This window comes from Apium graveolens, unplaced genomic scaffold (genome assembly GCF_009905375.1).
Source record: "Apium graveolens cultivar Ventura unplaced genomic scaffold, ASM990537v1 ctg2959, whole genome shotgun sequence".
NCBI lineage: Eukaryota > Viridiplantae > Streptophyta > Magnoliopsida > Apiales > Apiaceae > Apium > Apium graveolens.
Genome location: NW_027417873.1, coordinates 45,016 through 106,787, shown reverse-complemented (window position 1 = coordinate 106,787; position 61,772 = coordinate 45,016). Strand labels below are relative to the sequence as shown.

At 36.8% G+C, this 61,772-nt stretch overlaps 6 protein-coding genes and 1 long non-coding RNA gene across 7 annotated transcripts; 6 read left to right on the top strand and 1 right to left on the bottom strand.

Annotated features, from left to right (window-relative positions):
* Positions 1-7,633: 7,633 nt before the first annotated feature.
* Positions 7,634-8,617, top strand: LOC141700838 (uncharacterized). The gene has a single exon (XM_074504523.1). The coding sequence runs from the start codon at positions 7,634-7,636 to the stop codon at positions 8,615-8,617; it is 984 nt and encodes a 327-aa protein (XP_074360624.1).
* A 22-nt stretch (positions 8,618-8,639) lies between these two features.
* LOC141700837 (uncharacterized) lies at positions 8,640-9,140 on the top strand. The gene has a single exon (XM_074504522.1). It carries the CDS (start codon positions 8,640-8,642, stop codon positions 9,138-9,140), a length of 501 nt encoding a protein of 166 aa, XP_074360623.1.
* Positions 9,141-12,113: 2,973 nt separating this feature from the next.
* LOC141700836 (uncharacterized) lies at positions 12,114-12,581 on the top strand. The gene has a single exon (XM_074504521.1). It carries the CDS (start codon positions 12,114-12,116, stop codon positions 12,579-12,581), a length of 468 nt encoding a protein of 155 aa, XP_074360622.1.
* Positions 12,582-19,709: 7,128 nt separating this feature from the next.
* LOC141700828 (uncharacterized) lies at positions 19,710-20,523 on the bottom strand. The gene is made up of 3 exons (XR_012566546.1): positions 20,399-20,523; positions 20,243-20,304; positions 19,710-20,161 (listed from the first exon to the last, which is right to left on the bottom strand). It is a non-coding gene; the product is annotated as an uncharacterized LOC141700828 (long non-coding RNA).
* A 13,454-nt stretch (positions 20,524-33,977) lies between these two features.
* Positions 33,978-34,961, top strand: LOC141700834 (uncharacterized). Its single transcript, XM_074504520.1, has one exon. It carries the CDS (start codon positions 33,978-33,980, stop codon positions 34,959-34,961), a length of 984 nt encoding a protein of 327 aa, XP_074360621.1.
* Positions 34,962-34,983: 22 nt separating this feature from the next.
* LOC141700833 (uncharacterized) lies at positions 34,984-35,484 on the top strand. Its single transcript, XM_074504519.1, has one exon. It carries the CDS (start codon positions 34,984-34,986, stop codon positions 35,482-35,484), a length of 501 nt encoding a protein of 166 aa, XP_074360620.1.
* Positions 35,485-38,455: 2,971 nt separating this feature from the next.
* Positions 38,456-38,923, top strand: LOC141700832 (uncharacterized). The gene has a single exon (XM_074504518.1). The coding sequence runs from the start codon at positions 38,456-38,458 to the stop codon at positions 38,921-38,923; it is 468 nt and encodes a 155-aa protein (XP_074360619.1).
* Positions 38,924-61,772: the final 22,849 nt, after the last annotated feature.

Sequence of the window (61,772 nt, the reverse complement as noted above, 5' to 3'; positions counted from 1 at the left end):
TGTCGGCTAACACCCAACACTCTTCTTGTAGAACAATATCAAAAATAACACCAAGGAAAATACCAAACATTCAATGTCCAAGAAGGATAGTCTCAAGGCCAAGAATAACATCTTTACAAAGTTCAAGGGCAAAGGTAAGAAAATAGTATTCATTTACGTTTTATATTCATTTCTTAAATTTTCAATTACCATATTATTTACGTGTTTTCACCTTAAATTTAACGAGAAAGTTGTATGAAATGTATACATTATTATGATAAACTAAATTCATCACATGGACACATAATTATGTGTCAATCATAATTTTAGCAATATATAGAGTATCATAAATACTATGTATGCTGTACTTTTACATTATATATTTCATTCATGATCTTTTTTTTATAAATAATTTCATGGAAACTAGGTACTTTGTTTCTTTCGCCAATAACAAATTTGCTCAATATTTAATTTATTTATTCTAGACCAAGAAATTTGAATGAATTCTTACTCCAAGAAAAAAGAGTCACGAACAACTGAAAAATTGGTCTCAAATTGCCCTTGTAGGTTGGAAATGAGTGCAAAACTAACCCTCGAACAACCAATATAATCGATCATTTAAAACCAGGTTGGTTGGAAATAAAAGGTAAACCGAGCTTGATCGACCAACTTTATTGATTGTTTATAAAATTTGGATACCTTAATATGTGACCCCAAATACCATACCCCAAACACCATATTGAAAATCCACGTCATTACTATTTCCCCAACTGACCTATATTTTAGTCGGAAAAGGTTGGTCGCAAATGTAGAATTATTTATTTCTAATTTTCGGTCGTATATAGACACAAAAAAGTTGTATGTTATATTTGGTCGTGTATATAACAGTAGGCCAAAAATGATTAATCAAATCAATTGTGCAAAATAGACAAATGTTGAAGGAGATAGTAGTAAATGATTTGAATTTGGTTGCTTATGGTGAAAATGGTGGTTGGAAATAACTTTAATTTGGTCGCTTTAAAGAAAAGTATGGTAATATCACTTCAATAATTTGGTAATTCACAAAAACAATATATTAAAATTGAATTCTTTTAAATGCAAATAATAGAGTCATATAAATATTTTTCATTATCGTCATAAAATAATAAGTGATACAATCAACTAAAACTAAAATACATTATTACCAAAAACTAAAATAAATTACAATAGAACTAAATTAAACACTAAATAGTAGAATTCTTTCATCTATAAAATCATCCCCTTCTTCACAAGTGAGCCATCTTCTTCTTCACATTTATTGTTTTCAACATTTGTTGGAACAAAGTGATTTTTCTAATTACCCAAATTAACCGAGCATTGATTAGTATATAAACATACGTGTAGTATTGAGAAATTTGAATACAAATTCACATATGTAAAAAATATAGAGTTAAAACATCTTTACATTAAAAAACTAGATGGATATATCAAACACCCATTCACAATTAAGTTTGTGATATGATTACCAATTAATTTTGAAGAGGATGAAGTTGATTACACCAAAAATTAGTTATTGTAATGATATGATAAATAAAATAGAAATATGCAAATAAAAGAAATTAGAAAGAAAACATATTAAAACACCAAGTTGGATTAAATCCAACTGAATGATTCAAAAAAGCAGTTGGTTTTGTAACTAGCGGTTTATTCAAATTTTCACGAAAATTTGAATTTTACAGGATAAAGTAAAATAACTATATTCGGCCGGTTACAATCAATACGCGATAGGTTTGTAATTAAGGCTAATTTAAATTTTCTAGAAAATTCAAATTTCCACCCAAAAAAATTCGTGAAAATTTAAATTTTTCAGGCTAAACTAAAATAAGTAGAATTCTTTTGCTTATCGTCTTTAACTGATTGGTTTTATAATGATGAGTTATTCAAATTTTCAAGAAAATTCAAATCCCCCTTCAAAATTTTACAAAATATAAAACTTTTTTTGGGCTAAACTAAAATCGACTGAATGCGGTTGGTTATAGTCTCCGGGTTGTTCTTTATGTCTTTAAAATGAACGTTTTTTATTATGAAACATTAAAATCGAACCTATGTTGATATTTTTTGGCGTGCATGTAGATCGTTTTAAAAAATAATATATTTTTTTTTATATATTTAAACAAAAAATTGAAAAATTAAAATTCAGTCCGTTATTTATAGAATATATGGTCACTTAGATCAGTCGCTTTTGAAATCATAAACCACCTATTAGTAAGGCTGGCAGTTGATTTTGGGTAGTTACTTTTAAATATGGGTTGGTTCTAATATAGTCTTTTTATTGGTTGGTTTTAGACCATTGGTTCTAAAATTCAAAATAAATCTTATTTCCAACCGATGAAAAAATGATTAAATATTAGAAAAATATAGTCGTTTATGTTAGATGGTCAATTTTGCTTTAAATGTGGTCTCTTTTAAGGCAATATGAGTCACTTTTTCTGGAATATAAATGGTAAAAATTGGTCAAAAATACACTAAATACACTAAATGTGCCTAGAATTGATGTTTCGAAATTACTCAAACAAGAAGATAATAAAGATGGGTACTATAACTTATTTATGGCTCACAAGCCAAACAAACTGAATTTGTATTAAAACAAACTTCTTTTTGCTCGAACGTGACGTGTCACTTTATCGATCAATAGTGTTGCGAAACAATAGTGTTGTGACATTGGATTAACCGTCTGAACCTTGAAAGCCTAAAAAACTATAGGAAAGTAAGATCTGTATATATATACCCTAAGTTTTTATCTAGCTTATGTGTTTCATCTTCTTTGACTACAAAAGCTGCCGCATCTCCCGTATATGTAGGGCTGTGAGGTAGGGTGCACCTCATGACCTGTTTCTAGAAGATGGGCCTTTACTGCATCTAGAACCTTCTTACATATGGACATGTCCAATTTAAATGTGAAGCCCAAATTAATTTTTCTTATAAATAAGCCTGTCTATTTCAACTTTGGAATCCACATTAATTAGGGTTAATTTTCTCACTTATTTAAAATATTCTTTATTCTTTATAATCCTTTTAAATCACTGCTTTTATAATTCACAATATATTTTTATATTTATTTACAATTATATGTTAACCACCATCCATTTGAAAAATCTGATTACACATATTTATTTAGTTAAATTTATTTTATTGATGGTGCCGGCTTTAAAATGAAATTTTTTATTACATTTTTTAATTTTCATAACTCTAAAATCCAAACAATATTTAATTTAAAGGTTAAGTTGGACATTTGTTGATAATGGGTCTACGTAAATGCTTAGGTTATGTTAGAAATTTATAAATATTTTTATTTCTTCATTTTTAATATTTTATCAATTATTTCTTAGGGTGAAACTACAAGAAGTGACTTTTTGTAGTTTTTATTTGTTAAAATATGATTAAAAAAATATCAGTGTTTTTTAGATTTATTTTCTCAATTATTGTTGGTTAAATGTCTAATTTAAAATGAATTAGACTTTAAAATTTGATCATTCTTTAAGGTGATAAATGGCAACTTGCTATCTTTCATGTTCTATCATATAATACTAGCTTGTTTACTTTCTTAAAATGGTTTGAACTGGACTTTAATGTCCAATAAGTGTAATCTTATAAATTTTGCAATATTCTCAATATTGAATAAATGATGCAATCTCATGATAATAGAAAGTAACGTTATATTATTTGTCAGATCTTTCTACTTTTTAGGATCTGTTTACACTTTATACCGATCCCCATTGCACATGTCACACTTTGTCCTGTTATTTTTCTTGTAACATAACATGCGATCTTTCTCGCAAGTATGGATCTTTCACACTCCATATTCAATCAATTAATCATCTTTGACGCATTGTAGTACTTTACAAGTAATTTAAGATCATCAAGCAATACTAATCCAATAAGCTGAGACAAGTCATCCATTGTTACTACAGTTAAGGTTATTTTTTCAATGAAACGGCTTCATACGAACTCCGATGCATTGTTTTGATAAATTGATTCAAAAGTAGTATTCACCATCTTCTAAAAAATTATTGTTTCATTCTGTTCTTCATCAAAATTCTCACAATTTACAAAATCATCGTCATCATGTGCATTATGCATATACTATGCCAAAATTGTTCATATATAATGCGTTTTTGTTGTAGAAATAGGATAAAAAAATTACATTAAAATTGTTTTTTTTGCATATCACTACAAAAAATAGTAATAGACATCACCAATTTAAAATCGGTTGCTTCGGCAACTGATGTAAAGAGATATTTTAACATCACTTCTTCTAAAAGAGAATTTACAGTTTCTCATAAAAGCGATGTCCAAACTAATTTTAAAAAAAGACGTGACACATACATTTTCTCCAACTTAAAACATATTCCCCTTTTAGTTAAAACATTCCCCCCAACCCATTTTCATTTCCCCCATTGACATTTTGTTGCCCCCCCTTCTTTCACTATTCCAGTCGACTTTCTAAATCTATTCAAATCTACTCTATTCAAATCTTATCTACTCTACTCACAATCTTCTCAAGAAACCCTAAGTCAATACTAATCTACATACAAGAACCCTGAATCGAAACCCCCTAATATACAAACCCGCAAATGTCAAATTCCTAATTTGCTTATATCTACTTGGTACTTTCATTTAGAATACTCGAATCTTGCAGAGAGAGCTTATATCTACTCGATTAACCTGTTATCTACCTTGATTTCTAAGTGTTTTTTAATTTTTTTTCAAAATTTCAAATTTTGGATTTTAATTTAACTTTTTTAATAGATTGGTTGATTCTTTATCTTGGGTCATCTAAAAAGTACGTTACTTTTCAGTTTTTGTGAATGCATGTCTATTTTTTGTTAAATATAAGCATATTTGTCCAATTTATGTTTGTATTATATAATTTACGCATTTTTTTAACATATTGTTCGTTTCTTGTTGTTACTTGCAGGACCCTGTATTTGTACTTCTTTATTGGTTGTGCTTGATTTTGTTCATGGTTATCTTGTTTTCTTTTTGTTCTTATAAGTCTCTAAATCGATTACTGATTTGCATACTTGTTTTGATAATTTGTTTTGTACACTTGATTTAAGAAGTTCTTTTGTAAACTTGATTTGTAATATAAATGATGTATGTGTTTAGGTTTATGATTTTTGTTACCTACTTCATTTGTTAAATATATTAGTGTGTGTCTCTATAATGTGTTATATCTTTAATTTTATAAATGATAATTATAAATGTTAGTGAATTAGAAGTTTTATTCGGTATCTGCTATTATATATGGAGTGGTTTGAGTGATGCTATCTTATATTTCTTTTTTTCTTATTTAAATAATTTGTTATTTTGATTTTAAACAAATATAAAGAATTATTATGTTTATATCTCTATTTTGCATTGTTACTTTATTTTTCTTCTTTTCATGCACCTGTATATATGCAACACGTTAAACTGGCGTTATACCCGTGAACATTGGCTTAGAACACCTTAAGCAACGTTTTCCGGACCCAACTGCACCAACAAAAATCATTGCATTAGGGCCATGCAGCAACATAATAAGCCAGTATTGGAAAAAAAAAACGTTTCCTAAGAATTCAATATATTATCATCTTTATAGCCGATATTAGTGAAAATTATTCCAACCTCGCCCCATAGCATATATTTGTCATCAAGACAATCCCCTCTAATGTACGGTGTACCCTTGCTACCAAGTCGACAAAAATCAATCTTTGTGCTATTACCTACATCATATATATATATGTCCTTTTCCAACCCTTTTTTTAGTTTTACAAGAAATTTTTTTAGCTTAAATGACTAAAAATTGAGATAAGGCATAATTTTATGTAACATTATAATTGATGTAATCCAGTGTTGCCTTAGACATGATGAAACTACTATTATCAAATATATTTTTGTGTTCACAATGAGTTTTCAAAAAGTGTGAGCGGTAATTTTTGACATTCCACTTTGACCAATTTTTTTAGGTGGAAGTTGCTGAAATTTTAGGCGAAAAAGTAAATGAAGAAATAAAAGTAAACACAACCATTATACATACACACCCCTTTTACACACAAATACATCTACATGTTTCTATTGTTAAAATGAAAAATACAAAACAAGCTCATTCATATTAGGGTTCTATGTATGAGGGATTAACATCTTCAGAGCTCTTTCCTCAACTAAATCAGTCTTCATAACTTCAACACAATTGTAGCAGTTAAAATTAGGGTTTGAATTTAGGCTTTTATACAAGGCTTGAATTACAATTTATGCACAAATTGTTTGGAGCTTTCTTCATGATTTCAATTAGATATTGTTTATTTTTGAGCTTTGAGTTTTTAAAAAAATTAGAACATACTAATTGATCAAATGAATTATGATGATGAACTTAATGATTTTCTAATTTGGGTGTTGGGTTCATAAATTTATCATGTTTGACAAGTTTTGCATGTATTAGAAAGAAGGGTAACTTGATGTTTATTCCTAGAGGACTACATCGTCAGAAGATGTGGATGTGTAAATATCACTATGAAATATCGGTTGGTTTTAATGATTCAAGATTTATAATTAACAGTCATTATAATGAGTATATCTCCGTCCTTGTAATCATGAAACTAATTACAGTCACACATGTGCATATCTCAGACATTTAATTGTATAATATCTTTAGAGTCTATATCCAAAATTAGTGGAATATTTCAAGGAATACACTCTTGGCTACATGTATATATTTACATACAAACATTAGTAATATAGACAACCTTCAAGTATCTTAAGGTATCAGAGCTAAAAGCTTAACTGTATCAAATTCTAACCCTTTTTTGGGTATAAAAACCCTTGTGAAGTAAGATAAAACATACACACTCTCAACACTTTCTGCTCTTGTATTACTACCCTAATTTTACAAGCCAGATTCTGATTCTCACGCCGGAGGTGAATCGGGGGTCCAAACCCTCGCATTCTCTTCACTTTCAGGTACGGCCGAAGCCTTCTTCAACCCAGCCGAAGCCTGTTCATACCACCGAAGGATCTGGGCATAACATTTGGCGCCGTCTGTGGGAATACGAGAGTTACAAGTTGAGAAAATGACAGAAATTCATGAGCATTCACTGCCACCTGATTTTACCAATAAGGGACAACCATCCTCCCTAGTCGACGAGGACGGGGTTATCACGTTAACCTCTGAAGAAGAGGCCTTACTCCTAAAGATTCGGGCAGAAAAGGCCGCGGAGAAGGGTAAGTCCAAAGTTGATAAGATTGACAAGGAAGCAGAAGCGCGAGCCAAGAAAAGAGAAGCTGATGCCCTCCGACTCAAAGCCTTGCAACTGCAGAGGGAAGAAATTGAACTGCAAGAACAAGTCTTGAGAGAAGCGATGCGGGCCGAAGAGACCGGCGGAGCACACAAGGATAGAAGGGAACGAAGGGCGTATGACGAAGAAGATGAGTTTGACTCTGATTCGCATCCCCGAAGGAAGAGGGCTAAGCAACCCTACTCTTCCGATTTAGATGACGAGCTCGATGGATCCCGCCTCAGGCTCAACCGCTTAGAGAAGGCCCTCTTCGGTGATAGGAGGCCCGATCGAGAACCTGTTGTAACACAAGAGATTGAACTGTACCGACCCCCTCCGGGCGAAGAGAGACAATTCCCAAGATGAGCGAGTTCAACGGGAAAGGGGACCCCGAGGACCATTGTGAAAAGTATGAACTCCTGATGGTTGGGATGGGCCACAACGATATAATGCTGTGCAAAATGTTCAAGACTTATCTCAAAAGGTCTGCCTCGATGTGGTACAAATCCCTGAAGCCTCGGTCTATCGGGTCTTACGAGCAGTTGAAGAGGAAATTTTTAAAGTACTACTCGCACCTGTGCCGAAAGGCGAAGGACACCGAAGCCTTGGTCCATTGTCGGCAGAGGGCGAATGAGGAGCTGGGTGATTATCTTGCTAGATTCAAGGAAGAAGCGGGAATGGTCACCAATCTGGACAAAATCAAAGCTATGGGCTTCCTAACGGCGGGGCTAGACCCCTATAAAGGTAAAAAGCTTCGTTCATCTCTTTACGATTTCCCCCCAAAATCCCTAAATGATATATATGTGAGAGGCGAGAATATTCGCCGCAAGATGGAAAGTATTGGGGGATATAAAGACACAAGAAGGGATGACCGATCAAAGCGAGCCGACAGATATGAGGGCTCAAGATCAGGATCTGACCGGAGGGATAGCAGAAAGGAAGGAAGGAAGGAAACAGATCGTGGGGCTGAACGACGTCGAGATAGAGATTCGGCCGTGTTCACTCCTTTGAATGCGCCGATCTCCAAGATTCTCCATGAGATAAAAGGCAAGCCGGGATTTGTTCACCCCGCCAAGATGAAGGTCCCGAACCACAAGAAGAACCCCGATAAGTACTGTGACTATCACAGGGACAAGGGGCATAACACAGATGAATGCTACCGCCTCAAGAAGTTCATTGAGCGCATGATCAAAGACGGCGAGCTTAATCAGTTCGTCCGAGATCTGAGAGATAGATCGGGGCCGAAGGAAAACCCAGAGGAGGAAGTAGAGGCCGATGAGCCAGAACGAAGGGACAGGATAAAGGGGCGAAGTAAAAACTATATCTGGGGGGAGCATCCTGGATAAGGATAGCAAGACTGCAAAGAAGATGTACGCCCGACAGGTGTACAATCTGTATCAGTTCGGGCAAGCAAAGCCCCACATGCCCATGACCTTCAGCACTGAAGACTATGAGGATGTCATTCGCCCGCACGAGGACCCTTTGATCATCAATCCTATCATCGGGCAAAATAAAATATGGAAGGTGATGGTGGATACCGGCAGCTCAGCCAATATACTATTCCACAAAACCTACTGTAAGATAAACTTGGCGGGAGAGCAACTAGAGCCCTGCAATGAAGCCCCCCTCTATGCAATCGGAGACCATCCAATTCAGTTCGAGGGAACGATTACCCTTCCGGTCCTCCTGGGCAAGTTGCCGTATACCGCCGAGAAGTTGGTGAAGTTCTACGTGGTTCGGATTGAAAGCCCGTACAATACAATATTTGGCAAGCCCTTCTTATCTACTTTCGAAGTAGTGGAGTCCATACCTCACCTCAAACTCAAGTTCTCAACTGAAAAAGGGGTAGGAAAACTGTCCGAATCATAATGCTCGAAGACCTTGAGAAAGATCAAGAATATGAAGGGCCGGATGAAACCGGAAAGAGGAAGCGGGCAGAATCCGAACCCAGCGGGAGTCGGGAAACATTGAACATTGAGTTGGAAAAATTTGGTGCTGATCTCTCGAGTCCTATCGCCGAACCCGCGACAGAGACTGAAGAAGTAGAGTTGTACGCAGGCCATTCGGGAAAGATGGTACGGATAGGCAAAGACATGGGGCCAGACCTGAAGGCGAAGGTAATAGCTGTCATTCGGCAATACCATGATGTGTTCACCTGGGGGCCCGAAGATATGCCCGGATTGGATCACAAGACGGCAACGCACTGCTTGAATGTGCAGCCTGAGGCCAAGCCGGTAAAGCAAAAGAAGAGGACATTTGCAGTCAAACGACAGAAGGTAATAGGGCCGAGGTGGAAAAACTTTTAGAGGCCAGATTTATCGAGGAGATCGAGTATCCTGACTGGCTAGCCAATGTGGTGGTCGTGAAGAAGTCGAACGGGAAATGGAAGATGTGCGTGGATTACACTGACCTCAACAAAGCATGTCCGAAGGATCACTACCCATTGCCTAACATCGACCAACTAATAGACGCAACCGCAGGATATGAGGTACTTAGTTTTTTGGATGCCTTTTCTGGTTATCATCAAATTGTTATGAATGATAGGGATGTGCCCAAGACAGCGTTCATAACTCCGAAGGGGACTTATACTTATATTAAAATGCCCTTCGGACTGAAGAACGCTGGAGCCACATTCCAGCGAATGGTGAATAAAGTCTTCAAGGAGCAGATTGGAAGGAACATGGAAGCATACATGGATGATATGATAGTGAAGTCACTGTTCCAAGATCATGCCGATGACTTAAAGGAATGCTTTGAAACTCTCCGAAAGAACAACATGAGGATCATTCCGAACAAATGTACCTTCGGAGTCTCTAGTGGAAAGTTTCTCGGGTACATGGTCAGCGCCCGGGGGATAGAGGCAAACCCGGAGAAGATCGAAGCGGTTATCAATATGGAACCTCCCAAATGCATTAGAGATATACAGAAATTGACGGGCCGACTCGCCGCCCTTCGGCGTTTCATTTCCCGGTCAGCCGAGAAAGCACTTCCTTTCTTCGCCGTGCTCAAAGGGTCAAAGAATTTTGAGTGGGGGCCCGAATGCCAAAAGGCGTTCGAAGAAGTAAAGGAATATTTAACAAAGGCACCACTCTTGATGAAGCCCGATCCGAAGGAAACTCTTCAGCTTTATCTAGCTGTGTCTGACAGAACTCTGGGGGCCGTCCTTGTGAAGAATTATCAAGGCAATCAACATCCCGTGTTTTACGTGTCCCATATTCTCAAGGACGCAGGGACAAGGTACCCCAACGCCGAGAAATTCGCATATGGGTTGGTTATGGCCTCCCGAAAATTGCGACATTATTTTCAAGGCCGGATGATCCAAGTTGTCACCGATCAACCTCTGAAGATGATTTTGACCAGGCCCGAAGCCTCCGGGAGAGTCGTAGCGTGGTCCATTGAACTCAGGGAATTTGATCTCGAATATGTCCCCCGAACGGCAATTAAGGCCCAGGCTTTGGTCGACTTTGTGGTTGAATGCGCATTCTCGGGTCCGAAGGATCTCTCGCCTGAAGAACAACTAATCCGGATCCCGGGGAAGTGGAAGCTCTTTGTAGATGGGTCGGTTGCCGGAAAAAAAGTATGGGGGCAGGCTAGATCCTCTCCAGCCCCGAAGTATTTGAATTATGCCAGGCCATAAGGTTCGACTTCCCCTTAACAAACAATGAGGCCGAGTACGAAGCCCTCCTCGCAGGAATGAAGCTTGCCCGAAGCCTCAAGGCGAAGCACCTAAGGGCCTTCAGCGACTCCATGTTGGTTGTGAAACATTTCACAGGGGAGTATGAACAAAGGGATCCCCGAATGAGAGCCTATGCTACTAAGGTACGAGAAGCTTCTTTATCATTTGAAACCTTTGAATTAAGTCAAATTGGCAGAGAAAACAATTCCAGGGCAGACGCACTTTCCAGGCTAGCTTCGGTCGAGAAACAGAACTTAACCGGTTCTATTTACCTCATCGAAGCCAAAATGCCTTTGATCGAAAAGAAAGAATGCCTAGAGATTCACCAGGGAAGCGACTGGATGACCCCCCTCAGGAACTTTCTGAAGAAGGGCATTCTGCCACCCAACCGGAAAGATGCCTTGAAGGTTAAATACAGAGCATCAAGCTACACTATCATCAATGGGCGAATGTATCGCCGATCAGTAAGTCAACCCCTTCTACGCTGTTTGAACAGCGAAGAACAGCAACAGGCTTTGGAGGTAGTACACGAAGGAATTTGCGGTGAGCATCTGGCTGGTCGTTCCCTTGCCTTTAAAATTCTCCGACAGGGATTCTTCTGGCCCACTTTGAAAGCAGACGCCATCAACTATGCAAATAAATGCGTACAATGTCAGTTGTTCTCCACTGTCCCGAAACAACCTCCTGAAGAGATGACCTCTATACTAAGCCCAATTCTGTTCGCCATATGGGCCGTGGATATAGTTGGCATACTTCCTACCAGCTCGAGGCAAGCGAAATACTGCATAATCGCCATTGACTACATGACTAAATGGGTCGAAGCCCGTCCTCTGTCAACCATAACAGAAGAAGCTGCTAAAAAGTTCTTCCTGGAACAGGTCATTCTCCGGTTTGGCATTCCGAAAACCTGCATCTCAGATAATGGAACTCAATTTGTTGGAAACAAATTCCGCAAGTTCCTGCACCACTTCGGAATCCAACAAAAATTTAGCTCAGTGGCCCACCCACAAGGAAATGGGGCGATTGAAGCGGCGAACAAGGTGATATTCCGTGGAATTAAGAAGAGGTTGGGCGAGGCAAAAGGAAGATAAGCGGAGGAACTCCCTTGGATCTTATGGGCTTACCGAACCACCCCCCGGACATCAACCAGAGAAACTCCTTTTAGAATGGCTTATGGCACCGAGGCCTTAGTTCCTGTCGAAGTGGGCTTGGAATCATACCGAACCGAGACCTACAATGTGGGAACTAATAGCTTCGGGTTGAAGGTGAACGTAGACTTGTTGGAGGAAGAAAGAGAAGCCGCCCATCAAAGGAACATGAGGTATTTACTGCAAGCGGCACAACACTACGACTCCAATGTGAAGAAAAGGGCCTTCGGAGTAGGAGACCTAGTATTAAGGGAGTTGGCCGCATCTATGCCGACCAAGCAAGGAAAGCTCCAGCCGAACTGGGAAGGGACTTACAAAGTGACCGAAGTCGTTCGCCCTGGAACCTATAAGCTCGAAACGTTGTCTGGCGAACAAATTAAAAACACTTGGCATGCCAGTCGCCTTCGGAAATTTTATCAGTCAGAAATTTCTAAAAAGCTTGTATTTCAATTATATGCGAAGAATGTAAGCAGTCTGATTAAATAAAGATGCATTTCCTGTCAAAATTTCTTTATTTATACATGCTGCGGCCGACCGAGTATTATCTGAGGGCGATCCCGAAGAAGATAAACACTTCGGCCGCCGCCATTGTCTAATTTGTTAACAGAAAAGACACAAGGGGCAATCACCCAAAAATCGAACATCATTACACTATATTGGCAACTTGGAATTGGTAAACACGAATTAAGGGCCTTAAGGGGCAATCCTAGAATAACGCCCTATCATTCGTCTTAACTTAATTATTTATTATTAATGAGGCCCAAGGAATCCCTGTCCCGGGGCGATCAAAGGAAGGACATGGTTCTTCGGCCTAGATAATGAAACAATTAATCCGACCAGGTTTAGGGGTGATCCCGAAGATGACCGCCGATCTAGGGGCGATCATAAAATGATCAACGCCCATGTTCCCTCGCCTGAATTAAGAAGGGATTAACAGCCCGAACCAAGCTTCGACCTTCAACCCTTGGGGCCGTAAGGGGTAGTGAGGCAGCAAAAAATTAAAATCATTATTAAAATTGTTAAGGCAAATGAATAAGCCGAAGATACGATTCATTTTATTCAATTCAATAAGATCGTTGAGGCAAATGAAGCCAGAGAGGCGATTCATTTTATTATTAAAATCGTTAAGGCAAATGAATAAGCCGAAGATACGATGCATTTTGTTCAATTTGATAAGATCGTTGATGCGAATGAAGCCAGAGATGCGATTCATTTTATTATTAAAATTGTTGAGGCAGAATAAGCCGAAGATACGATTCATTTTATTCAATTCGATAAGATCTTTGAGGCGAATGAAGCCAGAGATGCGATTCATTTTATTATTAAAATTGTTGAGGTAGAATAAGCCGAAGATACGATTCATTTTTAAGGCGAACAATTAAATGCAGTCGGACAATGCAGATGAAAAACAGATGCATTAAAATATAAAACCCCGAAGGCTAGTTAAATTACAAAGAGTACCAACTACAATGAGTACCAACTACTACCAATTACAAAGAGTACCGATTATAAAAAATAGAAATACAGGAAGACGAACGAAGAATGCCGCTGCAAGATTTGGGTAAGACCATGGAAACACCAATGGCAAACTTCGCAACAAGATCATCTTCAGTCATGTCAAGCACCTCAGTGCTGAAGGTTTAGGCTTGAGGGTCTTCATCCGAGAGCTCTTCGTCTTCGCCGGAGGAGACAGGAGGGACTTCGACTGCTGGACGACCGATAGGATCTTCCAAGCTGTCGTCCAGCAACTGCTTATAGTCCCAGTTCAGGCCATGGGCCTTCTCCAGGACATAATCAGCGCCGAACTGGAAACAGCGCTCCTCAGTCCGGTCCAGCTGTTTCTGCTTTTTCCGAAGCTCCTTTCGGGACCTTTTCAGCTGGACATTCCGATGGGAGATCCTCCGGTTCGCCCTCTCCAGCTCGGTCTCCAGCCGGGATCTATCCTTCTTCAGCTCAGCGGCTTCGACCTCGTTCTGGGCTTTCACCCTCACGAGCTCCTCCTCGGCCGCCGCAGCCCTCCTCTCCAACTCCTTCACCTCGGCCATGCGAGTCTCCATATCCTTAACCTTGTCCTCCACGGCTGCGGCCCAAGGGGCAGCCTATAAAAAGACGACAAAAACATTACTAAAGGATGCCGAAAAGAAAAAAGTGGAAGAAAAATAAAAGGTTAAAAACATACCAAGGACAGGAAGGACAGAAGCTCCGTGCAGGCTTCGGTAGCAGAAGCCGAGGCAAAAGTCGGGAGATCGACCGGGAGCTGAAGACCATGGCAGAGGTCCGAAGCCACCTCCTTCGTGGACTGCCGAGCAGGGTACACCGTATGGTCGGACGTAATCACTCCCCACCCCGGGAGATAAGAACGCACTATCCCCTCCTTGCTCCGGGTCCTCTTGGAAGGGTTCCCCTCTCCCATGTACTCCAGATCGTCCCCCTCCTCGGCCTCAGAAGCCACTCGAGATTGATGGGGCGACGAAGGCTTCTCGGTCGGGGCCCTTTCACCCGTGCCCTCAGATGGATCGGGCATAGCCCCCTTGTCGGCCGCCTTCTTCGCCGCCTCTTCGGCCGCCCTTTTCTCGGCCGCCCTGGCCTTCTTTCTCTCGATCAGGGCCTCCCTTGAAGACACTGTAATAAGAAGGGAAAACAAGTCAGTCCAAGCATATATATAGTCGAATGCATAAAAAGAAATGGAAATACAGGCGTGGGGACAACACTAAAAGACCAAGGAAGAAGTTTTGTTACCCCCACCCCACAAGCTGAAGAGCCAATCCTTATCCCGAAACTCTTCGGGACCCAGCTTCTTCACATTGACGTCCACCAACGCCGTGTAACTATCCTTCTCCTCCAAGGTCAAGCTTGGCATGAGAAGCAGAGCAGGGGTTTACATCCCGCCAAACCGACATGGCCGACAACCCCGGGCCACTCATATAGCACCAATGTGTGTGAGTGGACTTATTGTTCGAATTGGTCGCCGTCCAATCGGGTCGCCCTGCCCGACGAGCGATGGATGTAAAAACCCGCACTCTTCGGATTCCTCCTAAAATCGTAATGGTACCAGAATAGGCGAGTGCTGGGTGCGATCCCGGCGTGTAGACACCTGTTCTAGAAATAGTTGATATGGATGAACCCGTTCGGATCCATCTGCCCGAGGGCGATACCCATCTGGAAGAAGAGGTACTTGATCAGCTTCAACGGGCGGCACCCTCAAGCCGCATTTGAAGGCCGCCTCTGAAATCCCTACGGCGCAGCCTCCATATCCTATCCGGCACCCCGGGAGTGTCGAAGATCCTCTCGCCTTCCCTCGGCGCATACAGCCAACAAAGTCCTCGGGGAACCGAATAATCATCGTACATCTGAACGACGCGCCCTTTCGTCAGTTCAGATCTATTATTGGCTGCGGGATAGTCGGCAGCCGAACCATATAGGGCCCGTCCCGTCCGCTCAGGGGCGAATGGAAGATGTTCCCACCAAGCTGTTGGATAAGGGGTCCCAAGAATCCGGGGGGCGTTCTACTCGGTCCATATCCCTGTATCAGGAACAGAGAGACATTAGTCCATGTACTCGGATTAGCAGATAAAAGAAAAAATAAACACCCGAGTACACGTCCCAGGACCGAACGAACCAGAACCCCAGAGGCTGTTTCCGAAGGCTGCTCCCGAGCCAAGCCCACCCGAAGGATGTTCTTGCCTATAGAGCCTTACGCAAACATCGCTCCAGACCACCTGTTTAAGCCCTGGGTCGACTCCCGAAGGGTGTTCTAAAACCAAGAAATCCCGAAGAACGTTCTTGGTCATAAAACACCTCAGCATGCCATCTTTAAACCCTTGAGGCCTCCTCAGAATTGGTAAAACCCAGAAACCTATGTTACCTACCCAAAAACCCCAGAAAAACACAATAGCACACACAAAAACCCAGAAAATCCCCATAAACCCAGAACCAAAGTTCGCATGCAAACTCTATAAAACACGGGAAACTAATATGCAAACTTAAAACTGGAAAACATGAAGAGAAACTTACTTATTTGAAGGTGCTCTTGGATTGAAATGGGATGATTTGGGAAGACGGAGTTGCTGTTGCCCGTGATTGAGAGATTCTCCGCGATTTGTCACTGTGTGTGGAGAAGCTAAAGTGATAAAAAGGAAATGAAACCTACAAATGGGCTTATATAGGCGCCTAAAATTAATTTAGAGAAGCGACGTTTGGGGGTTTTTGAAATGGACGTCCCAGATCAAGACGGTTGGCATTCAACGACAGAGATTAAGTCATGAAACGACGTGCCACCAGCTGTCATCAATGCACTGCAAGTCCCCATAAGCTTGCCACGTGTACGACCGAAGATCGAGGCGGGACTGAAGCGATCGCCCTAGGGTTCCTTCATCCCCATATGGGCCGAGACCGGTGTCCGTCGGCCGGCCCGAAGGCCCAGCCGAAGGACAGGGACATGTTGGTTATAGGCCCAATAAGGCCCATTGAACGAAGGCCCGTTAAGCGGTTGTGCTACTGGGCCGAAGGACCTCCAGGCCCGCGCCGCTGAGGCCCATGGAAGCAGCCCAGGCCGAGGCCTGCTACTCGCGGACCATTGGACAATGCAAGGGACATAACGCCCCATTTTCACTCCCTCATTAATGGTTGGTAACGGAAGAACATTCATGGCATGATTGGGTATAAAAACCCTTGTGAAGTAAGATAAAACATACACACTCTCAACACTTTCTGCTCTTGTATTACTACCCTAATTTTACAGCCAGATTCTGATTCTCATGCCGGAGGTGAATCGGGGGTCCAAACCCTCACATTCTCTTCACTTTCAGGTACGGCCGAAGCCTTCTTCAACCCAGCCGAACCTGTTCATACCACCGAAGGATCTGGGCGTAACACATATATACATATCTTTAGTTTGATGAGAATCAAATCAAAAAATATAGTTCTAATTGTGATGGTTAGGGGCTTTGTCCTGAAGGGTGATGGTCTTTGTTTTGAAATTGCTTAAAGAAATTTCACAAGTAAGTTATCACATCAAAGAATTTTAGACGTATCTTGGAAAATTGTTATAGGTCCCGATCTCGTAGGATACTTCTCGTCAAAGTAAATTCTTTTTAGGACACATTTATCGGGATGGCTGAATATTTTTTTTGCCTAACCGACTTAACAACCAACTGAAATTACGTTACCTAATCCATTAGCTTTAATGGCTCATCATAACCAATCAAAACTTGTTACCAAATTCACTCTTATACACAATGTATACTTAGATTAGGTTATAATGCATGTTGGAATGAATTTTTATGGACTTGAGATGATATGTTATGATATATGATTAATCAGATGGACCAGAGAAGAAAACCAACAATGAAAATATACTACTTTTGTGTTGGTTTAATTAATCATTAATCAATATGTATTTAATATATAATTTATGCATATTTAAAGGTAGGCTAATAAAATAGGAAATAAGTATATTAATACATGTGAATAAGCGTGCAAATATAGATAGTTCAACTAATTAATGCATAATATAAAAACTAGAAATGCACATAATCACACAAAATTAAAATAAACCCTTGTCTACGGAATCCCAACTATTTAAATGATGGGTAGATAATATTTTTATAAAACAAGGAAAGTGTTAGTTATTTTAGATTTTAAAGTTTGAAGGTAAACTCTCTCCGTCCCAATTTATCAGTCTTGTTTGGCTTTTTATGGTCAAATTAACTCAATTTTGACCGTAAATAAAAATTTATTTTTTCATTATTTTGAAAAATAGAAATATATATATATATATATATTATAATAGATTAAATTTACTTTTTAGTGATATAAATTTTATAAATATTTTCGATTATATACCATATAAAATTTATAGGCAAAGTTTGGTCATTTTGACCGCAAAAAGTCAAACATGACAGATAAATTGGGATTGAGGGAATAGTAATAATTAATATAAATTAGATTTTTTGAAAAATACCCAAGAGCAAAAATATTTTGCAAAAATACTGTCATTTTTATTTTTGTTTGCAAAAATAATTTTTTATTTGCAAAAATACTATTTTTATATTTTTGATTTGCAAAAGTACGGTATTCTGCAACTCGATTCAAGTAGATGCAAACTTCGAAAAGTGTCTTCAATTTCATGCAATCTCATGCAACCTCAAATACAACAAAAAAACTCGATTCAACTAGTTGAATTTCTGCTCAATTTTGGTTGATTCCGTTTTTTTACAAAAAGTTTTGGAAGATGATAAAATCCCAAAAAAATTAGAAAAGTTAGATTTTTTGGTAATTTCTCAAATTTATATACAAGTGAATGAATTGGAATCAAGAAAATAAACTCTCCTCAGTTGATGTTGAGTAACTTATACAAGAGATCAATAATATTATCAAGAGGTATACCCACATACGTCCTCCACCAATTTAGTAATATTTGATCAATAAAAACTATATGCTACTAATTCATTTGTTATTTTGAAATGTATCACATATATATAACTTTACAGAATATAATAATATTTAGTCCATGCGATTCCGTTGCTTGAAATTAAAGGGCACTGTGCCTAAAATTGCTTTCGTGCGATTGCTATCCCGAGTTCGTTCTCTTAGGAGCGTCCTCCATTTTGTCTGCCACTCAGTCTTGGTGGGATTTTTTTACCCCCTTCGTGGGATTTTTTTGCCGTTATTTTCCTAAAAAATTTAGGATTAAAAATTGGTCTTAGGTTTGGATTTGATCTGTATGTATGTCAGTTCAAATTTGGCTTGTATAGGCTAGTTTTCGTTTCAATTTTCTTTTTGTGGTGCTTTGAGCTTTGGTTTCGTTTTGAATTTGTTTGGATTTTGGTGTTTTTTTTGTTGGCTAGCGGATGACATGGATTCTTCTTCTTTTGCTATCTTGAAAAAGGTTTAGTAGATGGTTTTGGCAAGCTCTGGATACCTATTTGTTTAGCATTGTAAGTAGAGTTTGAGAGTAAGTGTTAACATATAATAATTAGTAGAGAATTATGGTATAACCATACCTATTTGTTTAGCATTGTGAGTAGAGTTTGAGAGTAAGTGTTAACATATAATAATTAGTAGAGAATTATGGTATAGCCATGACTATATTAGTTTGTTGTAAAACAGTGTCCTTATTATTTATTAGTTGCTTATTTTGTATCTAATTTTTTTTAATTATTATGAAACTCTATTTTCCTCTCTATTTCAACATTATGATCCTTTATCCATGATGTTGGCTATAATCACAAAACTTATATTGTCTAAAAATATGGTTGTGAATAACTAGGGAAACTAATATATATGCGTGTTGATTCTTGAAATATATATAGTTTTAATAGGTTAACAAAAATTTTATTTAAAAAGCCCAACCTGTTACGGTCTCTCGAGTTCCTCAGACCCTATATCTGAGTGGTACATACTAGATATGTTAGATTCGAATATAAGTGAGGTGTTACAAATACCAAATAAAGAAAAGTTGTTACAAGTTCGGCAAATGATTCAAATCAAATATTCTCATAGTATTTCTATGTGTATATTCCACACTTTAAACATTATTCATACACTGTAGATTCTGATGTACATCTAGATAGTTTGAACTAGGTGTGTACAATTTAAATTCAATTTGCTGTATTTGCACTATCTTTAAGCTGCAGTACATTCGAATGAGACTATTGAAGATGTCAAATTAATACATAAATATAACATAAATATCCGGACTCCTAACCAAATCCTCCATGTTATGCCCAAACCAACCTTAATTGTCCCAAATTTGTTTCACCAAATTGTAGATCTCATAACCATCAATAGTCTGATCAGTTCAGTGCAATGAAACCTTAGTTGAAAAGTTGAAAGTAAAATGCCCAATTCCAGAATTTCGATGGGGTTGTCGTGCAGCAGGTTGTTGTAATGGTCTTCTTCTGATAGTAAACCTCGATCACTCTGATATGTACTTGTGGAATCCTAGCCTTGGAAAAATTAAGCGTTTCCCAGGTGTTGGTGATACAGTCCCATTGGCAGAATTAATACAGATTCCCCTGGGTCCGTATTGAACAAGCTAGGGACGTAATCTTTCCTATCACATCCTGAACAAAACATTAAGATATCTTAATATAATCAAACAAAAAGCAATATAAAAGAATTAGAAAGGGAAATAGTGTGTATACCACGCCTCTGCCTCTCTGCTTTAGCAACCCTTTTGATGTAACATGAACAATCCCTGATAAAACTATAAATATTTGAAACAAAAAAATAATCAAAGATTAGAATTGACAACATCTAAAAATTAAATCAAAATCGAATCCATTAGAAACTACTTGTACCTTTAGCACATGGACCATGATTTCGTCTCCAGATATGCTCTCCTCATCATCTTCGCTGCTCAATTGATTGGCCATTTACTGATTTATGAAGTTCTTGAATATGGTAAGATGGGGGCGGCTATATAGGGTTTATGGGGTATGTGCAACACCCCCGACTCCCAGCTTATATAGGCAACAGTTAAAATATGGGAAATTTCCTGGAAATTTCTTATTCTTAGGTTGTATTCAATTGAGATTTTGAAAGATTTTTATGGATTTTAGAAATCTTGGGTATTTAATTTGGATTTTAAACAATCCTTTAAAATCTGAAGGTGTTCAATAAAGATTGGAATTTTTTTTTAAAATCTGAGTGTACTCAATTTAAATTTTAAAAAATCAATCAAAATTTGGTTGTATTCAATTTGGATTTTAAAATTTTCATCATAATATGATGGTATTTAAAAGTCTATGAATTTTTTTTTATTTAAAAAAGTTGTGGATTTTTGATGGATTTACTTGTACATTTTTATTATCTTGAAATATCTTCGAAATATATGAGATCTTGATGGATTTCTAAAAAACTCCACAAAATCTGCGAGAGTCTATAAGATTTTGGATTAACTCCATCAAAATTCACAAAGAATTAAAATCAATAAAAATCTTTTAAAATCCATAGATTATTGACAATTCTTTAAAATCTGAAATGAATACACCCCCCTTAATTTTCATTAGTCAAGTGATTTTCTATTTTTTTTCTATTTGTTTGTTATTTTTCTTCACTCATATTTTTTTAATGTTTAAGAAGACTTCTTTTGTTTGTTTTAGTTACTGTCCCCCAAGATTCTTTACCTACTTTCGCCTCATGCCTGACACGTATTTTAAGGCTATTATACAATATAGATCTATATATATATTTTTTAATTTTTTTATATATAAAATTTTAAACACTATATTTTTATTTAAAAGAAAAAAATATTTAAAATTATTTAGGAAACCGTGTTTTACGGGAGCCATACAATGTATGATGTTCCCTCTTCCCCCAATGTAAACATCTCAGTAGGACGGAGGGAGTACATCATAAAAATTAAAACAAAGTTCTAATTAGGTTCTTTATTTTATTTAATTATCTAAAAACACAATTCAAATGATAAATTTTGAATATAAATTATTTCTTGATGTAATGAGTGCAACTGTGATTGTTAAAAGTCAACAAGAATCATTCAAAGTTTGAACTTTTATAACTAATTTAAATTCTAATTTTTTCATGAAATAGGCATTTTTAAGAAATTAAATTAAACATTTTTTAGGAGTTAAAAATAAATAGTAGAATTCAATTTTTCTGAAACACAGTATGTAATTTATAAAAAAGTTGCTTAATATAAATATATATATATTAAAAACGTATAAAATAAGCCCTATTGCATAATTAATATAGCCTTAATTAAACCTAATATGGTCCGTAAGAAAAGCCCATTAAATAAGGTATGAAACCCTAAATATTTATTAATTTTATAATTAATAAATAATGGGAAATCAGCTATCAAATAATATCCTATTCAGGGTATAATTCTTTGGAGCTTGGCCTCCAAAAAACTTGAGAGGATAAGTAATCAACTTCCTGCATTCTAGGACTCCAAAATTCAGTCTAAGTCCGAGACTTGTTCACCAAGTCTCCTAACCGGAACCTAAATTAGGATTGCCCACGCCTATATAAAGGGTCTCACCTCGCGGATCAGAACTACATTTTTGGCTTGATCCTTTGAATATATCAAGGTACGCATCTTGTGAAGGCAGATTTAAGTCCCGAAACACGAAAGCAGTCAATCAAGGGCCTAGAGCTCACGAACCCTAGCATTAATTATAAACTAGTTTTTACCCATAACATTTGGCGTCATCTGTGGGAAGAAGACATCAACCATGGTAACCCCACAAAGCAGAAATAACATTCCTGAAGGAGCATCAACTTGAATTACTCAAACAATCTCATCCGCTATTGAGATTCCACCTCACCCACCTCCTCTCAAGGGACGGAGAATCCAATCATGCCCCAATCTGGATCTCAGCCAATCGCGACTCTAGGAGAGAACTGTGACACCCTCAATCTCGGGGTTAGGAAATGAGGACTCACACACCTCCAATCTAATAATTAAATATGCATAAACCACGATTAACTACTAACAGGTTCAACAGGATAAAGTATGAGACAAGATTACAACTATCAATCACAAAATATAACTTACAAACACAAAATATTATTAAATAAACAATATCGATTCCGGCTGGGAACCGACATATAACCCATTGTATCTTTAAACATTTCCTTCTAAGCGCGAGCTCACTCTTAATTACCACTACCTGCTCTGGCAACCGGAAGCCCTCAACACGGTAGGGACCACCAAGTACGCTCTTACGAGCAGTGCGCCTAAGCCTGACCATCTTCTTGCTTAACTGCCATGGTTAGATTAAAACAAAACAAATGAGTATAAAACTCAGCAAGTAACTATATAGCAGTTCCACAATATCAGTTCACAATATGATTTACCAAACTCAGGGCATTCTACTTTATTTGATCTAGGTGGCAGATTTCTAGCTTTTGGGTTAAGGAAAGGTTTTTGAAGGATAATGTGGGGCTTTCAAGGAACAAGGCTCAAAGCAGGACGAAAGCCGACATTCATCACAAATCATTAAAGGATCAAAATAGATCTTTCAATAGAGGAAAGCAACAATATTTCATTATATGGAATCAATCATATGATCAACAAATGCAAGAATCGGGGTTCTCGAGCTTCAAGCTTCACATTAACATAATCCACTCTTTTCAAAGCAATATAAACCATTTTCATTTTCAAGAATCAATTTACTGAACAGAAAGTTTCAGTTCCCTTTTTAAACAATCATTTAGAACCCTTGATTGGATCATTTCCTCTTTCCATTTCATTATAATACGGATGATCAGCCCGTACCGACCTCCATCCGGTCTTTGAGGTACCAATCGACATAATTTCATCCTTAAATTGGACTAGCCCCGCTAGCCTCTTACCATGACTAGACTAGTCCTACTTTCCTCTTACGTCCCAATCCAATCCATCAGGAATTCATTTGGAAAACCTTGAGTTGGAAAAACAATTAGGTTTTCAAAAACTCATTTCATCATTACCAAGAATTTGAAATCATTCGGACTCTTTCAAGTCGAAACTCATTCTTAAATCATATTTTAAGGAAACAAAGTTCAGGGAGTGATTCAAAGATACGCAAGGAACAATTCATAAGAATTCTGTATCAGGGAGAATAAAGCACTTAAGTTAGAAGGATCAATAGTTGTTTAGGGATCAATAGGGTGATCAGGAAAACAGGGTATCATTAAACAGGGTTAACAAGGATAATCAGAGGGTTCAATATAATCCATGGCTTAATAGATAACTTGAACAGAAATGACAGATTATCAAAGGGTTGAATCATTAAGCTTATCAATAACAGTTTATCAAGAACAAAGGCAGGGTATCTCAAATCAATATCAGGGTTTCATAATTAAACAGTTCAATACTCTACATGGTATGAACAACATTCTCTTTATAACCATTTACACAAGTAATCAGAGTTACTTGCCTGAATTTGCTTTCCTGAAGGTTGAACTACTGCCACCTAGTATACCCTTTACTTTCCTAGCCTGAATGCCCTCACGCTCCGAATCTACAATAAAACCAAACCTTAATCAGATTCTCAACTCTCGTTCCCGGAACGATCACTCTATACGATAACTAGATTATATCCTTGACTCGAGTACACGAATATAGCTTATACACATAAGCACATAACACATTCCTTCTCGTAACCTTTATATCTTTATATAATTAATAATCGAAGCGCACTTGCTTAATCTTAGCTATTTCTCAAATCACACTAATATAACTTTACGAGTACATGATTTATTCACAACCAAACATTTACGACCATAGCTATCACTTATAGCTCTTTTTTAATATCAAACGATTTAATTCCCTTTTTCTTTTACTCCTTAATTCGAACCGAAACATACAAAAGAAATCCAATATATTCAATTTCAATCTCACACAATCATGCACAACTAATGCAATTTACAAGGTTCATTTACTCACAATTAATCATCACTTAGTCACATAATTATAATCACATCACATAACACATACTTCATTGACTTAATTATGTCGCAAAATTCTCAGTCGTCACAAGAACCCTCAAAACTCGACTTTGAATGCTCCTTTAGGGGCACAATCTAAGGGTTTTGAGATGTCAACTATGGTCTCAAGGAGTTGATGAGTTTCTAGATTAGGTAATGGATGTTGATAATTTTTTAATAACGATAATTTTATTAATGTCATGGGTGTTCCTAACAATATGCAGGCTGCGATAACTCGGGTCAAATCCCGAGCATTTTTCAAAACCGGGTCCAGTCCCGATTCCGAGTCCGAAATAATCAGAAGCCTACTATCCTAATTGTAACCAACTTGGGTAAACAATAATCCCACCATAGGCCCCCAAAAGATCATGACTTATTGGTGCATATAGTAGTAGTACTTTATCTTATAAACTGAACAGAAGTCCCAAATCTTATTGATGTGGGACTAAGATATTACAAACTCCCCCACCTAAAGTTTTGACATCCTCATCAGGCCCGAACAAATAGGCCATGGGACAAAGATCATACCTCTCTACATATTATGAAATAATACCGGCTGGCTTTGTGTTACCACCTCCGAATCTTTATCCATTTTAGGATAATAGCATTAGCTTTCGTATTCCCACCTTCGATAACCTGATGAATCAAGATTTAGAGAGATAGCTCTGATACTATAGACGACAACCTGGGTCAAACCATGAGCATTTTTCAAAACCTGGTCCAATTCTGATTCTGAGTCTGAAATAAGTCGAAGACTACTGTTCCAAATTCAGCCAATTTGGGTAAACAATAAGCCTACCCAAGGCCCCAAAAGATCATAATTTATTCGTGCACATAGTAGTAGTACTTTGCCTTATAATCTGAATAGAAATCTTAAATCTTATCGATGTGGGACTGGGATGTTACATATGCTAAGATGGTAGAGTTTTGTTTGAAAGGCGTTGGTTGTAGATGGTGGGAATAAAATTTCTCCAGGGGCGGCAAATAGTACTGGAACTTCTTCATGAGACAAATACTAGATGTCGGCAAAGAAGAATCGTCACTCTACATTATGAACATCTCCAGTTGGTTTCAAATTTCTATAATATAATAATATATAGAATTTTTTTTAAAATTATTCACATTTAATGTCACATAATAATATAAGTTATGGTCAGAGAAGTTTATTTACAAGAATCAAATAATGAACTTATGGCACAACAAGGCACATGCTTGTTTGTTCTTTACTTGTTCTTAATCAAACAATTAAGGTAAATTTCTGAAAAACTATGAATGCTATTTTTTAATTTCCAAATAAACTCTTTAGACCTGGTTTATAATTTGATGTAATTATTGATGGTAGTGCAGGTCAAATACATATTTAGTCAGAAATAGGGGTTTTTTAACTTTTGGAAATAACGATTATATGTAGTTATACGAGTAATGCTACTAAATGAATGTTAAATTATAAATATTTCTAGTTCTATATCGTGAATATGAACGAATACATAATGTAGCCTAGTTTTATTTAATGTAATATTAATTAGGATTTCATAACCAATTTATTGCTCTTGGTAATTTTACACAATAGGTCTAACATCAGCTTTATATAGGTTATATTCATCAAATTAGTGGACACAAAATTTAACTTATAATATGTGGATTTATACTTGGGTACCACCTTCAATCAAATACTGAATAATAATTGAGCCCAGTGACATCAAACATTCATCCTTCTAGAAAGATAGTCATTAGTCCAAGACCGGACTTGCATCAAAGAACGGTCCCAACAAGAAAAAGAGATATGTCAACACACTTCTTGCCGGAATGTCGGCTAACACCCAACACTCTTCTTGTAGAACAATATCAAAAATAACACCAAGGAAAATACCAAACATTCAATGTCCAAGAAGGATAGTCTCAAGGCCAAGAATAACATCTTTACAAAGTTCAAGGGCAAAGGTAAGAAAATAGTATTCATTTACGTTTTATATTCATTTCTTAAATTTTCAATTACCATATTATTTACGTGTTTTCACCTTAAATTTAACGAGAAAGTTGTATGAAATGTATACATTATTATGATAAACTAAATTCATCACATGGACACATAATTATGTGTCAATCATAATTTTAGCAATATATAGAGTATCATAAATACTATGTATGCTGTACTTTTACATTATATATTTCATTCATGATCTTTTTTTTTATAAATAATTTCATGGAAACTAGGTACTTTGTTTCTTTCGCCAATAACAAATTTGCTCAATATTTAATTTATTTATTCTAGACCAAGAAATTTGAATGAATTCTTACTCCAAGAAAAAAGAGTCACGAACAACTGAAAAATTGGTCTCAAATTGCCCTTGTAGGTTGGAAATGAGTGCAAAACTGACCCTCGAACAACCAATATAATCGATCATTTAAAACCAGGTTGGTTGGAAATAAAAGGTAAACCGAGCTTGATCGACCAACTTTATTGATTGTTTATAAAATTTGGATACCTTAATATGTGACCCCAAATACCATACCCCAAACACCATATTGAAAATCCACGTCATTACTATTTCCCCAACTGACCTATATTTTAGTCGGAAAAGGTTGGTCGCAAATGTAGAATTATTTATTTCCAATTTTCGGTCGTATATAGACACAAAAAAGTTGTATGTTATATTTGGTCGTGTATATAACAGTAGGCCAAAAATGATTAATCAAATCAATTGTGCAAAATAGACAAATGTTGAAGGAGATAGTAGTAAATGATTTGAATTTGGTTGCTTATGGTGAAAATGGTGGTTGGAAATAACTTTAATTTGGTCGCTTTAAAGAAAAGTATGGTAATATCACTTCAATAATTTGGTAATTCACAAAAACAATATATTAAAATTGAATTCTTTTAAATGCAAATAATAGAGTCATATAAATATTTTTCATTATCGTCATAAAATAATAAGTGATACAATCAACTAAAACTAAAATACATTATTACCAAAAACTAAAATAAATTACAATAGAACTAAATTAAACACTAAATAGTAGAATTCTTTCATCTATAAAATCATCCCCTTCTTCACAAGTGAGCCATCTTCTTCTTCACATTTATTGTTTTCAACATTTGTTGGAACAAAGTGATTTTTCTAATTACCCAAATTAACCGAGCATTGATTAGTATATAAACATACGTGTAGTATTGAGAAATTTGAATACAAATTCACATATGTAAAAAATATAGAGTTAAAACATCTTTACATTAAAAAACTAGATGGATATATCAAACACCCATTCACAATTAAGTTTGTGATATGATTACCAATTAATTTTGAAGAGGATGAAGTTGATTACACCAAAAATTAGTTATTGTAATGATATGATAAATAAAATAGAAATATGCAAATAAAAGAAATTAGAAAGAAAACATATTAAAACACCAAGTTGGATTAAATCCAACCTGAATGATTCAAAAAAGCAGTTGGTTTTGTAACTAGCGGTTTATTCAAATTTTCACGAAAATTTGAATTTTACAGGATAAAGTAAAATAACTATATTCGGCCGGTTACAATCAATACGCGATAGGTTTGTAATTAAGGCTAATTTAAATTTTCTAGAAAATTCAAATTTCCACCCAAAAAAATTCGTGAAAATTTAAATTTTTCAGGCTAAACTAAAATAAGTAGAATTCTTTTGCTTATCGTCTTTAACTGATTGGTTTTATAATGATGAGTTATTCAAATTTTCAAGAAAATTCAAATCCCCCTTCAAAATTTTACAAAATATAAAACTTTTTTTGGGCTAAACTAAAATCGACTGAATGCGGTTGGTTATAGTCTCCGGGTTGTTCTTTATGTCTTTAAAATGAACGTTTTTTATTATGAAACATTAAAATCGAACCTATGTTGATATTTTTTGGCGTGCATGTAGATCGTTTTAAAAAATAATATATTTTTTTTTATATATTTAAACAAAAAATTGAAAAATTAAAATTCAGTCCGTTATTTATAGAATATATAGGTCACTTAGATCAGTCGCTTTTGAAATCATAAACCACCTATTAGTAAGGCTGGCAGTTGATTTTGGGTAGTTACTTTTAAATATGGGTTGGTTCTAATATAGTCTTTTTATTGGTTGGTTTTAGACCATTGGTTCTAAAATTCAAAATAAATCTTATTTCCAACCGATGAAAAAATGATTAAATATTAGAAAAATATAGTCGTTTATGTTAGATGGTCAATTTTGCTTTAAATGTGGTCTCTTTTAAGGCAATATGAGTCACTTTTTCTGGAATATAAATGGTAAAAATTGGTCAAAAATACACTAAATACACTAAATGTGCCTAGAATTGATGTTTCGAAATTACTCAAACAAGAAGATAATAAAGATGGGTACTATAACTTATTTATGGCTCACAAGCCAAACAAACTGAATTTGTATTAAAACAAACTTCTTTTTGCTCGAACGTGACGTGTCACTTTATCGATCAATAGTGTTGCGAAACAATAGTGTTGTGACATTGGATTAACCGTCTGAACCTTGAAAGCCTAAAAAACTATAGGAAAGTAAGATTTGTATATATATACCCTAAGTTTTTATCTAGCTTATGTGTTTCATCTTCTTTGACTACAAAAGCTGCCGCATCTCCCGTATATGTAGGGCTGTGAGGTAGGGTGCACCTCATGACCTGTTTCTAGAAGATGGGCCTTTACTGCATCTAGAACCTTCTTACATATGGACATGTCCAATTTAAATGTGAAGCCCAAATTAATTTTTCTTATAAATAAGCCTGTCTATTTCAACTTTGGAATCCACATTAATTAGGGTTAATTTTCTCACTTATTTAAAATATTCTTTATTCTTTATAATCCTTTTAAATCACTGCTTTTTATAATTCACAATATATTTTTATATTTATTTACAATTATATGTTAACCACCATCCATTTGAAAAATCTGATTACACATATTTATTTAGTTAAATTTATTTTATTGATGGTGCCGGCTTTAAAATGAAATTTTTTATTACATTTTTTTAATTTTCATAACTCTAAAATCCAAACAATATTTAATTTAAAGGTTAAGTTGGACATTTGTTGATAATGGGTCTACGTAAATGCTTAGGTTATGTTAGAAATTTATAAATATTTTTATTTCTTCATTTTTAATATTTTATCAATTATTTCTTAGGGTGAAACTACAAGAAGTGACTTTTTGTAGTTTTTATTTGTTAAAATATGATTAAAAAAATATCAGTGTTTTTTAGATTTATTTTCTCAATTATTGTTGGTTAAATGTCTAATTTAAAATGAATTAGACTTTAAAATTTGATCATTCTTTAAGGTGATAAATGGCAACTTGCTATCTTTCATGTTCTATCATATAATACTAGCTTGTTTACTTTCTTAAAATGGTTTGAACTGGACTTTAATGTCCAATAAGTGTAATCTTATAAATTTTGCAATATTCTCAATATTGAATAAATGATGCAATCTCATGATAATAGAAAGTAACGTTATATTATTTGTCAGATCTTTCTACTTTTTAGGATCTGTTTACACTTTATACCGATCCCCATTGCACATGTCACACTTTGTCCTGTTATTTTTCTTGTAACATAACATGCGATCTTTCTCGCAAGTATGGATCTTTCACACTCCATATTCAATCAATTAATCATCTTTGACGCATTGTAGTACTTTACAAGTAATTTAAGATCATCAAGCAATACTAATCCAATAAGCTGAGACAAGTCATCCATTGTTACTACAGTTAAGGTTATTTTTTCAATGAAACGGCTTCATACGAACTCCGATGCATTGTTTTGATAAATTGATTCAAAAGTAGTATTCACCATCTTCTAAAAAATTATTGTTTCATTCTGTTCTTCATCAAAATTCTCACAATTTACAAAATCATCGTCATCATGTGCATTATGCATATACTATGCCAAAATTGTTCATATATAATGCGTTTTTGTTGTAGAAATAGGATAAAAAAATTACATTAAAATTGTTTTTTTGCATATCACTACAAAAAATAGTAATAGACATCACCAATTTAAAATCGGTTGCTTCGGCAACTGATGTAAAGAGATATTTTAACATCACTTCTTCTAAAAGAGAATTTACAGTTTCTCATAAAAGCGATGTCCAAACTAATTTTAAAAAAAGACGTGACACATACATTTTCTCCAACTTAAAACATATTCCCCTTTTAGTTAAAACATTCCCCCCAACCCATTTTCATTTCCCCCATTGACATTTTGTTGCCCCCCCTTCTTTCACTATTCCAGTCGACTTTCTAAATCTATTCAAATCTACTCTATTCAAATCTTATCTACTCTACTCACAATCTTCTCAAGAAACCCTAAGTCAATACTAATCTACATACAAGAACCCTGAATCGAAACCCCCTAATATACAAACCCGCAAATGTCAAATTCCTAATTTGCTTATATCTACTTGGTACTTTCATTTAGAATACTCGAATCTTGCAGAGAGAGCTTATATCTACTCGATTAACCTGTTATCTACCTTGATTTCTAAGTGTTTTTTAATTTTTTTTCAAAATTTCAAATTTTGGATTTTAATTTAACTTTTTTAATAGATTGGTTGATTCTTTATCTTGGGTCATCTAAAAAGTACGTTACTTTTCAGTTTTTGTGAATGCATGTCTATTTTTTGTTAAATATAAGCATATTTGTCCAATTTATGTTTGTATTATATAATTTACGCATTTTTTTTAACATATTGTTCGTTTCTTGTTGTTACTTGCAGGACCCTGTATTTGTACTTCTTTATTGGTTGTGCTTGATTTTGTTCCTGGTTATCTTGTTTTCTTTTTGTTCTTATAAGTCTCTAAATCGATTACTGATTTGCATACTTGTTTTGATAATTTGTTTTGTACACTTGATTTAAGAAGTTCTTTTGTAAACTTGATTTGTAATATAAATGATGTATGTGTTTAGGTTTATGATTTTTGTTACCTACTTCATTTGTTAAATATATTAGTGTGTGTCTCTATAATGTGTTATATCTTTAATTTTATAAATGATAATTATAAATGTTAGTGAATTAGAAGTTTTATTCGGTATCTGCTATTATATATGGAGTGGTTTGAGTGATGCTATCTTATATTTCTTTTTTTCTTATTTAAATAATTTGTTATTTTGATTTTAAACAAATATAAAGAATTATTATGTTTATATCTCTATTTTGCATTGTTACTTTATTTTTCTTCTTTTCATGCACCTGTATATATGCAACACGTTAAACTGGCGTTATACCCGTGAACATTGGCTTAGAACACCTTAAGCAACGTTTTCCGGACCCAACTGCACCAACAAAAATCATTGCATTAGGGCCATGCAGCAACATAATAAGCCAGTATTGGAAAAAAAAAACGTTTCCTAAGAATTCAATATATTATCATCTTTATAGCCGATATTAGTGAAAATTATTCCAACCTCGCCCCATAGCATATATTTGTCATCAAGACAATCCCCTCTAATGTACGGTGTACCCTTGCTACCAAGTCGACAAAAATCAATCTTTGTGCTATTACCTACATCATATATATATATGTCCTTTTCCAACCCTTTTTTTAGTTTTACAAGAAATTTTTTTAGCTTAAATGACTAAAAATTGAGATAAGGCATAATTTTATGTAACATTATAATTGATGTAATCCAGTGTTGCCTTAGACATGATGAAACTACTATTATCAAATATATTTTTGTGTTCACAATGAGTTTTCAAAAAGTGTGAGCGGTAATTTTTGACATTCCACTTTGACCAATTTTTTTAGGTGGAAGTTGCTGAAATTTTAGGCGAAAAAGTAAATGAAGAAATAAAAGTAAACACAACCATTATACATACACACCCCTTTTACACACAAATACATCTACATGTTTCTATTGTTAAAATGAAAAATACAAAACAAGCTCATTCATATTAGGGTTCTATGTATGAGGGATTAACATCTTCAGAGCTCTTTCCTCAACTAAATCAGTCTTCATAACTTCAACACAATTGTAGCAGTTAAAATTAGGGTTTGAATTTAGGCTTTTATACAAGGCTTGAATTACAATTTATGCACAAATTGTTTGGAGCTTTCTTCATGATTTCAATTAGATATTGTTTATTTTTGAGCTTTGAGTTTTTAAAAAAATTAGAACATACTAATTGATCAAATGAATTATGATGATGAACTTAATGATTTTCTAATTTGGGTGTTGGGTTCATAAATTTATCATGTTTGACAAGTTTTGCATGTATTAGAAAGAAGGGTAACTTGATGTTTATTCCTAGAGGACTACATCGTCAGAAGATGTGGATGTGTAAATATCACTATGAAATATCGGTTGGTTTTAATGATTCAAGATTTATAATTAACAGTCATTATAATGAGTATATCTCCGTCCTTGTAATCATGAAACTAATTACAGTCACACATGTGCATATCTCAGACATTTAATTGTATAATATCTTTAGAGTCTATATCCAAAATTAGTGGAATATTTCAAGGAATACACTCTTGGCTACATGTATATATTTACATACAAACATTAGTAATATAGACAACCTTCAAGTATCTTAAGGTATCAGAGCTAAAAGCTTAACTGTATCAAATTCTAACCCTTTTTTGGGTATAAAAACCCTTGTGAAGTAAGATAAAACATACACACTCTCAACACTTTCTGCTCTTGTATTACTACCCTAATTTTACAGCCAGATTCTGATTCTCACGCCGGAGGTGAATCGGGGGTCCAAACCCTCGCATTCTCTTCACTTTCAGGTACGGCCGAAGCCTTCTTCAACCCAGCCGAAGCCTGTTCATACCACCGAAGGATCTGGGCATAACATTTGGCGCCGTCTGTGGGAATACGAGAGTTACAAGTTGAGAAAATGACAGAAATTCATGAGCATTCACTGCCACCTGATTTTACCAATAAGGGACAACCATCCTCCCTAGTCGACGAGGACGGGGTTATCACGTTAACCTCTGAAGAAGAGGCCTTACTCCTAAAGATTCGGGCAGAAAAGGCCGCGGAGAAGGGTAAGTCCAAAGTTGATAAGATTGACAAGGAAGCAGAAGCGCGAGCCAAGAAAAGAGAAGCTGATGCCCTCCGACTCAAAGCCTTGCAACTGCAGAGGGAAGAAATTGAACTGCAAGAACAAGTCTTGAGAGAAGCGATGCGGGCCGAAGAGACCGGCGGAGCACACAAGGATAGAAGGGAACGAAGGGCGTATGACGAAGAAGATGAGTTTGACTCTGATTCGCATCCCCGAAGGAAGAGGGCTAAGCAACCCTACTCTTCCGATTTAGATGACGAGCTCGATGGATCCCGCCTCAGGCTCAACCGCTTAGAGAAGGCCCTCTTCGGTGATAGGAGGCCCGATCGAGAACCTGTTGTAACACAAGAGATTGAACTGTACCGACCCCCTCCGGGCGAAGAGAGACAATTCCCAAGATGAGCGAGTTCAACGGGAAAGGGGACCCCGAGGACCATTGTGAAAAGTATGAACTCCTGATGGTTGGGATGGGCCACAACGATATAATGCTGTGCAAAATGTTCAAGACTTATCTCAAAAGGTCTGCCTCGATGTGGTACAAATCCCTGAAGCCTCGGTCTATCGGGTCTTACGAGCAGTTGAAGAGGAAATTTTTAAAGTACTACTCGCACCTGTGCCGAAAGGCGAAGGACACCGAAGCCTTGGTCCATTGTCGGCAGAGGGCGAATGAGGAGCTGGGTGATTATCTTGCTAGATTCAAGGAAGAAGCGGGAATGGTCACCAATCTGGACAAAATCAAAGCTATGGGCTTCCTAACGGCGGGGCTAGACCCCTATAAAGGTAAAAAGCTTCGTTCATCTCTTTACGATTTCCCCCCAAAATCCCTAAATGATATATATGTGAGAGGCGAGAATATTCGCCGCAAGATGGAAAGTATTGGGGGATATAAAGACACAAGAAGGGATGACCGATCAAAGCGAGCCGACAGATATGAGGGCTCAAGATCAGGATCTGACCGGAGGGATAGCAGAAAGGAAGGAAGGAAGGAAACAGATCGTGGGGCTGAACGACGTCGAGATAGAGATTCGGCCGTGTTCACTCCTTTGAATGCGCCGATCTCCAAGATTCTCCATGAGATAAAAGGCAAGCCGGGATTTGTTCACCCCGCCAAGATGAAGGTCCCGAACCACAAGAAGAACCCCGATAAGTACTGTGACTATCACAGGGACAAGGGGCATAACACAGATGAATGCTACCGCCTCAAGAAGTTCATTGAGCGCATGATCAAAGACGGCGAGCTTAATCAGTTCGTCCGAGATCTGAGAGATAGATCGGGGCCGAAGGAAAACCCAGAGGAGGAAGTAGAGGCCGATGAGCCAGAACGAAGGGACAGGATAAAGGGGCGAAGTAAAAACTATATCTGGGGGGAGCATCCTGGATAAGGATAGCAAGACTGCAAAGAAGATGTACGCCCGACAGGTGTACAATCTGTATCAGTTCGGGCAAGCAAAGCCCCACATGCCCATGACCTTCAGCACTGAAGACTATGAGGATGTCATTCGCCCGCACGAGGACCCTTTGATCATCAATCCTATCATCGGGCAAAATAAAATATGGAAGGTGATGGTGGATACCGGCAGCTCAGCCAATATACTATTCCACAAAACCTACTGTAAGATGAACTTGGCGGGAGAGCAACTAGAGCCCTGCAATGAAGCCCCCCTCTATGCAATCGGAGACCATCCAATTCAGTTCGAGGGAACGATTACCCTTCCGGTCCTCCTGGGCAAGTTGCCGTATACCGCCAAGAAGTTGGTGAAGTTCTACGTGGTTCGGATTGAAAGCCCGTACAATGCAATATTTGGCAAGCCCTTCTTATCTAGTTTCGAAGTAGTGGAGTCCATACCTCACCTCAAACTCAAGTTCTCAACTGAAAAAGGGGTAGGAAAACTGCCCGAATCATAATGCTCGAAGACCTTGAGAAAGATCAAGAATATGAAGGGCCGGATGAAACCGGAAAGAGGAAGCGGGCAGAATCCGAACCCAGCGGGAGTCGGGAAACATTGAACATTGAGTTGGAAAAATTTGGTGCTGATCTCTCGAGTCCTATCGCCGAACCCGCGGCAGAGACTGAAGAAGTAGAGTTGTACGCAGGCCATTCGGGAAAGATGGTACGGATAGGCAAAGACATGGGGCCAGACCTGAAGGCGAAGGTAATAGCTGTCATTCGGCAATACCATGATGTGTTCACCTGGGGGCCCGAAGATATGCCCGGATTGGATCACAAGACGGCAACGCACTGCTTGAATGTGCAGCCTGAGGCCAAGCCGGTAAAGCAAAAGAAGAGGACATTTGCAGTCAAACGACAGAAGGTAATAGGGCCGAGGTGGAAAAACTTTTAGAGGCCAGATTTATCGAGGAGATCGAGTATCCTGACTGGCTAGCCAATGTGGTGGTCGTGAAGAAGTCGAACGGGAAATGGAAGATGTGCGTGGATTACACTGACCTCAACAAAGCATGTCCGAAGGATCACTACCCATTGCCTAACATCGACCAACTAATAGACGCAACCGCAGGATATGAGGTACTTAGTTTTTTGGATGCCTTTTCTGGTTATCATCAAATTGTTATGAATGATAGGGATGTGCCCAAGACAGCGTTCATAACTCCGAAGGGGACTTATACTTATATTAAAATGCCCTTCGGACTGAAGAACGCTGGAGCCACATTCCAGCGAATGGTGAATAAAGTCTTCAAGGAGCAGATTGGAAGGAACATGGAAGCATACATGGATGATATGATAGTGAAGTCACTGTTCCAAGATCATGCCGATGACTTAAAGGAATGCTTTGAAACTCTCCGAAAGAACAACATGAGGATCATTCCGAACAAATGTACCTTCGGAGTCTCTAGTGGAAAGTTTCTCGGGTACATGGTCAGCGCCCGGGGGATAGAGGCAAACCCGGAGAAGATCGAAGCGGTTATCAATATGGAACCTCCCAAATGCATTAGAGATATACAGAAATTGACGGGCCGACTCGCCGCCCTTCGGCGTTTCATTTCCCGGTCAGCCGAGAAAGCACTTCCTTTCTTCGCCGTGCTCAAAGGGTCAAAGAATTTTGAGTGGGGGCCCGAATGCCAAAAGGCGTTCGAAGAAGTAAAGGAATATTTAACAAAGGCACCACTCTTGATGAAGCCCGATCCGAAGGAAACTCTTCAGCTTTATCTAGCTGTGTCTGACAGAACTCTGGGGGCTGTCCTTGTGAAGAATTATCAAGGCAATCAACATCCCGTGTTTTACGTGTCCCATATTCTCAAGGACGCAGGGACAAGGTACCCCAACGCCGAGAAATTCGCATATGGGTTGGTTATGGCCTCCCGAAAATTGCGACATTATTTTCAAGGCCGGATGATCCAAGTTGTCACCGATCAACCTCTGAAGATGATTTTGACCAGGCCCGAAGCCTCCGGGAGAGTCGTAGCGTGGTCCATTGAACTCAGGGAATTTGATCTCGAATATGTCCCCCGAACGGCAATTAAGGCCCAGGCTTTGGTCGACTTTGTGGTTGAATGCGCATTCTCGGGTCCGAAGGATCTCTCGCCTGAAGAACAACTAATCCGGATCCCGGGGAAGTGGAAGCTCTTTGTAGATGGGTCGGTTGCCGGAAAAAAGTATGGGGGCAGGCTAGATCCTCTCCAGCCCCGAAGGATTTGAATTATGCCAGGCCATAAGGTTCGACTTCCCCTTAACAAACAATGAGGCCGAGTACGAAGCCCTCCTCGCAGGAATGAAGCTTGCCCGAAGCCTCAAGGCGAAGCACCTAAGGGCCTTCAGCGACTCCATGTTGGTTGTGAAACATTTCACAGGGGAGTATGAACAAAGGATCCCCGAATGAGAGCCTATGCTACTAAGGTACGAGAAGCTTCTTTATCATTTGAAACCTTTGAATTAAGTCAAATTGGCAGAGAAAACAATTCCAGGGCAGACGCACTTTCCAGGCTAGCTTCGGCCGAGACACAGAACTTAACCGGTTTTATTTACCTCATCGAAGCCAAAATGCCTTTGATCGAAAAGAAAGAATGCCTAGAGATTCACCAGGGAAGCGACTGGATGACCCCCCTCAGGAACTTTCTGAAGAAGGGCATTCTGCCACCCAACCGGAAAGATGCCTTGAAGGTTAAATACAGAGCATCAAGCTACACTATCATCAATGGGCGAATGTATCGCCGATCAGTAAGTCAACCCCTTCTACGCTGTTTGAACAGCGAAGAACAGCAACAGGCTTTGGAGGTAGTACACGAAGGAATTTGCGGTGAGCATCTGGCTGGTCGTTCCCTTGCCTTTAAAATTCTCCGACAGGGATTCTTCTGGCCCACTTTGAAAGCAGACGCCATCAACTATGCAAATAAATGCGTACAATGTCAGTTGTTCTCCACTGTCCCGAAACAACCTCCTGAAGAGATGACCTCTATACTAAGCCCAATTCTGTTCGCCATATGGGCCGTGGATATAGTTGGCATACTTCCTACCAGCTCGAGGCAAGCGAAATACTGCATAATCGCCATTGACTACATGACTAAATGGGTCGAAGCCCGTCCTCTGTCAACCATAACAGAAGAAGCTGCTAAAAAGTTATTCCTGGAACAGGTCATTCTCCGGTTTGGCATTCCGAAAACCTGCATCTCAGATAATGGAACTCAATTTGTTGGAAACAAATTCCGCAAGTTCCTGCACCACTTCGGAATCCAACAAAAATTTAGCTCAGTGGCCCACCCAAAAGGAAATGGGGCGATTGAAGCGGCGAACAAGGTGATATTCCGTGGAATTAAGAAGAGGTTGGGCGAGGCAAAAGGAAGATAAGCGGAGGAACTCCCTTGGATCTTATGGGCTTACCGAACCACCCCCCGGACATCAACCAGAGAAACTCCTTTTAGAATGGCTTATGGCACCGAGGCCTTAGTTCCTGTCGAAGTGGGCTTGGAATCATACCGAACCGAGACCTACAATGTGGGAACTAATAGCTTCGGGTTGAAGGTGAACGTAGACTTGTTGGAGGAAGAAAGAGAAGCCGCCCATCAAAGGAACATGAGGTATTTACTGCAAGCGGCACAACACTATGACTCCAATGTGAAGAAAAGGGCCTTCGGAGTAGGAGACCTAGTATTAAGGGAGTTGGCCGCATCTATGCCGACCAAGCAAGGAAAGCTCCAGCCGAACTGGGAAGGGACTTACAAAGTGACCGAAGTCGTTCGCCCTGGAACCTATAAGCTCGAAACGTTGTCTGGCGAACAAATTAAAAACACTTGGCATGCCAGTCGCCTTCGGAAATTTTATCAGTCAGAAATTTCTAAAAAGCTTGTATTTCAATTATATGCGAAGAATGTAAGCAGTCTGATTAAATAAAGATGCATTTCCTGTCAAAATTTCTTTATTTATACATGCTGCGGCCGACCGAGTATTATCTGAGGGCGATCCCGAAGAAGATAAACACTTCGGCCGCCGCCATTGTCTAATTTGTTAACAGAAAAGACACAAGGGGCAATCACCCAAAAATCGAACATCATTACACTATATTGGCAACTTGGAATTGGTAAACACGAATTAAGGGCCTTAAGGGGCAATCCTAGAATAACGCCCTATCATTCGTCTTAACTTAATTATTTATTATTAATGAGGCCCAAGGAATCCCTGTCCCGGGGCGATCAAAGGAAGGACATGGTTCTTCGGCCTAGATAATGAAACAATTAATCCGACCAGGTTTAGGGGTGATCCCGAAGATGACCGCCGATCTAGGGGCGATCATAAAATGATCAACGCCCATGTTCCCTCGCCTGAATTAAGAAGGGATTAACAGCCCGAACCAAGCTTCGACCTTCAACCCTTGGGGCTGTAAGGGGTAGTGAGGCAGCAAAAAATTAAAATCATTATTAAAATTGTTAAGGCAAATGAATAAGCCGAAGATACGATTCATTTTATTCAATTCAATAAGATCGTTGAGGCAAATGAAGCCAGAGAGGCGATTCATTTTATTATTAAAATCGTTAAGGCAAATGAATAAGCCGAAGATACGATGCATTTTGTTCAATTTGATAAGATCGTTGATGCGAATGAAGCCAGAGATGCGATTCATTTTATTATTAAAATTGTTGAGGCAGAATAAGCCGAAGATACGATTCATTTTATTCAATTCGATAAGATCTTTGAGGCGAATGAAGCCAGAGATGCGATTCATTTTATTATTAAAATTGTTGAGGTAGAATAAGCCGAAGATACGATTCATTTTTAAGGCGAACAATTAAATGCAGTCGGACAATGCAGATGAAAAACAGATGCATTAAAATATAAAACCCCGAAGGCTAGTTAAATTACAAAGAGTACAAAAATTTTATCATTACCAAAAATTTGAAATCATTCGGACTCTTTCAAGTCGAAACTCATTCTTAAATCATATTTTAAGGAAACAAAGTTCAGGGAGTGATTCAAAGATATGCAAGGAACAATTCATAAGAATTCTGTATCAGGGATAACAAAGCACTTAAGTTAGAAGGATCAACATTTGTTTAGGGATCAATAGGGTGATCAGGAAAACGGGGTATCATTAAACAGGGTTAACAAGGATAATCAGAGGGTTCATTATAATCCATGGCTTAATAGATAACTTGAACAGAAAGGACAGATTATCAAAGGGTTGAATCATTAAGATTATCAATAACAGTTTATCAAGAACAAAGGCAGGGTATCTCAAATCAGTATCAGGGTTTCATAATTAAACAGTTCAATACTCTACATGGTATGAACAACATTCTCTTTATAACCATTTACACAAGTAATCAGAGTTACTTGCCTGAATTTGCTTTCCTGAAGGTTGAACAACTGCCACCTAGTATACCCTTTCCTTTCCTAGCCTGAATGCCCTCACACTCCGAATCTACAATAAAACCAAAGCTTAATCAGATTCTCAACTCTCGTTCCCGGAACGATCACTCTATACGATAACTCGATTATATCCTTGACTCGAATACACGAATATAGCTTATACACATAAGCACATAACACATAATACATTCCTTCTCGTAACCTTTATATCTTTATATACTTAATAATCGAAGCGCACTTGCTTAATCTTAGCTATTTCTCAAATCACACTAATATAACTTTACGAGTACATGATTTATTCACAACCAAACATTTACAACCATAGCTATCACTTATAGCTCTTTTTTAATATCAAATGATTTAATTCCCTTTTTCTTTTACTCCTTAATTCGAACCAAACATACAAAACACATCCAATATATTCAATTTCAATCTCACACAATCATACACAACTAATGCAATTTACAAGGTTCATTTACTCACTTTAACCTTATCCTTTTTAATCAAAAATCCGAATCACAAACACATTAAGAGTCAAAATCAACAACTTCTTTTAATCATCAAAATTCGAACATAAACACTACCCCATCTTTATCATGCAATCAAGTTCTCACTAGCCGTTAATATGATTGACAAAAACCAATTTAATTCCTCTTTTTATTCCTTAGAACCTATTCGAGTTTTCCATAAATCAAACATGCAAGAATGGATTTTGACATGCAAGGTTATATATCACATTTCCCACTTGTTTTAGTCCTTAACTAGATCATTCCATTCACTTAACACCAAATCATGCATCACCTAGCGATTCTAACTTTAATTAACTCATTCAACCAACATGCATTCACTTAATCAACAATTAACCACTTTTAAACTCATTTTCCATTCGGCAAGACTTAAATTCACAACTCAAGGACTAAACATTGACATGCACCACTTGATCTTCTTTAAAACTAACATGCAATCACTCTTTAGGCTATATAAGCTTAGTGTTCACCAAGATCATCTTACAAAAAATCAAATTCCTCATTTAATTAGCAAAAAGCCGAAGTAAAAACCCACATGCAAACCTTAATCTTTGATTTTCTAAGCAACAATCATTTACACACATCCATTTACTTCCTAACACAATCAATGGAATCATTATATCAAGCACACATTCGAGTTTCAACGGAGAAACAAAAACCCTTTTTCAAGCTTTCAAGAAACCATAACATGCAAAGCTAAAATCAAATTATCATATCATAGAAACTCCACCGGCTCTCCTTTGGATCATGGTCGGCGGTGGTCGAACTTGAGAGAGCCCATAATGGGTCTCTTCTCGAGTTTATGACCCCCAAAATGCTTGAATTCACTCTCATGGTTATGCAACAAGAAATGGTTTTCCTTGAACACCACCATAGTGATTAACCAACAAAACTTCTATAAACACTTACATGAAAATAGGAGTCGAAGAGTATACCGAAAATAAAGTCTAAAGGTAGCAATATCTTTGAGTTTGAGTAGGTTTTGAAGGTTGCATGCAAGTGAGAGAGATGAGAGATGGAGAGTGCCGAGAGAGAGAGAGAGAGAGTGTTCGAGAGAAAGAAATGAAAAGAGAAGAGAGGGGAGAGTGGGTGCACGGGAAAAGAAAGGAAAAGAGGGGGGAGAATGAATTTATACCCCACCAAAACAAGGGCAAATTGGTAATCTACTAATTCCCTTTTAGCTCATTTGTTCCTTTTCTTTTTACTCATATGTAACAAAAATCAAATATAAAGTATATCTCTCTCGGGAAGTCGGAAATTATTGCAAATAACAATTTTAATACGTAGGCCTCAAAATTAGCTTTTTAACCATTACTCATAATAGATTTTTGAGAAGACGGTTGATTTTATATGAATTTCGCAAGCTTGCTTTAATAATAACATTTTCCACATAAAATCAATTTAAAAATGCAAAGACCAACAATTAAATTCACTTATCATTCGTAAAAAGTCTCTGGGACTACTAAGAAGATATCAGAACAAATCCCATGTTTTTATCTTACTCGGATGATTTTATAAAAATGCGCGAAGGTTAACTAAACCTTTATTTAAATCACATAATTCCTTTAAAATTCACAAAAACTGTCACAGAACACATAGCCATGCACACAGTCAAGCAATCTCACATATATAATCACATAACGACTCAGGTCTGATCATAGAATTTATCCCTCTTTAATCTTTATCCTCTTTTACGCGTACCGGGTCACGTTCAGCCTGACGGCCCGACGCTCAACGTTTCGATTACGCTTCTCATTATCTTTACCAATCAACACGTCACTTAGGACGAAATACTTTATTTATACATTCATTTCATTCAATCACACATACTTTACATTTTATATTCTTTAACTTCTTATTTGGACGGGTTCCGTTCTACCTGACGGCCCGACGCCATATCTTAACTTCTAAGCTGACTCTTTAAATTGGAACGTTTTTATCCACGCTCCTATACTCTAATATACAGAAAAGACAGTTAATCATCACTTAGTCACATAATTATAATCACATCACATAACACATACTTTATTGACTTAATTACGTCGCAAAATTCTCAGTCGTCACAATCTACCCTCCTTAAAAGGATTCTATCCCCAAAATCTAGTCTAAGCAAATAGATGAGGATACTTTTCTTTCATTTCACTTTCTAGTTCGCAAGTCGATTCTTCGACTAATGGATTTCTCCATAACACTCTAACTAGAGGTACAACTTTATTTCTAAGCGTCCTTTCTTTTCGATCCAAAATTCGCACTGGTTGCTCCACATAGGACAAATCTGGTTAGATTTCCACTGGTTCCAACTCGATCACATGGCTCGCATCAGCATTATACTTCTTTAGAAGAGAGACATGAAACACATTGTGCAGATGTTGCATTTGCGGAGGTAGCACCAATTCATACGCCACTTTCCCAACTCGTCGCAATACTTCAAATGGTCCAATGTACTTAGGACTCAGCTTCCCTTTCTTTCCGAATCGGGTTAAACCTTTCCAAGGAGATATCTTTAACAAGACTTTGTCTCCAGATTCGAATTGCACATCTTTCCGTTCTTGATTTGCATACTTTGCTTGGCGATCTTGAGCTACAATTAACCTTTTTCGAATCATTTCTATCTTTTCCTTCGTTTGTTGAACTAGCTCTGGGCCAATTAATTTGCGCTCACCAACTTCATCCCAATAAGTAGGGGATCTACACTTTCTTCCATACAACGCTTCATAAGGCGGTATGCCAATACTCGCATGATAACTTTTGTTGTAGGAAAACTCAATTAAGGGCAAATGATCGACCCAATTTCCTTTGAAATCTATTGCACAGGTTTGCAACATATCTTCAATCGTCTGAATTGTCCTTTCACTTTGTCCGTCTGTCTGCAGATGATATGCCGTACTCATTTTCAATTTAGTTCCCAAATGTTCATGGAATTGTTGCCAAAATTTCGAGTTAAATCTTGGATCTCTATCAGACATGATAGATACAGGAACTCCATAACGCATCACGATCTCATCCAGATACAATTTGACCAACTTTTCCAACGAAAACCTTTCATTTATTGGCTAGAAATGCGATGCCTTCGTCAACCGATCGATTACCACCCAAATCGCATCATGATTTGACTTCGTTTTAGGTAATCCCACCACGAAATCCATCGCTATATGCTCCCATTTCCATTCGGGTATGTCCAGTGGCTGAAGCAATCCGCTTGGCCTTTGATGTTCTGCTTTAACTCTTTGGCACGTGTAACATTTACTTATCCATTCCGCAATTTCCTTTTTCATGTTTGGCCACCAATAACTTTCTTTTAAATCCTGGTACATCTTCGTACTCCCAGGGTGAATTGAAAATCTCGAGTTATGCGCTTCTTGCAAAATCTCGTGCTTTAGTTCCACAATATTAGGAATCCAAATACGTGAGTTAACACGGTATATCCATTTTCCATCCTTTTGAGCTTTAATTTCTTCTCCCGTCAACTTATCCTTTTCACGATTCATCACTTGCTCTTGACAGCATCGAATCTTTTCCAAAATCTCGGGTTGAAACAACATTGCATATATAGCTTCACTTCCAAATTCTGGAGTCTGCACCTCTATTTCCATCTTTTCAAAGTCCTTGATCAATATTTCTGATGACGTTAACAGATTCAATCTTTCTTTTCGACTTAAAGCATCAGCTACCACATTTGCCTTTCCAGGATGATAGTTTATCGCACAATCATAATCTTTGATCAGTTCCAACCACCTTCTTTGTTGCATATTCAATTCTTTCTGGATAAAAATATACTTTAAGCTTTTATGATCCATGTAAATCTCACACTTTTCCCCGTACAAATAATGCCTCCAAATCTTAAGGGCAAACACAATTGCTTCCAATTCCAAATCATGCGTTGGATACTTTTGCTCGTGCGGCTTGAGTTGCCTTAACGCATATGCTATTACCTTCCCGTGTTGCATTAACACACATCTAAGTCCTTTATATGAAGCATCACTGAATATTACAAATTCTCCTTTATCATCTGGTAGTACCAATACTGGGGCGGTTACCAATCTGTTCTTTAACTCTTGAAAACTTTCCTCGCACTTTTCTGTCCAAACAAACTTTTCATTCTTTCTTGTCAATTTTGTCAACGGAACGACAATCTTAGAGAAATCTTGCACAAATCTTCTATAATATCCGGCTAATCCCAGAAAACTTCTGACTTCCTTTAGCCAAAATTCGCACTTTGAAAACTTAGCATACAACTTCTCTTTTCGCAGAATTTCCAAGGAAATCCTCAAATGCTCCTTATGATCTTCTTCCGTCTTGGAGTAAATTAGTATATCGTCGATAAACACAATAACAAACTTATCCAAATACCGCTTGAATACTCTGTTCATAAGATCCATAAATGCAGCTGGCGTATTTGTCAAGCCAAATGCCATTACCAAAAACTCATAATGTCCGTATCTCGTTCGGAACGCTGCCTTGGGTATATCTTCCGCTTTGATCTTTAACTGATGATACCCAGATCTTAAATCAATCTTTGAGAAACACGAAGCTCCTTTTAACTGGTCAAACAAGTTATCGATCCATGGTAAAGGGTACTTATTCTTGATCGTCAACTTATTCAGTTCGCGGTAATCAATGCACAACCTCATACTTCCATCTTTTTTCTTTACAAATAACACTGGCGCGCCCCACGGGGATACACTCGGTCGGATCACTCCTTGTCCAACAATTCTTGCAACTGAGCTGCCAATTCCTTCATCTCGACCGGCCGCATGCGATAGGGAGCTTTTGACACTGGTTCCGTACCAGGAGCCAAATCAATCGTAAACTCGATTTTTCTGTCTGGAGGTAGTCCAGACAATTCATCAGGAAACACATCCGGGAAATCTGTTACTACCGGAATATCCTTGATCTTCACAGATTCTTTCTCCATGTCCACGACATGAGCCAAATAAACTTCGCATCCTTGTCGTATTAATCTTCTTGCCTCAATAGCCGTTAGAAATTTCTCCTCTTGCCTCTTTCCTTTAAATATCACTTCTTCACCATCCTTGGTTCTTAACTTCACCTTTTTACTTTTACATTCTATTTGCGCTTCATGGTTTGACAACCAATCCATTCCTAGTATGACCTCAAATTCTCCTAACTTAAAAGGAATTAAGTCAGCAAAAAAGTGCCGACCTTCTATAGTCACATCACAATCAGGACAAATCTTGCTAGCAATAACTTTCTTTTGATTTGCTACCTCTATAATCAAATTAGGTTCTAGAGGGTACGCAACACAATTTAACTTATCAAGAATACTTTCAGAGATAAAAGATCTAGTTGCTCCAGAATCCATCAAAACTTTTACTTCTACTGAGTTTATAACAAGCATACCTGCCACCACGTCCACATCTTGCACCACATCTTTCATCATCATGTTAAAGGTTCTAGCTCTGGGTTGAGCTGATGGTGCTGTGAGAGACGACGGTCCAGCAATTCTAAGAACATTAGCCTTTTGAACAGGCTCCTTGCAATTCCTGGCCATATGGCCCACTTTGCCACACTTGAAACATGCCGAATCAGGCTTCCTTGCTCCACTTGGGCATTCTGAAGAATAATGCCCCTTCTGGTTGCACTTAAAACACGTTATATCTAGCTTATTACACCTCCCCGGGTGTCTCTTTCCACAATTCCTGCATTCTTGAATCTGGGGTCTGCTATCCTTCCCCGGTTGTCCAGCCTTCTGGAAACGGTTCTTCTGAGCTCCATTACAGGGTCTAAACTTCTGGAACTTTTGGTTCTGACCTCCACCATTCTTCCCAAACTTCCCTCTGAACTTTGAGCTTTCTTGCTCTTGCTCAGAGCATTCAAACTTCCTCTTTCTTCCTTCATTTTCTCTTCTGGCAGCTTCCCACTCACCTTCCACTATCATTGCTTTCTGAACCAAAACAGCATAACTTTTGATCTCCAACATTGCTATTTGACTCCTAATCCACGGCTTGAGTCCCTGCTGGAACCTCTTAGCCATCTTCGCCTCGGTATTCACGTATTCAGGTACGAATCTAGACAATTCCGAAAACTTCACTTCATATTCCGCTACTGACATTTCCTCCTGTCTAAGATCCAAAAATTTCATCTCCAACTGATCTTGCATATAGCTTGGCAAATACTTCTCCAGAAACATCTCGGTGAACTTCTCCCAAGATAAGTCTTTTCCTTCCAACAACGCCTTAGAAGACTCCCACCAGAAACTTGCTTCTTCTTTCAGGTAATAACTTGCGTACTGAGCTTTCTTGTCGTCCTTAACTTCTGCTAACTCAAAAGCTTTTTCCATTTCTCTCAACCATGACCGAGCTTTAATCGGGTCTGGCAAACCTAAGAACTCTGGGGGATGAACATATTTAAAGTGCTTACTGTTGCAAAAACTGAGCAAGTCTGCTCATCATAGTGGTTTCTGGGTTTATTTCTAGGTTTTGGGTGGGAATTTTTTCTTCTTGGTGATCTGGTGAGTTGGTCATTTCTTACAAACCTGATTGAGCAATTATTTAACAATACGATGGCATGGCATATATGTAACAACAGTTTCTATAAAATCTCTTTTGTGGGTTTTAAGTTTTACCCAATTTGCACATGCAATCCTATTACTACATAATTCTCATATCAGTGTTTTTTTATCATGGCACATAATAGGGTTTTATGAGCTTTAAACATGGTTATACGAAAACATGGTTGTATTAAAACATGGTATTGAGAACAGTTTATGAGATATTCAAGGTGCACAATGGAAATCAAGACAATGGATTTATTTAAACAAGGGTACATAGAGATAATTCTGGATATCACAGGTTCTGAAATAAAGTACAATAAATAGCAGGGTTAAACAGAGGAAAAACTGGAAAACATCCCCCTATCTACCCATAACTTCCAACCACCTACTACTACAACACTGATCTGAAATACAACGAAATAAATAAAAAAGGGATCCCGGCATCTGACCAAGTATCCCAAAGCCTACCGGTGCTGAAAAACAACAATCTACGGGCTCAACCAACAGTCCCGTCTAATCATCTAGAATCTCTCTCAACACAACCAACATCCAGCGAATGATCTTATGCAGCCTCCGGGCCTCAGCATCAGCATCACTAGTGGATGGTCCCTCATTCAATCTCCTCCTGACAACCTACTCCACCAACTGAATCCTAGCTCTCCACTCATCATCCATAACAAAAGCACTCTGCCTAGACTCTCTGGCTAATCTATCCACCAAAGCTCCCAACTCAGGGATGTGGGAGTACACAAAGTCTCGATCCTGGGCTAACTTGCCACCAACACTGACAGGAACAGTCTTAGGCATCTCGGACTCTGGCTGAGGGGCAGGGGTTTCTGAATCTGGCCTCAAGGGTGAAATCTGCATAGGGATCTCAATACTCTCAGAAGGGTCCTCCTCTGGGTCTGAACTAACATACACAGGCTCCTCTGGAGAGGGTGGAACGGGGTCCACAGGGGTACCAGTCAAACTAATCTCTGAGTCTGAGTCACTACCACTACTAGGATCCTGAGAGAAAACACAAAACACCAACCAAGAAACAATGTTAGGGTTAAATAAAGCTTCTAGCTAACTCACACCCTAACTCTAGTTTCTACTTCACCAATAAACACTTTCCTTAGACTATACCTAATAGTCTAACCCAACTCTATATGAGTCGAACTCTCTCGCGATATAGATATATTCCCAAAATACCCTTTTTAATCCTAACTTGTCTCAGGGACTAGATCATGTAGCTCTGATACCAACTTGTGACGCCCTAAATCTCGGGGTTAGGAAATAAGGACTCACACACCTCTAATCTAATAATTAAATATGCATAAACCCCGATTAACTACTAACATGATCAACAGGATAAAGTATGAGACAAGATTACAACTACCAATCACAAAATATAACTTACAAACCCAAAATATTATTAAATAAACAATATCGATTCCGGCTGGGAACCGACATATAACCCATTGTATCTTTAAACATTTCCTTCTAGGCGCGAGCTCACTCTTAATTACCACTACCTACTCTGGCAACCGAAAGCCCTCAACACGGTAGGGACCACCAGGTATGCTCTTACGAGCAGTGCGCCTAAGTCTGACCATCTTCTTGCTTAACTGCCATGGTTAGATTAAAACAAAACAAATGAGTATAAAACTCAGCAAGTAACTATATAGCAGTTCCACAATATCAGTTCACAATATGCTTTACCAAACTCAGGGCATTCTACTTTATTTGATCTAGGTGGCAGATTTCCAGCTTTTGGGTTAAGGAAAGGTTTTTGAAGGATAATGTGGGGCTTTCAAGGAACAAGGCTCAAAGCAGGACGAAAGCCGACATTAATCACAAATCATTAAAGGATCAAAATAGATCTTTCAATAGAGGAAAGCAACAATATTTCATTATATGGAATCAATCATATGATCAACAAATGCAAGAATCAGGGTTCTCGAGCTTCAAGCTTCACATTAACATAATCCACTCTTTCCAAAGCAATATAAACCATTTTCATTTTGAAGAATCAATTTACTGAACAGAAAGTTTCAGTTCCCTTTTTAAACAATCATATAGAACCCTTGATTGGATCATTTCCTCTTTCCATTTCATTATAATACGGGTGATCAGCCCGTACCAACCTCCATCCGGTCTTTAAGGTACCAATTGGCATAATTTCAGCCTTAAATTGGACTAGCCCCGCTAGCCTCTTACCATGACTGGACTAGTCCCACTAGCCTCTTACATCCCAATCCAATCCATCAGGAATTCATTTGGAAAACCTTGAGTTGGAAAAACAATTAGGTTTTCTAAAACTCATTTTATCATTACCAAGAATTTGAAATCATTCGGACTCTTTCAAGTCGAAATACATTCTTAAATCAGATTTTAAGGAAACAAAGTTCAGGGAGTGATTCAATGATATGCAAGGAACAATTCATAAGAATTCTGTATCAGGGAGAATAAAGCACTTAAGTTAGAAGGATCAACATTTGTTTAGGGATCAATAGGGTGATCAGGAAAACAGGGTATCATTAAACAGGGTTAACAAGGATAATCAGAGGGTTCAATATAATCCATGGCTTAATAGATAACTTGAACAGAAATGACAGATTATCAAAGGGTTGAATCATTAAGCTTATCAATAACAGTTTATCAAGAACAAAGGCAGGGTATCTCAAATCAATATCAGGGTTTCATAATTAAACAGTTTAATACTCTACATGGTATGAACAACATTCTCTTTATAACCATTTACACAAGTAATCAGAGTTACTTGCCTGAATTTGCTTTCCTGAAGGTTGAACTACTGCCACCTAGTATACCCTTTTCTTTCCAAGCCTGAATGCCCTCACGCTCCGAATCTACAATAAAACCAAACCTTAATCAGATTCTCAACTCTCGTTCCCGGAACAATCACTCTATACGATAACTCGATTATATCCTTGACTCTAGTACACGAATATAGCTTATACACATAAGCACATAACACATAACACATTCCTTCTCGTAACCTTTATATCTTTATATACTTAATAATCGAAGCGCACTTGCTTAATCTTAGCTATTTCTCAAATCACACTAATATAACTTTACGAGTACATGATTTATTCACAACCAAACATTTACGACCATAGCTATCACTTATAGCTCTTTTTTAATATCAAACGATTTAATTCCCTTTTTCTTTTACTCCTTAATTCGAACCAAACATACAAAACACATCCAATATATTCAATTTCAATCTCACACAATCATGCACAACTAATGCAATTTACAAGGTTCATTTGCTCACTTTAACCTTATCCTTTTTAATCAAAAATCCGAATCACAAACACATTAAGAGTCAAAATCAACAACTTCTTTTAATCATCAAAATTCGAACATAAACACTACCCCATCTTTATCATGCAATCAAATTCTCACTAGCCGTTAATATGATTGACAAAAACCAACTTAATTCCTCTTTTTATTCCTTAGACACCATTCGGGTTTTCCATAAATCAAACATGCAAGGATGGATTTTGACATGCAAGGTTATATATCACATTTCCCACTTGTTTTAGTCCTTAACTAGATCATTCCATTCACTTAAACACCAAATCATGCATCACCTAGCGATTCTAAATTTAATTAACTCATTCAACCAACATGCATTCACTTAATCAACAATTAACCCCTTTTGAACTCATTTTCCATTCGGCAAGACTCAAATTCACAACTCAAGGACTAAACATTGACATGCACCACTTGATCTTCTTTAAAACTAACATGCAATCACTCTTTAGGCTATATAAGCTTAGTGTTCACCAAGATCATCTTACAAAAATCAAATTCCTCTTTTAATTAGCAAAAAGCTGAAGTTAAAACCCACATGCAAACCTTAATTTTTGATTTTCTAAGTAGCAATCATTTACACACATCCATTTACTTCTTAACACAATCAATGAAATCATTTTATCAAGCACACATTCGAGTTTCAACAAAGAAACAAAATCCCTTTTTCAAGCTTTCAAGAAACCATAACATGCAAACCTAAAATCAAATTATCATATCATAGAAACTCCACCGGCTCTCCTTTGGAGCATGGCCAGTGGTGGTCGAACTTGAGAGAGCACATAATGGGTCTCTTCTCGAGTTTATGACCCCCAAAATGCTTGAATTCGCTCTCATGGTTATGCATCAAGAAATGGTTTTCCTTGAACACCACCATAGTGATTAACCAACAAAACTTCTATAAACACTTACATGTAAATAGGAATCGAAGAGTATACCGAAAATAAAGTCTAAAGGTAGAAATATCTTTGAGTTTGAGTAGGTTTTGAAGGTTGCATGCAAGTAAGAGAGATGAGAGATGAAGAGTGCCGAGAGAGTGTGAGAGAGATAGAAAAGAAAAGAGAAGAGAGGGGAGAGTGGGTGCACGGGAAAAGAAAGGAAAAAGGCGGGGGGGGGGGAGAATGAATTTATACTCCACCAAAACAATGGCAAATTGGTAATCTACTAATTCCCTTTTAGCTCATTTGTTCCTTTTCTTTTTATTCAAATGTAACAAAAATCAAATATAAAGTATATCTCCCTCGGAAAGTCAGAAATTATTGCAAATGACAATTTTAATACGTAGGCCTCGAAATTAGCTTTTTAACCATTACTCATAATAGATTTTTGAGCAGACGGTTGATTTTATACGAACTTCGCAAGCTTGCTTTAATAATAACATTTTCCACATAAAATCAATTTAAAAATGCAAAGACCAACAATTAAATTCACTCATCATTCTTAAAAAGTCTTTGGGAGTACTAAGAAGATATCAGAACAAATCCCATGTTTTTATCTTACTTGGATGATTTTATAAAAATGCGCGAAGGTTAATTAAAACTTTATTTAAATCACGTAATTCCTTTAAAATTCACAAAAACTGTAACAGAACACATAGCCATGCACACAGTCAAGCAATCTCACATATATAATCACATAACGACTCAGGTCTAATCATAGAATTTATCCCTCTTTAATCTTTATCCTATTTTACGCGTACCGGGTCACGTTCAGCCTGACGGCCCGACGCTCAGCGTTTCGATTACGCTTCTCATTATCTTTATCAATCAACACGTTACTTAGGACGAAATACTTTATTTATAATTCATTTAATTCAATCACACATACTTTACATTTTATATTCTTTAACTCCTTATTAGGACGGGTTCCGTTCTACCTGACGGCCCGACACCACAGCTTAACTTCTAAGCTGACTCTTTAAATTGGAACGTTTTTATCTACGCTCCTATACTCTAATATACAGAAAAGACAATTAATCATCACTTAGTCACATAATTATAATCACATCACATAACACATACTTTATTGACTTAATTACGTCGCAAAATTCTCAGTCGTCACAAGAACCCTTAAAACTCGACTCTGAATGCTCCTTTAGGGGCACAATCTAAGGGTTTTGAGATGTCAACTATGGTCTCAAGGAGTTGATGAGTTTCTAGATTAGGTAATGGATGTTGATAATTTTTTAATAACGATAATTTTATTAATGTCATGGGTGTTCCTAACAATATGCAGGTTGCGATAACTCGGGTCAAATCCCGAGCATTTTTCAAAACCGGGTCCAGTCCCGATTCCGAGTCCGAAATAATCAGAAGCCTACTATCCTAATTGTAACCAACTTGGGTAAACAATAATCCCACCATAGGCCCCCAAAAGATCATGACTTATTGGTGCATATAGTAGTAGTACTTTGTCTTATAAACTGAACAGAAGTCCCAAATTTTATTGATGTGGGACTAAGATGTTACAAACTCCTCCACCTAAAGTTTTGACATCCTCATCAGGCCCGAACAAATAGGCCATGGGACAAAGATCATACCTCTCTACATATTATGAAATAATACCGGCCGGCTTTGTGTTCCCACCTCCGAATCTTTATCCATTTTAGGATAATAGCATTAGCCTTCGTATTCCCACCTTCGATAACCTGATGAATCAAGATTTAGAGAGTCAACTCTGATACTATATATGACAACCTGGGTCAAACCATGAGCATTTTTGAAAACCTGGTCCAATTCTGATTCTGAGTCTGAAATAAGTCGAAGAGTACTGTTCCAAATTCAGCCAATTTGGGTAAACAATAAGCCTACCCAAGGCCCCAAAAGATCATAATTTATTCGTGCACATAGTAGTAGTACTTTGCCTTATAATTTGAACATAAATCTTAAATCTTATCGATGTGGGACTGGGATGTTACATATGCTAAGATGGTAGAGTTTTGTTTGAAAGGCGTTGGTTGTAGATGGTGGGAATAAAATTTCTCCAAGGGTGGCAAATAGTACTGGAACTTCTTCATGAAACAAATACTAGATGTTGGCGAAGAAGAATCGTCACTCTACATTATGAACATCTCCAGTTGGTTTCAAATTTCTATAATATAATAATATATAGATTTTTTTTAAAATTATTCACATTTAATGTCACATAATAATATAAGTTATGGTCAGAGAAGTTTATTTACAAGAATCAAATAATGAACTTATGGCACAACAAGGCACATGCTTGTTTGTTCTTTACTTGTTCTTAATCAAACAATTAAGGTAAATTTCTGAAAAACTATGAATGCTATTTTTTAATTTCCAAATAAACTCTTTAGACCTGGTTTATAATTTGATGTAATTATTGATGGTAGTGCAGGTCAAATACATATTTAGTCAGAAATAGGGGTTTTTTAACTTTTGGAAATAACGATTATATGTAGTTATACGAGTAATGCTACTAAATGAATGTTAAATTATAAATATTTCTAGTTCTAGATCGTGAATATGAACGAATACATAATGTAGCCTAGTTTAATTTAATGTAATATTAATTAGAATTTCATAACCAATTTATTGCTCTTGGTAATTTTACACAACAGGTCTAACATCAGATTTATATAGGTTATATTCATCAAATTAGTGGACACAAAATTTAACTTATAATATGTGGATTTATACTTGGGTACCACCTTCAATCAAATACTGAATAATAATCGAGCCCAGTGATATCAAACATTCGTCCTTCTAGAAAGATAGTCATAAGTCCAAGACCGGACTTGCATCAAAGAACGGTCCCAACAAGAAAAAGAGATATGTCCACACTCTTCTTGCCAGAAGGTCGGCTAACACCCAACACTCTTCTTGTAGAACAATATCAAAAATAACACCAAGGAAAATACCAAACATTCAATGTCCAAGAAGGATAGTCTCAAGGCCAAGAATAACATCTTTACAAAGTTCAAGGGCAAAGGTAAGAAAATAGTATTCATTTACGTTTTATATTCATTTCTTAAATTTTCAATTACCATATTATTTACGTGTTTTCACCTTAAATTTAACAAGAAAGTTGCATGGAATGTATACATTATTATGATAAACTTCATCACATGGACACATAATTACGTGTCAATCCTAATTTTAGCAATATATAGAGTATCATAAATACTATGTATGCTGTACTTTTACATTATATATTTCATTCATGATCTTTTTTTTTTATTTTTATAAATAATTTCATGGAAACTAGGTACTTTGTTTCTTTCGCCAATAACAAATTTTCTCAATATTTAATTTATTTATTCTAGACCAAGAAATTTGAATGAATTCTTACTCCAAGAAAAAAGAGTCATGAACAACCGAAAAATTGGTCTCAAATTGCCCTTGTAGGTTGGAAATGAGTGCAAAACTGACCCTCGAACAACCGATATAATAGATCATTTAAAACCAGGTTGGTTTTGACCTATTGGTTGGAAATAAAAGGTAAACCGAGCTTGATCGACCAACTTTATTGATTGTTTATAAAATTTGGATACCTTAATATGTGACCCCAAATACCATAACCCAAATACCATATTGAAAATCCACGTCATAACTATTTCCCCAACTGACCTATATTTTAGTCGGAAAAGGTTGGTCGCAAATGTAGAATTATTTATTTCCAATTTTAGGTCGTATATAGACACAAAAAAGTTGTATGTTATATTTTGTTGTGTATATAACAATAGGCCAAAAATGATTAATCAAATCAATTGTGCAAAACCGACAAATGTTGAAGGAGATAGTAGTAAATGATTTGAATTTGGTCGCTTATGGTGAAAATGGTGGTTGTAAATAACTTTAATTTGGTCGCTTTAAAGAAAAGTATGGTAATATCACTTCAATAATTTGGTAATTCACAAAAACAATATATTAAAATTGAATTCTTTCAAATGCAAATAATAGAGTCATATAAATATTTTTCATTATCGTCATAAAATAATAAGTGATACAATCAACTAAAACTAAAATACATTATTACCAAAAACTAAAATAAATTACAATAGAACTAAATTAAACACTAAATAGTAGAATTCTTTCATCTATAAAATCATCCCCTTCTTCACAATTGAGCCATCTTCTTCTTCACATTTATTGTTTTCAACATTTGTTGGAACAAAGTGATTTTTCCAATTACCCAAATTAACCGAGCATTGATTAGTATATAAACATACGTGTAATATTGAGAAATTTGAATACAAATTCACATATGTAAAAAATATAGAGTTAAAACATCTTTACATTAAAAAACTAGAGGGATATATCAAACACCCACTCACAATTAAGTTTGTGATATGATTACCAATTAATTTTGAAGAGGATGAAGTTGATTACACCAAAAATTAGTTATTATAATGATATGATAAATAAAATAGAAATATACATATAAAAGAAATTAGAAAGAAAACATATTAAAACACCAAGTTGGATTAAATCCAACCGAATGATTCAAAAAAGCAGTTGGTTTTGTAACTAGCGGTTTATTCAAATTTTCACGAAAATTTAAATCTTACAGGATAAAGTAAAATAACTATATCCGGCCGGTTACAATCAATACGTGATTGGTTTTGTAATTAAGGCTAATTTAAATTTTCTAGAAAATTCAAATTTCCACCCAAAACAATTCGTGAAAATTAAAATTTTTCAGGCTAAACTAAAATAAGTAGAATTCGTTTGCTTATCGTCTTTAACTGATTGGTTTTGTAATGATGAGTTATTCAAATTTTTAAGTAAAATTCGAATCCCCCTTCAAAATTTTACAAAATATAAAACTTTTTTTTGGGCTAAACTAAAATCGACTTAATGCGGTTGGTTATAGTCTCCGGGTTGTTCTTTATGTCTTTAAAATGAACGTTTTTTTATTATGAAATATTAAAATCGAACCTATGATGATATTTTTTGGCGTGCATGTAGATCGTTTTAAAAAATAATATATATTTTTATATATTTAAACAAAAAATTGAAAAATTAAAATTCAGTCTGTTATTTATAAAATATATGGTCACCTAGATCAGTCACTTTTGAAATCATAAACCACCTATTAGTAAGCCTGGCGGTTGATTTTGGGTAGTAACTTTTAAATATGGGTTGGTTCTAATATAGTCTTTTTATTGGTTGGTTTTAGACCATTGGTTCTAAAATTCAAAATAAATCTTATTTCCATCCAATGAAAAAATGATTAAATATTAGAAAAATATAGTCGTTTATGTTAGATGGTCGATTTTGCTTTAAATGTGGTCTCTTTTAAGGCAATATGAGTCACTTTTTCTGGAATATAAATGGTAAAAATTGGTCAAAAATACACTAAATACACTAAATGTGCCTAGAATTGATGTTTCGAAATTACTCAAACAAGAAGATAATAAAGATGGATACTATAACTTATTTATGGCTCAGAAGCCAAACGGCTGAATTTGTATTAAAACAAACTTCTTTTTGCTCGAACGTGACGTGTCACTTTATCGATCAATAGTGTTGCAAAACAATAGTGTTGTGACATTGGATTAACCGCCTGAACCTTGAAAGCCTAAAAAACTATAGGAAAGTAAGATCTGTATATATATACCCTAAGTTTTTATCTAGCTTATGTGTTTCATCTTCTTTGACTACAAAAGCTGCCGCATCTCCCGTATATGTAGGGCTGTGAGGTAGGGTGCACCTCATGACCTGTTTCTAGAAGATGGGCCTTTACTGCATCTAGAACCTTCTTACATATGGACATGTCCAATTTAAATGTGAAGCCCAAATTAATTTTTCTTATAAATAAGCCTGTCTATTTCAACTTTGGAATCCACATTAATTAGGGTTAATTTTCTCACTTATTTATAATATTCTTTATTCTTTATAATCCTTTTAAATCATTGCTTTTTATAATTCACAAAATATTTTTATATTTATTTACAATTAAATGTCAACCACCTTCCATTTGAAAAATCTGATTACACATATTTATTTAGTTAAATTTATTTTATTGATGGTGCCGGCTTTAAAATGAAATTTTTTATTACATTTTTTTAATTTTCATAACTCTTAAATCCAAACAATATTTAATTTAAAGGTTAAGTTGGACATTTGTTGATAATGGGACTAGGTAAATGCTTAGGTTATGTTAGAAATTTATAAATATTTTTTATTTCTTCATTTTTAATATTTTATCAATTATTTCTTAGGGTGAAACTACAAGAAGTGACTTTTTGTAGTTTTTATTTGTTAAAATATGATTAAAAAAATATCAGTGTTTTTTAGATTTATTTTCTCAATTATTGTTGGTTAAATGTCTAATTTAAAATGAATTAGACTTTAAAATTTGATCATTCTTTAAGGTGATAAATGGCAACTTGCTATCTTTCATGTTCTATCATATAATACTAGCTTGTTTACTTTCTTAAAATGGTTTGAACTGGACTTTAATGTCCAATGAGTGCAATCTTATAAATTTTGTAATATTCTCAATATTGAATAAATGATGCAATCTCATGATAATAGAAAGTAACGTAATATTATTTGTCAGATCTTTCTACTTTTTAGGATCTGTTTACACTTTATACGATCTCCATTGCACATGTCACACTTTGTCCTGTTATTTTTCTTGTAACATAACATGCGATCTTTCTCGCAAGTATGGATCTTTCACACTCCATATTCAATCAATTAATCATCTTTGACGCATTGTAGTACTTTACAAGTAATTTAAGATCATCAAGCAATACTAATCCAATAAGCCGAGACAAGTCATCCATTGTTACTACAGTTATGGTTATTTTTTCAATGAAACAGCTTCATACGAACTCCGATGCATTGTTTTGATAAATTGATTCAAAAGTAGTAATCACTATCTTCTAAAAAATTATTGTTTCATTCTGTTCTTCATCAAAATTCACACAATTTACAAAATCATCGTCATCATGTGCATTATGCATATACTATGCCAAAATTGTTCATATATAATGCGTTTTTGTTGTAGAAATAGGATAAAAAATTACATTAAGATTGTTTTTTTGCATATCACTACAAAAAACAGTAATAGACATTACCAATTTAAAATCGGTTGCTTCGGCAACTGATGTAAAGAGATATTTTAACATCACGTTCGGAACGCTGTCTTGGGTATATCTTCCGCTTTGATCTTTAACTGATGATACCCAGATCTTAAATCAATCTTTGAGAAACACGAAGCTCCTTTTAACTGGTCAAACAAGTTATCGATCCATGGTAAAGGGTACTTATTCTTGATCGTCAACTTATTCAGTTCGCGGTAATCAATGCACAACCTCATACTTCCATCTTTTTTCTTTACAAATAACACTGGCGCGCCCCACGGGGATACACTCGGTCGGATCACTCCTTGTCCAACAATTCTTGCAACTGAGCTGCCAATTCCTTCATCTCGACCGGCCCCATGCGATAGGGAGCTTTTGACACTGGTTCCGTACCAGGAGCCAAATCAATCGTAAACTCGATTTTTCTGTCTGGAGGTAGTCCAGGCAATTCATCAGGAAACACATCCGGGAAATCTGTTACTACCGGAATATCCTCGATCTTCACAGATTCTTTCTCCATGTCCACGACATGAGCCAAATAAACTTCGCATCCTTGTCGTATTAATCTTCTTGCCTCAATAGCCGTTAGAAATTTCTCCTCTTGCCTCTTTCCTTTAAATATCACTTCTTCACCATCCTTGGTTCTTAACTTCACCTTTTTACTTTTACATTCTATTTGCGCTTCATGGTTTGACAACCAATCCATTCCTAGTATGACCTCAAATTCTCCTAACTTAAAAGGAATTAAGTCAGCAAAAAAGTGCCGACCTTCTATAGTCACATCACAATCAGGACAAATCTTGCTAGCAATAACTTTCTTTTGATTTGCTACCTCTATAATCAAATTAGGTTCTAGAGGGTACGCAACACAATTTAACTTATCAAGAATACTTTCAGAGATAAAAGATCTAGTTGCTCCAGAATCCATCAAAACTTTTACTTCTACTGAGTTTATAACAAGCATACCTGCCACCACGTCCACATCTTGCACCACATCTTTCATCATCATGTTAAAGGTTCTAGCTCTGGGTTGAGCTGATGGTGCTGTGAGAGACGACGGTCCAGCAATTCTAAGAACATTAGCCTTTTGAACAGGCTCCTTGCAATTCCTGGCCATATGGCCCACTTTGCCACACTTGAAACATGCCGAATCAGGCTTCCTTGCTCCACTTGGGCATTCTGAAGAATAATGCCCCTTCTGGTTGCACTTAAAACACGTTATATCTAGCTTATTACACCTCCCCGGGTGTCTCTTTCCACAATTCCTGCATTCTTGAATCTGGGGTCTGCTATCCTTCCCCGGTTGTCCAGCCTTCTGGAAACGGTTCTTCTGAGCTCCATTACAGGGTCTAAACTTCTGGAACTTTTGGTTCTGACCTCCACCATTCTTCCCAAACTTCCCTCTGAACTTTGAGCTTTCTTGCTCTTGCTCAGAACATTCAAACTTCCTCTTTCTTCCTTCATTTTCTCTTCTGGCAGCTTCCCACTCACCTTCCACTATCATTGCTTTCTGAACCAAAACAGCATAACTTTTGATCTCCAACATTGCTATTTGACTCCTAATCCACGGCTTGAGTCCCTGCTGGAACCTCTTAGCCATCTTCGCCTCTGTATTCACGTATTCAGGTACGAATCTAGACAATTCCGAAAACTTCACTTCATATTCCGCTACTGACATTTCCTCCTGTCTAAGATCCAAAAATTTCATCTCCAACTGATCTTGCATATAGCTTGGCAAATACTTCTCCAGAAACATCTCGGTGAACTTCTCCCAAGATAAGTCTTTTCCTTCCAACAACGCCTTAGAAGACTCCCACCAGAAACTTGCTTCTTCTTTCAGGTAATAACTTGCGTACTGAGCTTTCTTGTCGTCCTTAACTTCTGCTAACTCAAAAGCTTTTTCCATTTCTCTCAACCATGACCGAGCTTTAATCGGGTCTGGCAAACCTAAGAACTCTGGGGGATGAACATATTTAAAGTGCTTACTGTTGCAAAAACTGAGCAAGTCTGCTCATCATAGTGGTTTCTGGGTTTATTTCTAGGTTTTGGGTGGGAATTTTTTCTTCTTGGTGATCTGGTGAGTTGGTCATTTCTTACAAACCTGATTGAGCAATTATTTAGCAATACGATGGCATGGCATATATGTAACAACAGTTTCTATAAAATCTCTTTTGTGGGTTTTAAGTTTTACCCAATTTGCACATGCAATCCTATTACTACATAATTCTCATATCAGTGTTTTTTTATCATGGCACATAATAGGGTTTTATGAGCTTTAAACATGGTTATACGAAAATATGGTTGTATTAAAACATGGTATTGAGAACAGTTTATGAGATATTCAAGGTGCACAATGGAAATCAAGACAATGGATTTATTTAAACAAGGGTACATAGAGATAATTCTGGATATCACAGGTTCTGAAATAAAGTACAATAAATAGCAGGGTTAAACAGAGGAAAAACTGGAAAACATCCCCCTATCTACCCATAACTTCCAACCACCTACTACTACAACACTGATCTGAAATACAACGAAATAAATAAAAAAGGGATCCCGACATCTGACCAAGTATCCCAAAGCCTACCGGTGCTGAAAAACAACAATCTACGGGCTCAACCAACAGTCCCGTCTAATCATCTAGAATCTCTCTCAACACAACCAACATCCAGCGAATGATCTTATGCAGCCTCCGGGCCTCAGCATCAGCATCACTAGTGGATGGTCCCTCATTCAATCTCCTCCTGACAACCTGCTCCACCAACTGAATCCTAGCTCTCCACTCATCATCCATAACAAAAGCACTCTGCCTAGACTCTCTGGCTAATCTATCCACCAAAGCTCCCAACTCAGGGATGTGGGAGTACACAAAGTCTCGATCCTGGGCTAACTTGCCACCAACACTGACAGGAACAGTCTTAGGCATCTCGGACTCTGGCTGAGGGGCAGGGGTTT

Bases quoted from the DNA above. Each gene is read 5' to 3' on its own strand.
- LOC141700838 (XM_074504523.1), top strand. From the start codon at position 7,634: ATGAGCGAGTTCAACGGGAAAGGGGACCCCGAGGACCATTGTGAAAAG.
- LOC141700837 (XM_074504522.1), top strand. From the start codon at position 8,640: ATGTACGCCCGACAGGTGTACAATCTGTATCAGTTCGGGCAAGCAAAG.
- LOC141700834 (XM_074504520.1), top strand. From the start codon at position 33,978: ATGAGCGAGTTCAACGGGAAAGGGGACCCCGAGGACCATTGTGAAAAG.
- LOC141700832 (XM_074504518.1), top strand. From the start codon at position 38,456: ATGGCTTATGGCACCGAGGCCTTAGTTCCTGTCGAAGTGGGCTTGGAA.
- LOC141700836 (XM_074504521.1), top strand. From the start codon at position 12,114: ATGGCTTATGGCACCGAGGCCTTAGTTCCTGTCGAAGTGGGCTTGGAA.
- LOC141700833 (XM_074504519.1), top strand. From the start codon at position 34,984: ATGTACGCCCGACAGGTGTACAATCTGTATCAGTTCGGGCAAGCAAAG.